At 40.3% G+C, this 72,089-nt stretch overlaps 2 protein-coding genes across 3 annotated transcripts; one reads left to right on the top strand and one right to left on the bottom strand.

Annotated features, from left to right (window-relative positions):
• Positions 1–19,154: 19,154 nt before the first annotated feature.
• On the bottom strand, positions 19,155–20,333 carry LOC126475525 (phosducin-like protein). The gene has a single exon (XM_050103458.1). The coding sequence runs from the start codon at positions 20,252–20,254 to the stop codon at positions 19,373–19,375; it is 882 nt and encodes a 293-aa protein (XP_049959415.1). The 5' UTR covers positions 20,255–20,333; the 3' UTR covers positions 19,155–19,372.
• A 212-nt stretch (positions 20,334–20,545) lies between these two features.
• On the top strand, positions 20,546–60,183 carry LOC126475524 (actin-related protein 2/3 complex subunit 1A-B). Of its 2 annotated transcripts, none has more exons than XM_050103455.1 (10): positions 20,546–20,701; positions 20,824–20,911; positions 30,304–30,455; positions 30,636–30,744; positions 34,889–35,061; positions 42,165–42,282; positions 42,394–42,572; positions 52,281–52,384; positions 58,694–58,874; positions 59,289–60,183. In XM_050103455.1, exons 2-10 carry the CDS (start codon positions 20,845–20,847, stop codon positions 59,325–59,327), a joined length of 1,122 nt encoding a protein of 373 aa, XP_049959412.1. In that variant the 5' UTR covers positions 20,546–20,701; positions 20,824–20,844; the 3' UTR covers positions 59,328–60,183. The 2 variants fall into 2 exon arrangements, with proteins under 2 accessions (XP_049959412.1, XP_049959414.1); XM_050103457.1 differs by lacking the exon at positions 20,546–20,701 and adding an exon at positions 20,723–20,744.
• The last annotated feature ends 11,906 nt before the right edge of the window (positions 60,184–72,089 follow it).

Here is a 72,089-nt window from a genome sequence, read left to right as displayed (position 1 = left end):
ATGTTCACAAATTGAGAAAGTCAATAACGTGTTGGTCCCCCTTCGGCCCTTATGGAAGCAATTACTCACAATGGCATTGATTGATAGAGTTCTTGGATGTTCAGCTGGTGTATTAGATTGTCAAAAATCCCAAGCTGGTTGGAGGGCCCTGACCGTAATGCTCCAAACGTTCTCAATTGCAGAGAGATCCAGCGACTTTGCTACCAAAGGTAGGGTTTAGCAAGCATGAAGACAAGCAGTAGGCACACTTGCTGTGTTTGGCTGTGCATTGTCTTTCTGGAGTGCAGGTATAGGATAACCTGCCATGAAGGACAATAAAACAGAGCATAGAATATCATCGAAATACCACTGTGCTGTAAGGGTGCTGCAGATGACAGCCAATGGGTCCTGCCATGAACAGAAAAGGCACCATAGACTATCACTCCTGGTTGTCAGGCTGTGTGATGGGCAACAGTTAAGTTGGTATCCATCACTGTCCACGTTGTCTCCACACATGTCTTCACTTTCCATCAAGTCAAATTCAAAGTGGGATATCTGGAGAAAAAAATATAAATGGTTTTATTATTTTTGATTTGTTGCCTATTTTTTCAATAGGTTCTCTTAATTAGTAGTCCAAATTTTGTCACTGAACACAATTCCACTCCAGTCATTGAGAGTCCAGGCCAAATGTGGCTGACACTATTGAAAATGGGCTGGTTGGTGTACGGAGGACAATGGCAGTCACTGCCAGGGGCGATGTGAGCTCAACCCCCTTTCTATGAGCCACCTATTAATGGTCCCTGTAGTCACTGAAACACCACTTGCGCGTTGGATCAATGAGGCTCTGACTGCCTCTCTGACCTCTCAGTCTTCACGTTCTGTCATCTCTCTAAGTTGACCATTTCCTTCTTCACACTCTCTGACCATGGTTCACCCATTCCTGTCAACATTGTCGAATAATGGCATTGCTCCTATTCAAATGTCAATCAATTTCCCCATTATTTCACCCACATTCTCTGAGCGCGACTACACATCCTCTCTCTAATACTGTCTGTACGGCATAGTTACTGTCCAAGTACACAGAACAAAATTTGCAAAGACTTTATGCTCTGGTACTGATATGTCCCCTGTTCACTAACCTGGCCAGCTGTGTGGTGAAATCGCTCTGCATCATCACACATTCATCCATCGGCTGCCAGACTTTGCAGTTGTGTGTTTTTCACTGATACCTGTATCAGTATCAATGTGTCACCCACTTGCATAACTCCTTCACAGTGCAACATTTTTTTTGTCTTAGAGTGTATTACTGCTACTGTTGCTGCTACGATTTCTTGTGCTGGTGGTTGTGGTTGTTCTCCAGGTGGTGGCTCCTGATGGTGGCTGCTATCTGCTCTACACCTGGAGCACAACAGTAGTTGATTTTTTCAGCCACAGCTAATAGTCCATCACTTCCAGCCATCCTTCATCCCAGCATTACATGACATGTGATCAACAGGAAGAGCAGAGCATGTAAGGGAGGAACACTGAGCCATAGGACTTTGATTATTGGTGCATACTTCCTTGGCTGCCACATCCGCTAATTCATTTACCAGAATTCTCATATAGTGATCTCCAGCACAGCACTACCTTCTTTTCCAGCCTTTGTCTATGGAGGAGTTATGGCTGTTCAGGTTTCACTTATGTGTTTGGTATAGGTGTTCCATGGGTTTAAGAGCACATTGGGAGTCAAAGCAGATAAGGAATTTCTCAGCATATGTCCCATCCGCTCCAGGGCAATCAAGATTGCGTCCAATACTACGTCAAATACAGTAAAGTTGTGATGTAAATGAATCCTGGAAACCACACAGTAGCCAAGATACTCATCCTACATAAACACACCTCTGTGTATTGCCATATAATTGTGGTGTCAATGTAAAATATCATTAATTATTGAGTTAAACATATACCCTGTCGTATTTAAATAACTTAAAATTACTCTGGGCCTCTTCGATAAATGGGGTGCCAATCTACTATAGCCCTGAGAATTGTCAAATGCCATTCCACTAGGCCATGCTTTGTATGACTCCCAAATGGCCTCATTGCTGGGAATGATTTGTGGAAGTTGCTTCCACAGCTTAGAGAGAAACAGTTTGATATACCAGCGATTCTGAAACAGTGGAGAACCTAGATGCCTCATGCACCACACTGTTCCCATAACAAAGCCTACTATGTAGTGTGAGCGTTCCCATAACAAAGCCTACTATGTAGTGTGAGCTAACATCCCAAAGATGTTCGGGCTCACAAGCAGTTCCCCTTCATCGAAATGTTTTGGCTCAAACTTGTCTAGGGGTTGCACCACATTTGCCGCATTACACGCCCTAAATTAGACACTGTGACCCTTTGGTTAAATTGTCTGGCTGATGGCAAGTTTTTGAAATACAAAGTTAACACAACATATAATAACAGTAATAATAATATTGGGAACTAAATTAATGACCCATAAATGATGTAGGCCACACAGTTGTGATTTGGTTAGAATAATGTTTATTCAGAAAGCAAACTAATAGCAAAAGTGGTCATATTTAGGGTTACTCTTACACTCGAGTGCACAACCATTTGACATACACTCCTGGAAATGGAAAAAAGAACACATTGACACCGGTGTGTCAGACCCACCATACTTGCTCCGGACACTGCGAGAGGGCTGTACAAGCAATGATCACACGCACGGCACAGCGGACACACCAGGAACCGCGGTGTTGGCCGTCGAATGGCGCTAGCTGCGCAGCATTTGTGCACCGCCGCCGTCAGTGTCAGCCAGTTTGCCGTGGCATACGGAGCTCCATCGCAGTCTTTAGCACTGGTAGCATGCCGCGACAGCGTGGACGTGAACCGTATGTGCAGTTGACGGACTTTGAGCGAGGGCGTATAGTGGGCATGCGGGAGGCCGGGTGGACGTACCGCCGAATTGCTCAACACGTGGGGCGTGAGGTCTCCACAGTACATCGATGTTGTCGCCAGTGGTCGGCGGAAGGTGTACGTGCCCGTCGACCTGGGACCGGACCGCAGCGACGCACGGATGCACGCCAAGACCGTAGGATCCTACGCAGTGCCATAGGGGACCGCACCGCCACTTCCCAGCAAATTAGGGACACTGTTGCTCCTGGGGTATCGGCGAGGACCATTCGCAATTGTCTCCATGAAGCTGGGCTACGGTCCCGCACACCGTTAGGCCGTCTTCCGCTCACGCCCCAACATCGTGCAGCCCGCCTCCAGTGGTGTCGCGACAGGCGTGAATGGAAGGACGAATGGAGACGTGTCGTCTTCAGCGATGAGAGTCGCTTCTGCCTTGGTGCCAATGATGGTCGTATGCGTGTTTGGCGCCGTGCAGGTGAGCGCCACAATCAGGACTGCATACGACCGAGGTACACAGGGCCAACACCCGGCATCATGGTGTGGGGAGCGATCTCCTACACTGGCCGTACACCACTGGTGATCGTCGAGGGGACACTGAATAGTGCACGGTACATCCAAACCGTCATCGAACCCATCGTTCTACCATTCCTAGACCGGCAAGGGAACTTGCTGTTCCAACAGGACAATGGACGTCCGCATGTATCCCGTGCCACCCAACGTGCTCTAGAAGGTGTAAGTCAACTACCCTGGCCAGCAAGATCTCCGGATCTGTCCCCCATTGAGCATGTTTGGGACTGGATGAAGCGTCGTCTCACGCGGTCTGCACGTCCAGCTCGAACGCTGGTCCAACTGAGGCGCCAGGTGGAAATGGCATGGCAAGCCGTTCCACAGGACTACATCCAGCATCTCTACGATTGTCTCCATGGGAGAATAGCAGCCTGCATTGCTGCGAAAGGTGGATATACACTGTAGTAGTGCCGACATTGTGCATGCTCTGTTGCCTGTGTTTATGTGCCTGTGGTTCTGTCAGTGTGATCATGTGATGTATCTGACCCCAGGAATGTGTCAATACAGTTTCCCCTTCCTGGGACAATGAATTCATGGTGTTCTTATTTCAATTTCCAGGAGTGTAGTTCGATCATTCACAATCTCATCGCAAAATACAAGTTACGCAAAAGTTAAGAGTTCATACCAGGCCTGCTCACCGCTCAGAGACTAAGCCCTGCGATACCACACAACGCGAAATTTTCTAAGTCATTTAACTTCCAAGCTGCCTAAAGACTGACTGTCCGCTTTCAGGTCTGCATCCGAACTGTCCGCTTTTGCGTCTGCCCCAGCACTGTCCCTCTGCCCGTCCCCAGCCACGTTTCCGGTGTGCCGAGCATCGTCGCTCAACTGACTAGCACAGTTCCCTTTCCTTAAGCTGTCCATCTGATTGGCTACAGCTTATTTTACATTATTTTACATTTTAACATATTTAAATAATCAAAGCTTGACCACTTTCATGTTCTAAATAAAGTAACAATAATATCCATTACATAATAAATGTTAAATTCTTTTACATAAACTCAATACAATTTCCTTCTTAGCTTTGAATGTCATGGCCAGTAGCCTTGCACCAATGTGTTTTCTGATAAATAAATAAGGTACAAAAGTAGTTATTATGCACTAAACTTTACAACAAATATTCTATTACCTAATGATTCAATAAGGTGTCATGCCATCGTCATTCAATGTGTTTTGTGAGGAGGAAATGATGATCTGATGCTTAACTAAAATACTGATAATTTAAATTTACTATATCTTTTAAACAAATAGAGTTACAGAGTTTATATTTACAGCATTTATCATTTTAATGATGCGCTTCTATTTGAAATGTTGATCACTAAGATCGACCAAAGTGTTCAGATTTTAGCATTCAGGTCTTTGTTACAAAACTTGTTAATTTCACTTTAACAGTAAATCCTAAACTATTAGGATATGATCAATATTCAAGTTTTATTGGGATCACCATGAAATTTTATGAAGGATGGTAGATTAAGGTTACTGTGGCTTCATTCCCTGCACTACTACAGAATTAAATAGGTTCCATAAATGTCTCCCTTTATGGCCAATCTTAGGTCCGCCATATTTAACACTGCTACACCTCCCTGGCCACAGACGCCTTCTGTTGGGTTTCCCTATGACATAGATTCTTGTCTGTCTCACTCAAACACTACAGCGCTTAGGCCTCAATAGACAACAGACACCCGTGAGTTTCCCCATCTCGTGGTGAATCTGCACCCTTTGTGACACACGGTCCTGGATGACGGAGTTCGTTTCACGATTACTTTAGGCTGATTCTTTCGGCCATATATTTAAATGATAGTGCAATGCTCGTTAACTAACAGTAGCCATCTCCAGCAGAGTCAGGTTGCCAATTATGAATCAATACCTACTGAATCCATGCTGTCAACAGCTAATGATTTCCCTGGTCTCTAGGTTTGAGACCAAGCACCAGCTAACTGTATGCTCCATGGACTTTCCATAAATAATTGAGGTAACACTTTGATAACTACTGGGGCATATTTGGTCCCTTTCTAGTTTGAGGAGGAGGATCAAAACTGTCTCCATTGGAAATTTGTTCTATTTTCATATTCTATTAAAAATTCCAAGAAGAATTTCGTTTTATTTCTCTCCAAGTTGCCACCGGTTGTTATTAATTTCATCATGAACATGTGCACTATCACTAGTCTCAGACAGTACTAAACATACCTCCCACATATAGAAGAGGCAGTTACTGCACTTGAAATTTAACCCATCCCTTTCCTTGATCCCGTAGGGTGACAGGATACCAGATTCAGCTTGGCAGTAGCAGCAGTCTAGGCAAACAGTGGTACCATTTTGCAGGTGATGTCTGTGGTGTAATTTGGAGAAACCCCTCCGTCATTACATCTGCCAGAGATGACCTACCATACTTTCTAAAAATCTGCATAATGGTTCACACAATGAAGACAATGTATTCTTGATATGATCTCTTTTAACTTTCCTTATAACACAGCATAATTTGATTGTTGCTACCTGAAAGACTATAAGGTTGTACATAGTAGATAAACAACTGCACAAAACGATTCACCTGATGCTGATTACTGATGGGTACTCCTCATTTCATCAAGGTACAAGCCACTTATTTAAATGGCTTGAAGACTTGCAATGAGTGCATTGACAGTTTCATACATCAGTATCCTAAACGGGTCCACCTGTTCCTGGATGGTCTCAATGTTGAAAAAGAGCCACCTGCCTCTAATGTGTCTTGTTAGCATTGCTGAGAATCCGCTTTGGTGTCTTACTTTCAGGAATTGCTTGGTCTGTCAGCTGTATCCAGTTGATGAAATGGTGTCTGAAGTGCAAATTATGCTAAGTAGTGTACGAGAGGACAGGAGAGTTATTGGTTTAGAATGATCCTGCACTGAAATACATGCTCTGCTCTGTGTTAAGAAGCATAATACTTCTGAGGGTTTGAGGCTCTCAATAACTCAGCTTCTCAGGACAGGTAATGGTGGTACCCTACAGCATATTACAAACATTAAAGATCCCACATAGGAGGAATGCACTGGAGAGCTGTGCAGTAAGGTCCCTGAGAGCCTGTCGAGTTAAATATTCATTAGAAGGCAGGTATAGGAAGCTGAATGGCCTGTCATGGCCAGTCTATGGAGGCCTGAATTGGAAACTGCTTTATTACAGGGGGCACAGTATCACATCATAAGTATGGCACATGAAGTGTTGCAGCAACTGCTTGCTGGTTGATGTTGTTGAGGAGAGGCTAGGAGTGGAATTTGTCACAGACCAATATGCCCATGCTATCTTTATTTCTCACAACAGTGAGGTTGTTACTTTTGAGGGGGCTGTATTCCTTAGCAAGAGGTATACCAGTAACTTTAAATGTATCTCTTAGAGACATAGGCATGAAAACATTCCCTGTACTAATAGTTTCTGTTCTTTTACCTCTGTCTTGCACCCATTCAGATTCCACTGAAGTGCAGAAGCTATTTTATCTGTAAGACTTCCTTATATCAGTCTTTTTTTTCTTGCTGCCAATATTACAGATATATGTAAATTGGGGCACTTGATAAAGAATTGGTTGGTTCTTTCCAGTATCCTTCATTTCATTTTCCGATACTTCTGTGAGTGGGTCCTCCACAGATTTCTATGTAAAACAACTATGTGATGGGGTGATAATTTTCAGCTTGCCCTCCACTGTTTTTGTTTATTCACATGTTGTTTACCTTTTGATTACTGTACTGCTCTGGATGAGTGTTTTGGGATGCTGCTTACTGTACTCCATGCCACAGTTTTACGTGGTCCACCTTGCTTTGAAGTGTTCTTGGTACTTTTCATGACTGACTTGATTGTTATTGGAGCAAAATTATTAGCTGCTCTGCAACTACACTTGAAGGGACATGTGTAATTGCAAAGCAATTACACTTGAAGGGACATGTGTCTGTGTCTGAGTAGACATATCAAGTTCTGCAATTGAAATCATAGCCACTGTGATGAAGGATCTCATAAATGGAGATGGCTGAATTGATTTTCTTAATGCATTCATTTCAGTGTAAGGCATCCATTTGGTGACTAATCTCGTGCGTCCTCTTTCCCTCTTTAATATTTTGAAATTTCATTTCCTTGTAATGTGCTCTTCCAAGCAACTGATGCACGATTCTAGAACTGAGCACATTACTTACACTTTCTGAGCTGCCTTGCCACATCTACAACACATTTATTTTACAGAAAGTCCTTCTGCCTTGTGCAATGCTTGCTGCTACATCTATTTTGCATCTTCCTTATTTAACTATTCTACTTCCCAGATAGCAAACTTCATTTGCCTCTTCCAGAATCTCTTATCCATGTTTCAGATTTTGCCATCCAACATGTGCACCCGCTGCATGCATCATTGCTTTATGTACGTGCATATATTTCTGTGGCCAGAGTTAACACAAAGATTCTGTGGCAGTAGACCTGTGTCACACTGTAAAATAACTGTCACTAGATGATGAAATGATACATAATCATAGTGAGAAACACAGCGCTCTAATGTTTAAAATCTGTAGAATTCACAACAGTCTTAGACTGCAATGTGTTTTATTTATTTTATGACCAGTTTTGATCTATGTGATCATCATCAGATATGTCTGTCTTTCCAAACTAGTAAATAAAACATAAAAATTGTACCCAAAGGAGGCACAATCAAAATATATAAAAACATAATAAAACCAAGATAAACACAAATTACCTACAGTGTACGGTCACCACCAGTAAGTTACTAGTTTAGAAAACATACATATCTCATGATGATCACACAAATCAAAACCGGTCATAAAACAAAGGAAAAATATTTTGGGGTCAAAGACTGTACTGAAGTCTACAAATTTTGTCACTTGATGGATGTTTATATTCATTGCATTTGCTTTCTTTTTGTTTATCTTCAATGAATGCTATCAATTTGGTTTTCTGTTCATACCATTTCTTACGCATTTCACACATTTCAATGTTGCAACTACACTCTAAAACAAAAAAATAAAAGACAATGCACTTAAAAGGAATTATCCGAATGGGACGAGAATCAGTATGTGATGTATGTGTACAGACACACAAATGATTACAATTTCAGAAAGAAATGGGATGGTTTATTCAAAAGAAAGAGGTTCAAAACTTAGCAAGTTATTAATGTGTTAGTCTCACTCAGGCCCTTATGGAAGCAGTTATTTGGCTTGACATTGATTGATAGAGTTATTCAATGTCATCCTGAGGGATATCATGTCAAATTCTGTCCAGATGGTGTGTTAGATCACCAAAATCACAAGACTGTTGGAAGGTTCTGAATTGGGGAGAGACCCAATGACCTTGCTGGCCAAGGTAAGGTTTGGCAAGCATGAAGACAAGCAGTAAGAACTCTCCCCCTGTGCGACTAGGCATTATGTTACTGAAAAGGATGCCTATGACGACTTGCTATCAAGGGCACAGAATATCACTGACGTACCACTGTGCTGTAGAGGGACTATGGATGATGTCCAAAGGAGTGCTGCTATAAAAGAAATGGCACTACAGACCATCACTCAGGGTTATCAGGCCATAGGTTGGGAAATTTGTTAACATCGAGTATAGATTTAAGTGTCAGGAAGTCGTTTCTGAAAGTATTTGTATGGAGTGTAGCCATGTATGGTAGTGAAACATGGACGATAACCAGTTTGGACAAGAAGAGAATAGAAGCTTTCGAAATGTGGTGCTACAGAAGAATGCTGAAGATCAGATGGGTAGCTCACATAACTAATGAGGAGGTGTTGAATAGGATTGGGGAGAAGAGAAGTTTGTGGCACAACTTGACTAGAAGAAGGGATCGGTTGGTAGGACATGTTTTGAGGCATCAAGGGATCACAAATTTAGCTTTGGAGGGCAGCGTGGAGGGTAAAAATCGTAGAGGGAGACCAAGAGATCAATACACTAAGCAGATTCAGAAGGATGTAGGTTGCAGTAGGTACTGGGAAATGAAGAAGCTTGCACAGGATAGAGTAGCATGGAGAGCTGCATCAAACCAGTCTCAGGACTGAAGACCACAACAACAACAACAGGTTGGGATACAGTCAGGCTGGTATCCCACCACTGACCAGCGCATCTCTAGACACATCTTCGCTGGTCATTAGGGCTCACTTGGATGCGGGACTCATAATTGAAGACAACTGTACTCCAGTCAGTGAGGTTCCAGGCTGAAGATGTGGTTTGTGTTGCCCTGGAGAGTAGTGGGACACCAACCTGATTGCCACCTGCCATATGGTCTACCAACCAATAGTGACGGTCTGGGATGCCATTTCTTCTCATAGCAGTCCCCCTTTGGTGGTAATCCATGGCACACATATAGCACAGTGGTACATCAATGATATTGTATGCCTCGTTCTGTGCCCTTCATGACAAGCCATTCTGGGCTTATATTTTGGTAAGATAGTGCCCACCTGCACATGGCAATAGTTTCTACTGCTTGTCTTCGTGCTTGCCAAACCCTACTTTGACAAACAAGGTCACCAGATCTATCTCCAATAGAATACATGTGCAACATTATGGGTAGGGCCCTCCAAATAACTCAGGTTTATTACCATCTAATGTGCCAATTGGGCAGAATTTGCCACGATACCCTTCAGGAGCACATCCAACAACTCAATCAACCCATGTCAAACCAAATAACTGCCAGCATATGAGCCACAGGTGGACCAATGCATTATTGACTTGCTCAATTTGTGAAGTCCTTTCTCTTGAATAAATCATTTAGTTTTTCTAAAATTGAAATCACTTCTTTGTCTGTACACATTAATCACATTTACCAGTTTCCATTTCCTTTGGATAATTCCTTCACAGTGCGTCATATTCGTTTTATTAAAGTGTACCTGTTCCAATGCTTTTCGAATATACAATAGACAGATAAATTCAAATATGCTTTCCACTCACTCTTTTTGTTGTAATAAACATGGGTTGTATTAAGGGACATATACTGAAAAACGGTTTTTAATTTTAAAAAAAGTCATGGTATCATAAGAGTTCTCAAATGGACTGGCTAGTGTACTCTGTAAATGTTTTGTAAAAAACCCAGGATATGGATGTTTAAGTGAAGATCTACATTCTCTGTTATACTCACAATGTTCCACCATTATTCCGAATTATGGTCACCATAGCAGGTGCACAATTAATGAGGACTGGTGATGCTGACCTGCCCCGAATTCAGAAAAACCCAGTTCACTAGACCTGAAGCGTGTGCCATAACGCATCTCTCAGGAGTCATGTGTAGCTTGCTCTGCTCTTCCTTCTAACCTTGATTCCATGGTCCTAATATCTTCATAGCACGAGTTATATTTTATATTGGTTGGTTGGTTGATTGATTTGGGGGAGGGGACCAAATGGCGAGGTCATCAGTCCCATCGCATTAGAGAAGGAAGTCAGCCATGCCCTTTCACAGGAACCATCCCAGCAATTGCCCGAAGCAATTAAAGTGATTTGTCTCCCATAAGTCCAACCCCTCATCCAAGTTGTGGGAGATGGGCAACGGCACAAAGTAGGGGACTGCCTATAGGGGCGATGTACAGCGGGGACTTCGTGTGCCCCAGGACCGCTACGGTAGCTGGGAAGGCCCTATGGGAACCCTGAAACGTGACGGCTAACGGGGCTCTGGTGAAGCTGCGATAGGCCTAGCAAAGCAGTAGTGGATAAATAAACTGCTTTTAAAAAGGGAACATGCCTCGGATCACTGCACGGATTTAAAGGAAAGTGACCAAGCAATGGAAAAGGATTACGAGATGGTTTACGACTGGGCACCTTAAACGTAAGGACTCTAACTGGGAAATTAGAGGAAATTGTAGAAATGATGGAAAGGAGGAAATTGGACATCTTGGGACTTGCTGAGACTAGGTGGAGAGGAGTTGGTGAAAAACCACTAAGTAAAGGATGTAAACTGTACTGGATAGGGAATGAGAGGGGAAGAAATGGAGTGGCAATAGGGGTCAGAGAGGGTCTGCAGGAGGAGGTGGAAGGTATCAATGATCGAATGATAAAAGCCAGAGTACGAGTGAAAGGAAAAAGCATTGAAATCATCCAAGCATATGCCCCACAGGTGGGGTGTACAAAAAAGGAGAAGGAGGAATTTGAAGATGACATGCAAAAGCAGCTAAATGGAGGTAATCAGATTATAATAGGGGACCTCAATGCACGTGTTGGCACAGACAGGAAAGGATTCGAGGAGATAATGGGACCAGAGGGCTGGGGGAACCGAAATAGAGAAGGAAAATTGTTGCTGGAATTCTGCAAGAGGAATGGGCTGGCGATCGCAAATTCCTGGTACAAGAAGAGAAGTAGCCACAAAATAACTTGGTACAGTGGAGACTGGTCCCAAACTTCAGTAGTAGACTATGTACTAGTGGATAGGCAGATGATGAGCAGCCTCACAGATGTTAAGGTCATTCCATCTGTGACCATCGCCTGTTGGTAGCCACCCTGAGAGAGAAAAAAGATAGGAGGGCAACAGATATACAGGAGAAAAGGTTGAAGACATGGATGCTGAAAGAGGATGAACGGAGGACCCAGTACCAGACACTGATCAGGAAGAAGCTGCCAAAGGAAGATCAGAGAACAGTGGAAGAAGAATGGGGAGATTTTAAGAGGGCTCTAGTTGAGGCAGCTGAGACTGTGTGCGGAAGAACTAGCACAAAGAGGAGAAGTAAGGAAACCCCATGGTGGAACAACATATGTAAAGAGGCAGTACTTCGAAAGAACACAGCCTTCAGAGAATGGTTCCAGACCCGAACAGAGGAAGCTAGGGTAAAATATAAGGAAAGCAAGAAAGCGGCACAGACCATAGTAAGGGCGGAGAAGAAGAAGTGGATGGAAAAATGGACAAGAATGTTAGAAGAGGGCAGTGAAGGGAACAAAAAAGTACTTTACACCATGGTAAGAAGTAAGAGGAACGACAGAAGCGAGTGCCTGAGGATCATGGATAATAATGGAAGAGTTGTGGAGGAAATGCATGAGCTCAAAAAGATTTGGAAGGAGTACTTTGAAGATCTGTTGAATGCCGCCAAGCGGGTAACTAACAGCGATGGAGAGCCTAAGGCAGCAGACGATTATAATAGTGGGGAAATTGATGATCTAACTTGGAATGAAAAGGAAGAAGCCATAAAGAGGATGAAAGGGGGCAAGGCACCAGGTTGGGACGAAGTAACAGTGGATATGATACGAGCAGCAGGAGAAGTAGGAACCCAGAGGCTATACAGAGTGCTGAGGGTGGTGTGGAAGGAGAACAGAATTCCTGAGGATTGGAAGAAAGGAATTATAGTCCCGATCTTCAAGAAAGGGGATAAAAGGAGATGTGAGAACTACAGATGAATCACCCTGCTATGTCACTGTGGAAAAATCTATGAAAAGATCCTGGAGAAGAGAATAAGAAGCAGTATTGAAAGTAGACTGCAAGAGGAGCAGTATGGTTTCAGACCTGGAAGATCAACAACGGACCTCATATTTGCGGTAAGGCAACTGCAGGAAAGGCACTATGAGTACGGGAAGGACTTAATCATGGCCTTTTTAGATATTGAGAAGGAGTATGACAGTATCTGTAGGGACAAGCTCTGGGATGTGCTGAACGCAAAAGGGATAGATGAAGAGATAACACGAAAAATCAGAAAAATGTATGAGGGAAGTGAGAGTTGTGTGAAAGTGGGGAGGGAACGTACTGCATGGTTCAAGCTGGAAAATGGGCTGCGACAGGGAAGTGCACTTTCACCTTTATTGTTTATTATTGTTATGGATGAAATCCTACAGCAAGTATCAGATGCAATTGGAGATCATAAAATGAAAGCAGTGCTTTTTGCCGATGACCTGATGTTATGGTGAAATTGCGAGAAGGAGATGCAAGAGCAGTTAGATGTATGGGAGGCAACGGCAGCACAATATGGAATGCATTTCTCTGCAAAGAAAAGTGAAATAATTGTCACAACAAGGAAAAAGAATAGGCCAAATGTGGATATAACTTGTGGAGGGGAAAAACTACAAGTGGTAGAGAACTTCAAGTACCTGGGAAGCATGATTGAAAGTAAGGGGGGAAACGCAATGGAAATAAATGAAAGGTGCAGAAAAGCAGGGCAGTTCTACAAATGCATTAGGGGGCTTATTTGGAGCGAGGAGGTGCCACAGAAATCCAAGGGAATTATATACCGAACCTACTTTGTCCCCATATTGGCATACGGAAGTGAGACATGGGTAATGCACAAAAGCGACAAAAGTAGAATACAGGCTAGTGAAATGAAGTTCCAGAGGAGCAGGTTGAGTGTAACAAGACGAGACAGATTGCGAAATGTGTATGTGAGGGAAAGACTAAAGGAGGAACCAGTACAGGACAGGATAGAAAAATCAAGACTGCAGTGGTATGGACACATGAAGAGAATGGATGAGGGAAGAATTCCAAAGAGGATGTTTGATCTGCAACTGGAGGGGAAGAGGCCCAGAGGAAGACCAAGAGATAGATGGGTGAAGGGAGTGAAGGAATGTGTGACGAGAAGAGGAGAGAACTGGACGAAGGTGGAAGAGGGGGAATGGTGGAAAGACAGAACACGATGGAGAGGCTTGTGTTCCAGACAGACCCAGCCAGTGGCTGGAAACTGTCCAAGATGAAGAAGAAGAATTTAAGTGATTTAGAGAAATCATGGAAAACCTAAATCAGGATGACTGGATACTGGTTTGAACCATTGTTCTCCCAAATGTGAGTCCAGTGCGCTAACCACTGCACCACCTTGCTCGGTGGGGTTTTCTGTGCTTGGTATATTAGAACCCACATTGTTTGTCACTCCATGGGGAAGTAACTCCATGCTATAATTTGATCATGTAATCTCTACTTTTCTTACCTCTTATAATACTATTAAATATATAACAACTTTGTATCTTATTGTGTTGTAAAAATAGTCTTACGTGCATCTTTAAATAGATACTGTGCACAAAACCACAGTTAATCTGCACTAAGCAATCATCAGGTAATGTTCATGAAGTGAATCTGCATCCTAAATTCATTCGATAAAGTTCCATGTCAGTCAGTCTAAGTGGCGCATTCACTGAGTTAGATTCAGTCAAGACAGTTTACATCCAGCTTTCATCATGTAAAATTTCATGTCAGTAGTATCTCTAGTGCGAAGTATAGGTTTCTTGTATTTATCATCACCTACCTAATTAATTTGTTGGATGATACTGATTGTATGTGAATGAAGTATTTATATTTATCCAGCACCTGTTGATCATCACGGAAAAGTTAGGAGGCAGTCAGGTATGGAGTACCATGATTTCAGGAGAGAGCTGGATCAGTCATGTTTTGGGCTAGTACCATGAATACATGTCAGACGTCTCTCATTGCTATTGTATTTTCAATGCTCTGCAGTATCTAGACGGATATATCTGGCCCCCACAGCTCGAATGTCAACTCTGTCCCAGTGCCAGTATATCAGAGCCCAGTTACAACAGTTGTACACCAGTTTGCCTGAGAAGAGGATACAGCGGCTTTATGGCACACTTCCAAACTGAGTCACTGCATGCATTCAGGCCAGATGGAGTGCCACATCAGTGAGCTCATACTGCCAAGCTCTCTATAAATTTGACTCAATTTTGTAATCACTGAAATAACATCAGTTACTCTCTCCACCTTTCCTCCTCCTCTCCTGGGTACTTTACTTTTTTTGTTTGGCAGAGTACACGTGATATTGCGGTGATGAGTGAAGGTGACAACTACTTTCTTAAAATGGACACACGACCACACAATCCAAGTAACAAAAATAACTATAACAAAAAATAAATGTAACAGGTAAAAACCAGTCTAAAAATAAACTAAAACAAATCTTTCACTTAATATGGGAATAAAATGAATTCTTCTTCTTTTATGCCTTATTCTCTGTCTCTCTTGGGGTCCATCCTCCTACCCTTGTTATTCCATCCTGGTCGTATTTGCAGTGTACAGTTACAATGTTTTCAGGTCGTTCTTTAGGTTCCTCATCCATGTACACGGTGGATGTCTGGGGACTCTTTCCAGTTATTTTACGCCAAGCACTGTTCTTGTTATATGGTTAGGTTCACAGCGCATGATGTGTCTGCACCAGCATAGGCAGTAACCTAGTTCCTGTATTCAAGCATTGGTCTCCCACCATGATTTTTAGCCACCACACTTCTTGATATTACCAATTTGGTGATTCCTTAATGCCTAAGGACGTGTCCTATCAATCCATCCCTTAGAATTTCCTGGCAGATTAAAACCATTTGGTGGACTGCAACTCACACATGGGATCTTTGCCTTTCATGAGCAAGTGTTTTATTTACTGAACTATCCCAGCTCAACTTGTGACCTGCCCTCACAGCTTTACTTCCACCGGTACCTCATTTCATATCTAAGTAATGTGTCTGCAATATCCTTTCCTCCAGGAGTTCCAGTCCTGTTAGGTATGCAGGAGAACTTCTGTGACAGTTTGGAAGGTAGCAGATGAAGTACTGGCCTCAGTAAAGCTGTGAGGGCAGGTTGTGAGTTGTCCTTGTATAGCTCAATCAATAGAGCACTTACCTGCAAAAATCAAAGGCCCCATATTTGTGTCCTGGCCAGTTTTAATCTTCTAGCAAGTTTCAAATCAGAGCACACTCCACTGCAAAGAAAAAATTCATCCTGGACACCTATCCCTTGTTTTAGTCAAGTTCTGACAAAATGTTTGATTCTTCCCAATTTGATTTAGTAATCTCCATTAAATATTACTGAATATAAAACTGTACACTATTTGAATGAATGATTTATTTCACTGCAACTATTTTTGCGTGTATGCCCTTTGTTAGATAGTAGTGCGGATTTCTTGGCTGAAGATGGCACTCAACCCAAAATCAATGATAGTGAAATACATTATTCATTCAAAAAATGGGGCTGATAGCAGCTTTTTCTTCAGTGGAGTTTATGAAAACAGCTGTGATATTCCCAAGCATCATGGACATTTTCATTAACTGATCTCCCCACATGGTTCTCAGCTTCTTCTATAAAATCTGACAGACAAATATAAACACAGTATAAGTGAGTATTTATAACATAACTACATTTTGAGAAGTCGAGTTCACGTAAAAAAATATGGACCACATTTATAAACTATTCTCTAGGCTTTTAGTTTGTGATCTTGTATTTTTATTCACTATAATTACACCTTGGTACAACATAAAATGCAGTCACAACATACGGGATAATATTTTCTGTTTATGAAATTGTACGCTCCCCTCAATACTTTCAACTGGCTACTGTTCGGTAGAGTTTACAGACAAATTTTATATAAACCAAGACAGTAAAATTACAGAAATGGTCCACAGTATTCTTCAGCAGTCACAAGGGTTACAGGCAATGGAACAATATCTTGCAGCACATACCCACCACCACATCATATTGTAACTTGCAGATGGTATGCAAATTGAATGACTGACTAATTTTGAAGGGTTCCTTAAAATGAGTGCATGGATATAAATTTTCACTAATTTGTAAAATACAGTTTCATATTTTAAAACAATTACTTCTTTTCTGTGGTGTGTATTTTCTCCTCCATATTTTTTCCATGAAACTAATGTTTCCTAATGTGGTATGCTATGTATTTGTCTAAATTGCTATCTGTAATTGCTTGTTTATCAGGTTCCAGCTCCCAGAGTTGGGTGGAGAGGGGACCAAGCAGGAGTAGAGGTAGGAAATGTGCAGCAGACTTTAAGCTTATGAACACCAAACCTAGGAACATCACTAATGTTAGAAAGGAGAAAGTACTGTAGTCAAAAGAGAGGGGTAGGGCTCCCCTTGCAGGAGAAGTTAAGGTGAGTATCAGCTCACCAGCTTTTTCAAGCTGGGTGCAGAGCTCAGTCAAGTGACAGAAGACTGACGGCCTCTGTGTGAAGATTTTACGACAAGTAATCATGTACTACTAGTGGGTGGGACAGGGAAAAGCTTGAAGAGGGACAGTGCTTACAAACAGGTGTTGATCTAAATAAGATAGCCTTGTTAATTGAAATCACAAATGTTTGGCTTGAGCTGTTACAGTGCCCTGATCATCATAGCAAATTTTCCGTATTTTTCAATGAATATTTCTCAGGTACTAAAAAGAAGCTGCAAAAAAAAATCCCTAAAACAACTGTATCACCAACAATGAATTACACAGCCAGCACAATGATGCACAATAATGCATCCCGTAACAAAACAAAGCATGAAGTCAAGAAGACAACACAGAAATTAGAAACATAAGAAGTTGGAGACCTAGATGAGGTGCTAATCAATAAACAAAACATGGACATTATTTTCAAACTGCACAAAAGGGTTTTGAGAATATTAGCTAAATGTAGCACTCATGTTTATTTTAAAGACATGTTTTAACAATGGGTATCCTTACTGTACCAAGTGAGCTCAGTTACCAATCTGTTACGCACATCAGGAAAAACAATTGCAGCACTGTCACAAATAGTTCAGTATGTGATTATGCAGCAAGAGCCCATTTGGACTTACATTTACCAAAGAAAGAACAACCAAAAAACTCAATACAGCAGTTTCTATCTGGGATTAACAGTGCACAATAATTTGCCCAAGATAATGACATAACTACAGAAAACCTGGAATAGAATAAAAACAAAGAAAGTGTTGAGTGCTAAACAAGCACATTACAAATATTCACATTACCAGTACCAGTGTCCGCCCCGGTAGCTGAGTGGTCAGCGTGACAGACTGTCAATCCTAAGGGCCCGGGTTCGATTCCCGGCTGGGTCGGAAATTTTCTCCGCTCAGGGACTGGGTGTTGTGTTGTCCTAATCATCATCATTTCATCCCCATCGACGCGCAGGTCGCCGAAGTGGCGTCAAATCGAAAGACCTGCACCAGGCGAACGGTCTACCCAACGGGAGGCCCTAGCCACACGACATTTCTTTATACCAGTACCAGTTTCAAAATAATATTGCAATCTGCAGATGTGATAATTAATCCACAAACACTTTCATCATGGTGACCAAATTCTAGTTGTGTGTATACTGAACATTATGAAAAGCTATAAAATATGCATCACAGTGTCATAACAAAAGTATCTCCTTTACCTTGTAACACTCGACTCCACATTTTGATTTTGTTGGCATACTTTTGTGTGTGTGTGTGAAATTCTATAGCTATCACTGTAAAATGATCTTTATACGTTATTTTAAGATACCACACTATATTCAGTGCTAATGATTCCTGCAGCAAGAAAAATTACTTAGTAAAGCTTCTTATTATTTAATATAGCTTCACTACTACTTAATATAGCTTAAGGTTTCCTTGATCTGCAGTCACAGAAGTTAACTTCAATAGAGAACATTGTTCTTTCCTCTTCAGTAACGTTTAAAATAATTTTTACTTTATTTTTCATTATTACAGACTGTGTAATAAACAATTTAGTATCCCTTACGTCACGGGTCAAAGCCGACGCATGAGATCGGACGTTTCTGTCGACCCAAAACTTGTTACTGTAGCTGCTAATCCGAATGTGTGTTCTTCTTAATTAAATGGATCTGTTTGTGTTAGCTAAATTTTGGTTGAGTCTCAACACACATGAAGTTGCATTTTAAATAAATATGATTTAAATGTTTTAATGTTATGTTATAAACTCACTCATTACGTTTTGTTTTCCTGCATAAACACAGGTACCTTGAAAAATAAATTTCTTCAAAACTTTAGGAGCTGAGAAGGTAATGTTGCGTTAAAAATTTTCAGTAAATAAATTTTATGGATCACAAATATATTTTTAACAGTAGCTTCTAAAGCACTACATTATATCTCATTTCTTTTATGATACACACATACACAGATAGACATATATATAATTTCACATTAAGAGCATCAACTATAACAATTTTTTAAATTGTGTTAACATAACATATAGTGACTTTAGAAATAGTTACAAACTGCACTCATAAAAGTTTCTTGGAATACTTGTTACTCTAAACTAAGGTCACTAGCATTACCATCGTCATCATCATCTTTCTGTTGCCTTATAATTGCAGGTACACATGATTTGTCAGGAAGCATGCCGTGCTGAAGAAGAAAACTCTCGACGTCTTCCATAAAAAAATCATCGCCTAACTCCTCACTGACACGCACAAAGTTTCCTACCAACTGGCCACCTTTATAAACCAACAATGCAGGCACTCCATTGATTTTGAAACGTTTGCTGACACCAGCAGCTGATCCAATAACTTTGCAAAATTTAACATTCGCATATTCCTGGCATAAATTCAAAAGACAGCCATTCATTGCTTCACATGCTGGTACGTGGTCTTCATATATATGGACGACGATAGTGACAGATTTATGTTCTTTATCTATTGCATCAAGGAATTCTTCTCCACTGGTCAAAGCTATAACTTTGCCAAATCTTGGAAGCGAACTTATCTGCTGCATCATTTCTTGCATCCTTTGTTTCTGATATTCAAGTAAAATGTTCTCGTCATTCAAAAGCTCTGCAAGTTCGGGATCTAGCTCCTCGTTTTTGTCTCTCTCTTCATCTAATGCTGATCTACACGTCAAGGAAAGTTTTTTTATCAGGTCCAACCGCTCCTTTTCTTGTTCGGCGCGCTTCTCAATCTCCAGTTGTTTATATCGCCGCCAATCCTGAACCACTCCTTTAGGGCCGGTGTTTGTGGAATATCCCTCCCATTTGTATGGGTCAGGCGTAGGTACATCCGATGACTTTCCTTCAGCGCCCGCTACGGCATTTGGTGTTTCACCCTCATCTTCTGATTTCTCTTCATCACTTTCACTACTGCTGCAGTAGCAGTGAACTTTCTCACCCAGAATTTTGTCTTCTAGCGTAGTCATGACCGCTTTCAGTAACCGCGAAAATGCTAATTGTTTACCTGTCAAAACGTTTGATACAACTCAAACAACATGGTGCAAAGATATGCAGTTGATTGCTTCTCGTGCAGTGTTGTTATTTGAGCCATGAGCTCCTTTATATATTTAAGGACACGATCTAAATACTGTAAATAGTTTGGACATGGCGAGGAAAAAGTAATAAAAAGAGCGACTTCATACACACAAGTTATTTTTAAGTCCTAATACAATTTCAGATTCCTGTAAACATGAATGTTATGATTACACGCACTGTGATGAAATCATCTTTGAGCGGTTGCGTTAAGTTGATGGTTATGGGCTAGCGTGAAGAGATGGGTGTGTGAAACTTACAGGAAAAAGAAATTTCGGGAGAAGGTATTCGTGTAGACGGACCAGAGTCCGCGAATTCCTTATTTTCGGCGACCGGGACAAGTATGTCCTTAATTCAACATATATTACATTCATAGTGGTCCTGGTGCTTATCGCTTCATCTGGGCGTTTACCTGCAGATATGTTGAAAAGCTGAAAGGAAAAATAAATGCATCTGTTTTCAGGTGAAGACCGAGCCAAACGAAATGGTGGAAAGACACAGCTTTGGAGTAAATCCCATAACGTGTCATGCTTGGAACAGAGACAGAACTCGTGAGTATAGCTTGATAGATAGATAGATACACACGTCTTTAGACTATATGTCTTCTTGGTTTTTACTTGTGGGCAACAAACATTAGAAGTTTAAGTCCGTCAGGTGCTACAACGGTAAGTACTGGTCTTGAGGATGCGTGCCTTAAATGAAAGACGTGTTTTCCTTCTCGCAATCACTTAACCACCGTCATTCACACACTACCGTGTGCTGACCGACCAGTAATCGGTTCTTAACTGACTGGGTACTCCTACTGTTTGTTCCTAGTGTTTATTCTTAGAACTGATACGTGATCTTTGACACATCCGATCGAAATAGTTGTAATACTATTTTTACTATAATAGTATTTTCTAACCATATTACCCTTCAGAAAAGTATCCTTTGATACACATACACCAACATATTGAACTGCAAAAAATCTTGTAAAAAAAAGAAAAAACTTTTTTCTGATAATTATTCCCTGAAACAGCCCTCTATTGTATCTGAACCTGCCATAAAGCCCACTCTTCCCATTAAATTATTTACGATGTGAACATTATTTAGAAACCCATCACACCTTTGTGATTACTGCAGTTTCAACAAAACATGAAAGATGAACACTTACTATTAATCAGTCATCTCAACAAAATAATAATCATGTTCAAGTCAGGTTTAACTTGAAAATGGAGGCGAAATAACCATTTGACCACACACTTTCTTTCTGTTATGAATATTTGTTAACTGTGCATTGTGATGTATACATTCTGTAAAGCCCATCTGCCTTTCTAAAACATATTAGGCCCTACGTAAGGAAAACACATTAATGGAGGTGAAGGAGTTTGAGTGGATTCATTTGGAGGAGCTCAAAATCTTAACACCTAGGTTAGGTATCGCAATTGTTATTAGGACACCCCTATTTAAACAGTCTGACCCTTCTGTGCATATCAGCAGAAATTACATGACTGCTGGGGAAAGGGCTTTTTGTAACTATTCTAGGACAGCTGCCACAATTCTCTCATCACCCTTCACACCAACTTATGAGTAGTGTTGCAATTCACTTTTATTTGGCACAGAATGAGCATATGCATTGGTCAGCTCTTACTGAGTTAATACAGCTACTTTCCCATCAAATTCCCCTAAGAGATTTTAATACACATGGGATGATGGAATTTGTTCTTTGCACAACCTCTGCACTAGGGATATAATTCTTGATAATTCATTTTCACTCAGAATATCTACCACTCAGTAAGTACTTTAGCGACATTTGAATGTGAAAATCACCTCAAAGGGATGACTCCACCGTTTTATTACTGTTGTACACAAAGTTTTGTATGCAGTCACAGCTGTTATGTATAACAGTAATGTGCCCAGCCCAAAATTTGCTGGACACCCAATGATACAACTTGTGTCCTGTTTGAGTGACACATGTATTGCTCTGCCATTGGGAATGTGTAAGTGGCACTGCAGTGGTACAGACAGAATCTATTGACACAGGACAAATTAACATTCTGTATTACAGGCACAAAGACGTTACAGATAATTGAGTAAAGCCAGAAACTGTTCATGTTCCTTAATTCCATTAACTGTTCATCGCCACATTGTCATTTGATACAGAGTTACAGTAGATAACCACCTGTCACAGCTGCACTGAACAATCTAGAACTGTTAATCACTCCAAGGAATTAAGGCCAGATCTCAGAGAACATCAAAGAAACTATATTTCTAATGCAGGAGGAGGCTATAAATTGGGGTTGTCTTCAGCTCAAACATGGAAGCATATATCATTCTGCTCTGTGTGAGAAATTCAATTCAGTTTATCTGTGGCTAAAGGTATACACTGCTAGTATCCAGTAACATTCAGTACTGCATGCTGATCCATCTCAGTTGTGCATCTGTTGACATCATCTTCAGCTTTATCAACCAGATTGACCAGTAGGTACTACATTCCAACTCATGAAATGAGGCTACGCTGATTCCCCTTCTAAAACTACACAAACCTAGCACATCACAAAAGTCTATCACAGTGTTGCCTCAGCAGCTGCCTAGGAATGACTCCTGAAGGAACTGCACACTAGTTCCTCACTTCGATTCCTGAATCATGCAAACTTGGCCTTTGTTTCTAGTGTTAATTCATGAGATATCACTCAAACGTTGATAGTCTGACCCTACTGGAACTGACCGCATAAATATCATTGGGTTGTGTTTCAACTTTATGAAAAGTCTGACATAACATCGTGGTACCCTTTACTGCAGACAAATTTTGTAGTAGAAATCACTGCCATATTTAAAGTCCCTTGTTGAACTGTCTCAAATGAAATGTAGTGTGTTAGTTTCTCAGGTTAAATAGGTGGATACAACAAAGAAGAAATATTATGCAAAATTGTCCAGTCTGTATTTCAGGCATATACCAAGAGACACAAAGCTTTCAACAAACAGAATACTGTCATTATGGAAAGATATTTTGCATAGCAATAATCAAGAAAATGTTAACTGGTATGTTACGTTGCTAACTTGTCCTCGTGTATGACAACATAGAATTAACGTCCCGCATTGGCTCTAAATCGAAGAACATTACTTCTGGTGATGGGTACTATGAAGTTGACAGAAATTTAGAAAGTAATTAGCAGAAATTTCTACTGTTAGCCCAAACCATATGCCTGAAAGAATTTGTGGTGATAGTATACTAGGCTAATAATTCATTATTAGCAGAAGGTGGTTGATAATCAACAGCTGGTACTACTACCAGATGGGGACAGTAGGCATGCAGAGGTTTTCCTATGATTTAATTACTGAATGAAATTCTAGTCATTTACAGCTTCAGTGAAGAACATGAAAGCATTCATCTTAAGTTGGGACATTTCAGTATTACTGATATGAGTAAGGTGGGTTGGTTCTTCTGTTGTAGGCCTACTTATTTTATTGGTACTTGACTGGTTTCTGGCTTTTAGGCCATTTTCAAGTTATTTTTTGCAGTAGAAAAATTTGTTATGTGCATTAAAATGGAAGCGTCTTTAAATTTATATGTTCCTTTCATTTCATTCACACATGTTAAACAAGACATAATGGCCTCAAAGGCAGAAACTAGTAACATAACAATAAATAAATAAAAATACATACAGAAGTGGAAAAATACCACGTTCATTTAATAAATTTCTTGCAGTGGTACCTACATAGAAGAAAATATATTGGCAATGTTGACTGGAATACATTCTTTGAAATTCTGAAGATAATAGAGAGAAAATAACAGGAGTGAAATGTTACCTTCAACTTGTACAGAAACCAAACTGCAGTTATCAGTCAGACATGACGGTGAAAAAGTGCTTGAGAAGAGAGGGAAACAGGGTTGTTGCTTATTCATGACTTTATTCAATCTGAGCATTGAGCAAGAAGTAGAGTGGAAATTTCCAAAATATGATTAAGTCTAGGGAAAATAAATAAAAACTGAGGTTTGCCAGAGACAGCACAGCGTAAGACATGGAATGGGTAGAACTGGGAGTCAAACCCAGAATCTTTGCCATTTGCAGTCGGATGCTGTACTGATTGAGCTATCTATGCATGACTCGTGTTCCTCTCACAGCTTTACCTCCACCAGTTCATCCAAACTTAACATAAGTTCTGCACATTTTGTGGGATATTACTGGAAGAAAGTAGTGAAAGTTACACTTTTTAGAGTATATACATTTTTTAGAAAAGGTTGCAAGTTGATCTGTTTCTGGAAACTTGTTCTTCTTACAGTTAGTGCTATGCAAGTTAGTTGGCAGAAATATGGTGCATTCTGCCCAGAGAAAGATAAAGCTAATATTTTGCAGTTTAGAAGCATGCTGGTTTGTATCCATCACATGTTGTAACTGTTGTCTCCACTAGTAACTTCGTCAATGAACAGAACGAAGAGCATACTGGCAGTTGCAGAATATTTTCCACCTCACCCAGTGCAGACCAGATCATGCACTTGTCTTTGAACATTCACAGCACTCCAACAGCAGGAAGAATGTCTCCATAACTCATCTGTTTCTTAAGTGAATCCAAACCTCTTGCACTGCTAAGTACAGCCCTTAGTGTCTTGCCTTCAGAGATGAAGTACAGTTGCATGTTAAGTTGTAGGAGTGCCAATAAACCAAAAGAATGGCCCATGATATTTTATTCTCAATTCTGTGATTAACATAAGGGACCAAAGGGTGGTGATGAATAATGTTCAGATATGGTGGTGGCTACCTACACTATACACAGGGTGGTTGGAAACTCCTGTTACAAACTTCTAAGACATATAGAGGGTAGTGAGTACATAACATTTTGAATAGGAACCCATGTCTGGAAACGTATCATTTCCTTTCTACGACAGTTTCAGTGCAGATGATTATCTCATCCACACCCACATGAGGAATGTACTTAGGCGTGACCCAGTACAGTTGTTGCAATCCATTTGAAAAGAATACTGACTCGTTCCGTTATTACTCACGCATTTGCATTACAACTTACACCTTATGGTTTACATTAGTCGACAACAACAACAACCCAGCATCTACGGCGCCAGCCACAACTTACCGATGCATTACAACAGTGGCTCGATGTGGCGGCCACCAACATTGTTACACACATTGTACCTCCGAAGCATGTTCTGGTACACTCTCTCCATCCCACCTGGTGTCTCTTCAGTGTCTTGTGCAGTGGCCAGAACTCGTGCCTGCAGATCTTCCTCTGTCTCTACAGGTGTCTCATAAATTAGGCTTTTCATATGACCCCACAAGTAGTCCATAGGGGTTAAATTCAACGATCGTGGTGGCCAAGCAGTTCGACCACCACGGCGTATCCATCTTTCGCCATACTGTCTGTTGAGATGTGTCTGGGCAGCCAGTGAAAAGTGACGTGGTGCTCCATTATGCTGAAACCACATTTCCTGATGGACATTCAATGGCACAGCTTCCAAGGACGGGTCCATTACGTGTCATAGGAAGACTAAGTATGCAGGACCTGTGAGCTTGGATGGAAGGAGGTATGGTCCAATCACATGACCATCCAGAATACCTGCCCATATGTTAATTCCAAATCTGCCTTGAAATCCCTGAACATGTGCGGCATGAGGGTTTTCGTTCACACAGACATGGCTATTTTGAGCATTCAGAACACAATCCCTTGTGAACCTACATTCATCTGTGAAGAGAACTCGACATGGAAACAGGCGCGTCGATGCAATGGTGCAGGAAGCATGTGCAGAAGACGACACATTGTGGAAAGTCTGCTGGACCCGTAGGGTGTACCCTTTGTAAGTGGTACGGATGTAATTGTTGCTCATGCAGGATGTCTAAGACAGTACTGTGACTAACAGCCATTGCACACACAATTGTTCACGAACTTGTTGACGGGCTATCTTCAATGTGATGCAGTACACCTTCAAATTCGGGAGTGCGGTGTCGCCGTGGAACATCACAGTCCTGCCTCCTCATGGTGAAGGTACCTGTTTCTCGTAGCCGTTGTGTAACTTGGGCGAACAGTTTGTGTGATAGAGTGTGACTGTGTGGAAAACGTTTGTGATGCAGCTGACTAGCAGCTCTTCCGTTAGCTCCAGCTTCACCATACACAAGGAGCATGTCTGTGTATTCCCCAAACATGTACTGCACCATGTTTCCTCTACGGTGATGCACAGGTATTGACTTGGTCTCACAGGAAAGTGGACAATAAGTGACATCTGGGGATCGTTTAAAGTAGTACACGTCATCGTGTCTACCCTGTTGCATACCAGGACAGGGAACTCTGAGACATTTCTCTTGTCCTAAGCAGACGTTGACGAGGTACACATCTGAATTGAAACTGATGTAGAACAGAAACGATACAATTCCAGACAGGGGTTCCTATGCAAAATGTTCTGTACTCACTACCTCTACATGTCCTAGAAATTTGTAACGGGAATTTCTGACCATCCTGCTGAGCTAAGCACATGGTTTCTGCTGAGCACCCAGCAGCTGCCACATTAATTTCTAGTTTAGTTCCCGATATCTTACCACTGACTACGTAAAGTTACGAAGTTGTAATTTCTTAGAACTGACCTTAAGTAGTGCTCTGTTTGCAGCTGAATATGACTCTGTGAGTAATGTTTATATTAATTTTAGTCCATTCTCTGACAGTATACAGAATACATTCCGAGCCACTCGGAATGTTGATTGCTCCATGAATTTACAAACTGTGTGTCAGGTGAATGTTGCAGCTGAATTTAGACAGACAAAGCTGTTAATTATAGCTACAGTATCAACCTGTTTAGCTGTGTATTAGTTGGCATAGCAATTGGTAAAGCAGCTTAAGACTGTTGAGGTATCTACTGTTGTGATATTCAGTTTTCTGTATGATTCACAAGTGTCTGCTTTGCAAACACCGTATGTCTGTGAAAAGAGTAGAAGGTGCAATCAACTTTTCACTCTAAGGATTTTCCAAAAATGTTCAAATGTGTGTGAAATCTTATGGTGCTTAACTGCTAACGTCATCAGTCCCTAAGCTTACACACTACTTAACCTAAATTATCCTAAGGACAAACACACGCACCCGTGCCCAAGGGAGGACTCGAACCTCCACCGGGACCAGCCGCACAGAAGGATTTTCCAAGATAAGCTGTTGAATAAAATTTAGTTTAATACGTACATGTTATAGCTGTGAGACTGCTTAATTTCTTTCCAAATCCATTCAACCATCTCATAAGAGAACATGGTTTCTCTTTTACTATTTAATATGCTCTGGAAGATATTTTATCAATCTGTTGTAGAATTACTTGTACAAGAATGCCAGGAGACTAAATTATAACTGTTTTGATTTCGCACACACAAACAAACTTAAGAATAGAATTGAGAAAAATATTAATGTGAATGCTCCTGAACACTGGACTTGAGACTATAAGTGAGAGACATTTACCACTAGACCATTGGCCCATACAGCAACATGTGAATCAAATGCTAGAGAATGGCTTGTGTAGGCGTAAATGACTCGGTGTTGGAAGCTTGTGTAATGTATTGGGCTTCATAGTTGAACTGCTTATCGTAGAGATAGTGATTCATTCTGGTTAGTCACAGTTGTGAGGAGGTGACTGCCCAATTTCTTGTCAGAAACTGAGGTTAGATTCAACTGTCTGTTGCATAAAAATTAGAGAATAAATTGTGAGTGGCCAGTATGATAATACCAATATCAACTTCGGAACTCCTGTATTTCGGTAGTTTCTGCTATAAAAAACCAAATGGAGTGCTGCAAACTTTTGAGACATTGATGTGTGCATCAATAAAATAGCAAAAGGGATCCTTAAAGGCCCCCAATTTGGCAACATCCTCAGTGCCGCCCACGTACGTTTGTTGAGCGCCTTTAAAATGTACTTGTCAGGTACTACTGCACCCATTCAGCTGAGTGGTGCCTTGCTGCTGTAGCACTTGAGGGGAGGAAATCCCCCCCCCCCCCAAAGTAGGGGTTTTGAAGTCTCTTAGAGGCACACTGCACTGCAAACTGTCGTTTCCAACTGCGAAAATTGTAGGGATCAAAGCCTCAGGAAAGGAGTGGTTTCATTGACTTCTTCGGCCATCCGTAAGAAAAGAGCTTAATTTCAGTGCTGGGTGTCGGGGTTATGACCTCTACTGGAGATGCGTCAAAAGAAGGGGTGAAATGTGGGTAAGAGGTGGTGTGACAACCTTCCCATCATGCGGAAGGATTGTGGTGAAATTTCGTGATAATGTGGCATTAAACCACCCTACACCTCATACAGACTTCTGAATTATGACCTTTTTTTGCACATGTTCACACGTTGCTGTTTGAAGTGTTGCTGAGCCTGAGGGTGACGCTGCAGGACACACTGCTTTTGCATTTGCATCATTATGAATGAAGATTGTAGGCACCCTTGAGCCAAATTTCATACTAATGTGATACAGTGGGAGACAATTGAAGGGCTTTGAAAATGTGAATATCTCTCTTCAGCCAAACCCTTCTTCAGCAAAGGTAACACAAGTACATTCACACAAGTAACCACACATAATGCACACATTACTTCCAACCGGTCAGAGTTCCCAGTGGCAGTGGTCATGTGCACATGAAGTGTGCTTGCTCGTGTGAATGTGTGTGTTTCCTTTGCTAAAGAAGGCTTTGGCTGAAATCTATAATATATAACAGGCATGTAGTTGTGCCTGTCTGCAACAGTGGGTCGTCTTTTACGGTGAGTATCAATCTATCCTTTTCCTAGTATTGTGGATATTTCAACCTAGAGTTTACATCGCTTTATAATAGTCTTGCATTTTTAAATTAAGAGGCGTGTTTTTAAAATAAGTACCGTTTTGAAATTTAAAAAAAGACGTGCTAAGATATCTCAATAATTTTATTTTCGCATGAAAGCCTGTACCTTAATCTACTTTTCTACATAATTTCCGTCAATATTGAGGCACTTGTCATAACATTGTACCAGTTTTTGAATACCCTCCTCATAGAAGTCTGCCGCCTGACTTGTTAACCACTGCATCACCACTGTTTTGACTACGTCATGAAGATGCTGACCGCCCAGGTGTTTCTTCAAGCGCAGGAACAGATGGTAGTCACTGGGCGCAAGATCAGGGCTGTACGGAGGATGATATAGAGTTTCCCACCGAAAAGATGTGATGAGATCTTTGGTCTGATTCGCCACATGTGGACGGGCATTGTCTTGCAGCAAAATTATGCCCTTGCTCAACTTGCCACGTCTTTTCTTCTGAATTGAACAGCACAGATTGTGCAATGTCATACAGTAAGCTGCTGCATTGATTGTCTCATTATGAGACAGAAATTCCACAAGCAATACTCTTTTTCTGTCCCAAAAAACTGTGCACATGATTTTCCGGGCAGAAATTGTTTGCTTAAACTCCACTTTTCTGGGTGGATCTGAAAGCCACCATTCCATGGACTGTTGCTTTGTTTCTGGTGTGACATAGGCCACCCATGTTTCATCTTGAAGAAACACATCGGTGGTCAACGTCTTCAAGACGCTGACGAAGTCAAAACAGTGGTGATGCAGTGGTTAACAAGTCAGGCGGCAGACTTCTATGAGGAGGGTATTCAAAAACTGGTACAACATTATGACAAGTGCCTCAATATTGGCGGAAATTATGTAGAAAAGTAGATTAAGGTACAGGCTTTCATGTAAAAATAAAATTATTGAGATATCATAGCATGTCTCTTTCTAATTTCAAAACAGTACTTACTTAAAAAACACGTCTCGTACCTTTACTGCAGCTGTTACTTTCATGTTACAATATACCGTCTAATTCTTTATTTTTTTGTGCCTCTGATGCGTTTCTTCCATGTTGTGATGATTTTTGACATCAAAGTTCATTACAGAGGGGTGAGCACACAATTGATGTTAGAGTATCATTGAAGCATATGGTAGTTCCACTCCAGACTGTATAATTTGTTATGATATTTTTTGCAGAAGTGGCTTTGTCTCCTAACAACCATGAGGTTCACATTTATAAACGTCTAGATAATGACTGGAAGTTACTGGATGTGTTGAACCAGCATGATTTACGTGTGACTGGTATTGATTGGGCTCCTAAAACAAATAGGATTGTGACCTGTGCTGTGGTATGTTTAATGTACTATTTAATCTTGTAATATTTTTATTTTGCTCTTTATATCTTCAGAGATCACAGAATTTCTGGATATTGACAGTTGTTTTATTTCATTACAATATTAACCATATATATATTTTTTTTATTTGTATATCTATTAAGTACATTTTGAGAAAAATTTCTTTATTTTTAGGATCGAAATGCGTATGTGTGGACTCAGGGTGAAGATGGAAAGTGGAAACCAACACTTGTCTTGCTGCGCATCAATAGAGCAGCCACATGTGTGAAGTGGTCACCACTTGGTATGCTTAGAATCATACTTTTTGATGTTGTTTTAGTAGTTAATACTAGGAATATGTAATGGAGTGCTAAAATTTCATGGCTGTAAATTTAATGATTGTACATAACAACTCCACATTGTGCTTTGAAAAATACTATAATGCATTGGCCCATAACGTATTTGTTGTTTCCGCTCTTTCGATGTGGTCACTCCAGCCCAGTACAATTGACTGTGTAAGAGTGGAAGAAGGAAGTTTCTTACATTATGTAACAAAAGCTTTCTGAAAAAGTGTGTGTGTGTGTGTGTGTGTGTGTGTGTGTGTGTGTGTGTGTGTGTGTTGGATCTGTATAGCTCATACATAGTACAGGGGTGTTTTTTAAGTAAGTATCATTTTGAAATTAAAAAAAGACATACTAAGATATCTCAATATTTTTATTTTTACATGAAAGCCTGTACCTTGATCTACTTTTCTACATAATTTCCGTCAATATTGAGGCACTTGTCATAACGTTGTACCAGTTTTTGAATACCGTCCTCATAGAAGTCCGCCGCCTGACTTGTTAACCACTGCATCACCACTGTTTTGATTTCGTCATGAAGACGCTGACTGCCCAGGTGTTTCTTCAAGTGCTGGAACAGATGGTAGTCACTGGATGCAAGATTGGGGCTGCACGGAGGATGATCTAGAGTTTTCCATCAAAAAGATGTGATGAGGTCTTTGGTCTGATTCACGACATGCGGACAGGTATTGTCTTGCAGCAAAATAATGCCCTTGCTCAACTTCCATGGACTGTTGCTTTGATTCTGGTGTGACGTAGACGATGCATGTTTCATCGCCCATAACAATTTGGCTTAAGAAATCATCACCGTCATTGTGGTATCACTCAAGGAAAGTCAATGCACTGTCTAAACGTTTGGTTTTGTGCACATCCGTCAACATTTTCGGTTTCCAACTTGCGCACAATTTTCGGTAATTCGAGTGCTCGGTCACAATGCCACACAAAGCACTACGAGGAACTTTAGGAAAGTCATCCTGCAAGGAGGAAATTGTAAAGCATCTGTTTTCTCTCACCTTATTGTCCACTTCCTGCACAAAACTTTCATTAACGACCAAAGGACGCCCACTCCTTTGTTCATCATGCACATTTGTGCAGCCATCTTTAAATGCTCTCACCCACTTTCTTACCATTCCATCACTCATAATGTTTTCTCCGTAAACTACACAGATCTCACGATGAATATCAATTGCTTTTAGGCCTTTAGCACTAAGAAATCTTATAACAGCCCGTACTTCGCAGTCGGCGGACTCACGATTATCGGAGGCATCTTAAACACTCAGTACACAACGTAAACAAGGAAGAATCGGACTGTAATGGCATCAGTGCATAGATTAAGGTACAGGCTTTCATGTAAAAATAAAATTATTGAGATATCTTAACATGTCTTTTTTTAACTTCAAAACGATACTTACTTAAAAAAACACACCTCGTAGTATTTTATGACAATTTCATACAGATTCTGTTCAATGCAATAACTCTTGCTCAGTTAGTGTGATTTATGATGTGCAGTCTCCTCATGATCCTTGATCAGTCATCTCAGTTATTTACCAAAATCATCAGTCAGTAATTAACTTTTCATACATTTTTTTTGAGTTCCTATGTTTCTGTTGAAATTGCAGCACTGTAATTACACATTTGTGGCATAAACCACATTGCTATGAAATATTCAAATATGTTTTGGTTTAAAAAACAAGCATTAACAATGACACATTATTTTAAATGTGTAAAGGGAAACAGTTTCTAATCTAAAAGAATGTTGTTGTGAAATGGCAAAAGATACGTTTCATTATAGCTTGCCTGCTGATTGTTCTTATTAGTTAGAAGGATAAAATATGTATGATTAAGCACACTGTCTGATCACACTTCTCTGGACACCTATTAGGGGAAATTCATGTGGGTTGTATCCATCCTTTTTCATGGACTCTGCTGGGGTCACTCTCAGTATTTTGTGTGTGTGTGTGTGGGGGGGGGGGGGGGGGATGGTAGCCCATTCTTCCTCAAGACCCAAAACCAGGGAAGGTGGCGATGTTGGACACAGGGGTCTTGGGTCTTGAGCCAAGTCAGTGTTTTAACTTGTCCCAAAGGTGTTCCATTGGGCTCAGGTCGAGACTGGTGCGGCAGGCCACTCCATTTCAGGAATTTATTGTCCACCAAATATGGCTTTAATGCTTAGCATTGCCATGCTGAAACAAATAATTATCTCAAGAATGTTCCTCTACTGTACACAGGTCACAGTGCTGTAAATAATGTGTTCATAAGCTTTCACATTTAGTATTTCCTTAAGCTCAATAAGACGACTACACCCCAACCAGGGAAAACACCCCATTGCCATATCACCATATCTTTGGTACTTCACTGTTGGCACTACACATGATGGTACATAATGTTCTTCAGGCAATCACCAAGCCTAAACTCTTCCATCGGATTGCCACAGGTTATAGCTTGATTCATCACTCGTTTCTAGTCATTCACTGTCCAATGACATCTTTACACCACCTCAAGTCTCGCATAGCGTTGACTGCAGAAATGTGTGTTCAACCTTTGTATCCCATTCATTTTTAACTTCCTATGCACAGACATTGTGCTAGCTGAACTGCTGATAGCACTTACGAGTGATACCTTGCACTAATTTCGTGCAGTATTTTACATCCCCCCTCCACAATGCTGGTTCCTGTCTGTCAGTATATGAGGTCTGCCTGAACTTGGTTGGCTATGCTTCCTTCCTTGATGTTTCCAGTTAACATGGGCAGCATTATAAGGGTTGAAATATCTTTGATGAGTTTGTTACTCACGTGACATCCAATGTTCCAAATCAGTGAGATCACCTGGCTGACTCATTTTGCTGTCACTACTTCTCTACTGACAACACAATATTCCCTACCCTGTTTGATACAGGCAATCTGCCTCTCGTGAAATCTAGTGGTCAGTTGCGAATTATATTGGATTTTTAATCAGTTAGTGTATTTCATTGCAAGTTTGTATACAACAGATATTTTAAACAAAATTTACATATAATTTGAAGAAAAAGTGAATAAACAAATATGAAACCTAAAATGTCATTTAAAAATATGTGACTTACCTCCAGACACTGAGATTAGCACCCGGCTCAAGATTAGTTATTTTGAGTTCTCATCCTGGAGAACTCTCTTCATTACAAGTATTGACCAAGAGGATGAAAGATGAACATTCTGGTTACTGAATTATTGTTTGGTTTCAGGTTCAATTCAGGGGTTCAGAGTTGTACACTATTGGGTATTGTTAGAATACATTTCATCTGTTAGCCATATATTACAGTACACTGTATATAAGTTCTTCCGTGATAAGATGAGATTGCATGAAATCCAGCACACGCAGAGGTATTTAGATAGTCATTCTTCCCTCACAATCCATATGCAGATCAAACAGGAGGAAAGCCTGATACGTGGTGCAGTGGAAAGTACTTTGTCACGCTTTTTACAGTTGTTTGCAGAGTATGAGTATAAGTATTATTATTTAATTTACTGCCACAATGAGAAATTGTCAAGTATGGATCCTCCTTGAGCTTGGATATTTGTGAAAGTGTTTTTTCATAAAAGCCTTCATTTGCCAAAAGGGCTTTAGAATGTAAATGTTTAGTATCACATGAAATAGTGACTGCCTATACACTTGCTATTGGTATTACATCATCCTTGGTGAGAAGTCACGTAATGACCTTAATTAAATCCTGTAGTATTCCTTATTATATCTTTGTTTGCTAGTAATTTGGACAAGTATCATAATTTCTGCATTATGTACACTGATGAATTCAAGTAGGGCCCACATCTTGTTTGTTCAAGAACCATCCTCAGGATTTTTATTACTAATACTTTTGTTGTTTTGTATTCCAAGTTATATATGAGCTTCTGAAAAAAAGAGAAAGAAGCTAGAGCTATTTGTACGCAAGCAACAGCCAGAAAATTTAGTAATAATAGCAATAATAATACAACAAATAAAAATTTCATGTACTTGCACAGCTTTTACTTGCACTTCTCTCTACACAAATGAAAGCCATTTTTTCAGAGCTTCAGTTAATAAATGTTACCCTATTGACTGTTTTTGAATCAAATGCTTTTGTCATTTGTGCTGCAGAAAACAAGTTTGCTGTTGGTTCCGGAGCACGACTGATTTCTGTGTGCTACTTTGAAAGTGAAAATGATTGGTGGGTTTCAAAACATATAAAGAAGCCCATCCGCTCCACTATCACAGCAATTGATTGGCATCCAAACAATGTGTTGCTCGTTGCCGGATCAACAGATTTTAAGGTGAGTATTTGTATGTGAATGTAATAAAGAAGAAACTTGTTTTCTGTGTTTGTAGGTAAATCATTATTTTCAAAGTAGCTGCAAGTTTTAATAATGTTTACAACTTTAAATGTCAGTCATGTGCATTTCCCAAATTGCTTAAAAACAAATGCAACGTAGCTTTGAAGAGGATGAGGCTTACCAGTTTTGTACTTACTTGTGGAAAGGTAATGTGTTCACTCTCCATTCTTCCTTATTTTTTCTAAGATAGAAAGCATTCCAAACCTTTATAACGGTTCTTCTAATAGCATTGATCTGGTATATCATTTTAGCTTCAGTAAGCGTGTGCAGATGCAGTTATCTGCTCTGCTGTGATGTCGTACAATTTTGAAGTACCGTACAATTTTGAAGTACCGTACAGTTTTGAAGTACCGTACAGTTTTGAAGTACCGTACAGTTTTGAAGTACCGTACAGTTTTGAAGTACCGTACAATTTTGAAGTACCGTACAATTTTGAAGTCATGTATATCACATGGTTTTGAAGTCGTGTGATGAAATTATTTACCTCTCGGAAAAAGTAAACGTCACATGGTTAACAGAGAAGTACATTTTGGTTGTTCATCACACCCATCTCGTTCACATTGCATGTTGGTTGAGCATCCTCATATATGAAAGTCCTCTCATGGCGTGTGATGTTGTTTCAGCCACCATATTAATCGAATATCAGGAAGATTGTATTTTGCTGCGCATAAGGTTTCACATTGCGAACCAGATAAGATTCATGCAGTTGGGAGGTAATTTTGCCATTTTAAGCGTGTGGCAAAAAACGTTTCCAGATTGGCTGTGCAGAGCTTCAACTTCCTGAGAGACTGGTGGACTGAATTTTCTAGTGTACTCTTGCTAACACAAGAACACTGTCCGCATCAGTTTTTCAGATGCAGCAATGGAATATTGCATGATGTAAGAGAGTTCTCAGTACCAATTGAAACAAATGTTTTTTATTGCTTCAGCGTATCAGCATATGTTTTATACTAACTGTACAAGAGGGTACGAAAAAAAGGAATTATTTTTTAAAAGCTATATATTTTCAAGTTGTTTACAAAACAAACTTATCTTCTTTGAAATACTCTCCATTACAACTAATATATTTGTCCCACCAGTGCTCCGCTGCGTGAAAATTTTTTTTGAAGTCATCTTTAGAAATGGCTGACAGCTCCTCCCTTGTTTTTCTCTTGACGTCTCAAATTTTGTCAAATTGGTGTCCTTTCATGCCCCTTTTCATCTGTGGAAATAAGAAAAAGTAACACAGAGCCAGGTTGTGGGAGTAACATGTATCGGGCAGCAGAACCATGCCATTTGTAGCCAAAAACTAACAGAGATGGCTGTGTGTGCAGGTGCATTGTTGTGGTAGAAGAATCAGTCTCCTGTCTGCTACAAATTAGGTCTTTTTTGAAGAACACTGTTGCACAATCCTCTGAAAACTTCCAAATAAAAGGTTTGACTGACTGTCTTACATGGGGGAACAGACTCTGAATGAACTATGCTCTTGGCATTGTTTTGATGTTTGATTTGACTCAACATTTTTCTGGCAGGGTGGCGATGACATCTTCCATTGGTTTGCGGGTCGTAACCATAGCACCATTACTCAGCACCCATAATGACCTTTGACACAGAATCTTGATCAGTTTCAAGCTGTTGCTTCAAAGCACGCAACTTGATGTTGCTTTGGATTATCAGTCAGAACCCGAGGAACAAACTTAGCAGCAACCCTTTTCATTCCCAGATCTTCTGTTAAATTCCGCTGAACTGAGCTCCAAGATAATCCACTAATTCCTGACAGTTGATCAGTTGTCTTTCAATGGTCTGTGAGCAACAAGCTCTCAAATTTTTTCAATACTTTTGTCGATTTGGGCAGTTGATGTACGTCCTGAACCAGGTTTGTCATCAATGGGCATATCGCCATTTTTAAATCGAGAAAACCACTCATACACTTGAGATTTTTCCATAGCATCATCTTGGTAAGCTGTTTCCAACATTAAAATAGTTTCAACAGAATTTTTACTGAGTAGAAAACAAGAATGAAGCAGCACTAGCAGAAACAATCACTACAGATGAACAGAACAAGCCAGGTCAACAATGCAGGCAGCACTGAACTGGCAATGAGTTATGCTATAAATGCCTAGCAACAGAAATGCATACTGTGCAAGCTCCGCCCACTTCAGTGTTATTCCAATATCTATCTCTCTCTCTCTCTCTCTCTCTCTCTCTCTCTCTCTCTCTCTTTCTCGTAAATAGGCTTTGGCCTGTCGCTGAAAGAGCTTGATAGGATGACGATGACGACGACGACGACGACTCTGTGAACTGAACATCACTTGCCTGTGATTTAAACTGCATACTTGCTGCTATCGCCGCCTGCTGAAGAGAAGCTGCTATGTGCTCTGCACCTTCTCTGGCTTCAGTGAATCTCTTGAATGCCCATTTATTGACAGCATTTAATTTACCAACTCAGTATACTCCGTTTTTGATGTCTGCTGCTTCCCATCTCTTCACTAAGTCCTTTCTTATTAACCTTGAACTTACTTCCTTGGTCTGCAATGATTTCAGACTCCAATCAGGATGCTGTTTCGCCAATACAACTGCAGTTATTTTGACACTCAATGTTACTTACCCCCAGGTCTTCTCTCTTTGATTTGGTTCATACACTGAATCTTCATATTTTCATCCTGATTTTACAGGTGATGTGGTTGATGCACTTGAGTCATCGGTGATATTAATACTGTCAACAAAATCTGGAAGAGCTTCAGTTTTATTTTCATAGACAACCTCTTCAACTTTTACAAAAGTCACTTCCTGGTGCATACCATATAATCCAAAACTGTGGATAAAACAAGATCTTTCAGAAATTGATGTGCTCGCAGCTGGCAGTGCAAAGCTCTTTTCTCAAAATAAATTTGAGAACTTTTATCACGTCAGTGAGTGCTTGTTTGCTTTTTTCACTCTTGTTTTCAACAATACATGCAACATCTTCAACATTTTGAGCTTCACATTCTGCCAGCAAACTTGTCAAAGGTTGTTGATTCTCTGAATTCGTGAACAACACTGACAGTTTAATGTGAACGCAGACCACCAACCTCACTCTGCTATATGCAGAGAATCACGGGTAAACAAGCTACAGCATGAAAACACAAAAAACATTAATAACTTGAACATAATTAACTAAGCATCTCATATTATATTAATAATGGATGTTTGTTTTTAGATGCTCTTTCTATGTATAGTATTGAATGTTCAATTTTTCATCATCGACTTTGACCTCATTTTTTCAAAAACTAACACTGTATTCATCTTTTTGATGTTATCACGTACTTTGCCTCCTCAGTTATGTAGGTAAACCTCCACACATGCCAGCTATCACTTACATTGATTGTTTGTATAACATCACAAAACATACATACGTAAATACTGTACCTGACAATGAGAATAAATTCTCGAAACACATTTCATCCAGCATTAAAAAAATCATAATTATATGGCACTGTGTTTAAACCAACACGCAAGCAACACAAAGTGACTGAAGGTTTCAACTAGTGCTGCAGGCGGTCAATCGGTGAAACGCGCTAAATATGATTTGACAAAGATGTAGCCTCGATCACAACAATTACGACATTGTGCAAGACTGTAGAAGCAGTTTGGAACTGGTCGTGATTCGTCATTATATCTTTATTCAAACTAACGTTGATGACCCAGAAGCGGTATTTGGTCATCAGTTTACGAAATCCATTTTGGGAGCACCATATAAATGGGGTGCAATTACTCCCATCAGCCACCACACCGAGTAGAACTTCGCAGCAGCAGGAGATACGGCACAAATTGTTCCAACTTTTACATGTTTCCCGCTCCAAATCCACTGAGCAGAGCGCCTAGGTGTCAAGAAACTTAACCACGTAATGTTTGTAAATACTACTTGATGGCCAACATCATTCCAGCGTCATTTTATGTAATTTTTTTTCTTCGCAAACTTATTTTATAAAGTTTAAGTCACGGGAAAATTATAAATATGCTGATGTAAACTTGGGTGCAAATTAATATTGTGGACATAGGATATTTCATGGGAGCGATAAAAAAGTGTTGTAAATGGCAGGAAAACATTAATTCCAAGAGTATAAAAGTGGGGTTATACTGTAGAATGTCCTTGCTAAACCTGATAAATATTGGTGACCCACATGTAAGTCCCTCACCTTGTTAGTCCCTAGAACAGATTCCCTGCTGACAACCTAGCTTATACATTGGACTGGACTACAGCTTTTCCTTCATTCTTTCATTATTTTACACTACCTATTTGTTGACTTACATTTGCTCCTCACTTCTAGGTTTGAACTACACCCTTTCAGAATTTTTTCCTGAAATGCAGGGAAGGTCACTCAGTCCATGTGGAGATTTATCAGGTACTTGTACAGTGGTAAAACCTGAATGCACAGGGAATGCCCTGTCAATACTAAAGGTGTTACCTCCCTGTTCATGTCGAGGAGTAGGTGCCTGTCCGTTTGGGTGCACCATGACTATGGGCAATGGCCATTGAGCCAGACGGTTATTGCTCTGGCTGGGTGGCTCCCATGGGAAGAGCCTTTGTGGCTCTGGCAATCTTTCCACAGCAGATATCAGGCACCATGAAAAGAAATAAGCTTTCAGCTTGTTGCTGTGAAGCTGCAGCTGTGTTAAGACATATGAGAATACTTCTGTGCAGATTTTTACAAACATGTGACCTTTTTCTCCTTGGAAAAGTCTTAGGAGGCAAGCAAAACAAAGTGACTTACTCCTCTCTGTTCCTGGATTGCATCCAGACAGATGGAGAAGGTCAAAATCACGGTTTACTGCTGTGATGTGAAGCTGCGTTTCCCTCACTCAATACCTCCTCTCTGTTACGTAGGACATATTGGCCTTATCAGCTGACTGAGGAACTGGAGGCGTGCCCTGTCGCCCACTCTGACTATGGGAGCACATAACTGATGATGTTCGTTGGTCGGACCTGGCTCCTGTCCTCCCAACCTTTTCCATTTTCCTTATTCTTTTACGTTGTTGTTGATTTACTGTCTCATCATTGTTGTTGCATTTCCTGTGATTCGATAAATTTGTCCACATTGCTAGTTTTCTTGTGGTAGTGAAGGGTGAGAGAATGAGTCAGATGCAGCAAGTGCATCTCCCATTGCATATGTCGTGGGGTTCTCCAGCTGCTTTCTGAGCTGAGCATTTTGCTCACCTACACCCTCTTAGCCCACTCTCACTTCTATATGCGTCTGTCTCTTAATTTTATCGGTTCTTAGTTACAATCATATTGATCAGTATTTGTCTTCTGTATACATCCTCTCAGAAGACTCTTCCCGGCTTGATGCATATAGAGCGGAGCCAGTGATGATCATACCTAATGCAATGTCAGTGTGTCAGGCACATATTTACCCACGGTACTTACGACCTGATTTGTGGAGACTGCAGTTGACTACTGCATGAAAATGCACCATGTGAGCTGCCCCTTGACTGTGGCAGTTGCATAAACAGCCAGCCTCACCAGCCCCCATAGTGTGCTACATTATTTAAGAAATGCAAAATCCAAGCATTGAAGATAGCCAATCGCCTCTCAAATTTTTAAGAGTGGAAAAAATACTATTTGTTTATATTCTGTCTACATGATATCGACTTTTGCCACCACTTTAACCAGGTCGTCGGCAATACTTTGTATATTTACTCCCACATTGTTGACTTCTTGTGGTTCCTGCAGCACCATGTTCAGGGACCTAAACTCCCTGTACTCAGCCAGAGAAGGAGCATCCTCCTCTGGTGTCTATTAGTGACAGGAACCCCTTTTGGAAACCCTGTTGCCAGAAGTCTGCAGACCAGTGACCCAACACCAGCCAGTTGCTGAGGAAGCCAAGACTATGGATCCCAGGATTGGCCTCTCCTCTTCCATTCCCATGCACATTCAACTCGGTTCTTCAGAGAACCCGTCAACCTCTTTATATGACACAGTTCTAACACCTAAGTGTTTGGCCTACCGTGCAACTACCATGATGTTGTGGTTTTCTCTTTTGATTATCTTGGGGATTTGTGATTTAGATTCTCCTTCTTGGCCTTTGCTGTTGGCTGTGGTTCTGGTAGCATGACTGTAGTCAGCCAGGATGATCAGTCCTGCAGCTCGCACCCGTGAGCACGCGGAGTAGCAAGTTAAGCTGCTAGATGTTGAGCAGCTGGCAACTTGGCTGTACCCACAGCAGTGTCACAGACATTTAGAGCAGCAGGTTGTTTGACTATGTTCATCGTACGATCAAAGAGTATCAGGAGCAATGTGACAAAGCTGTCGATGTCTCCACTTCTAGCAGCGTCAGTATAGTTGGTACTGAGTGCCATGTTGTTGCAGTTGGTAGCTCCGTCATGGTCATGGCTGCTGCCACCTTCCTAGAAGCTGACATCTAACCTAGTCTTCTGGCTTGTGGGACAGAGATTTGTAGTCTCATGTTCTGTCTCCACTGCTGCTTGTGGGCCGCACCGCATCTCCAGGACATGTGGGATGTCAATCTGCACCTGCAGTGTGCAGTTTATGGAGCAACATGCCTCCTACTGGGAGTTGGTGTGGGCACAACTGTTGCCTCGGTTCAGCAGTAGCGGTTGTTCCACATTGTTGAAGCCTCCGATGAGGCTCACATTCAGTGGTGCTTTTGCACAAGGACCTCAACCAGAGTGCTGCTTCGCATTGCTGACATAACATGACGGTGTGCAGACAGAGTGAGTTGTCTACTGGATGGTTGGTGTCTTGTAGGTTGTTCCACATTGGCAACCTAAGGCAGCTTTGAATTTCTCACAACTAGAATAACATGCTGAGTGTTTTCTACCACAGTTTGTTCACTTAAGTGCCTCTTCATGTGGAAGTGAGCAGACATAGACATTAGGCATAAAGCATTGGCGTACCCTGTGCCCGATGCACTGGCATCTGAAACATTGATGTTGTTGTTGCCTTGCCTTCAAGTTCTGCACTGTGACTGGCATATTTGCCATTTTATTATAAACTTTCTTGGTGCACTGAATGTATGTAAATAATTGCAACAGTATATTATCTAAGGTGCTTGTATTTCCAGGTGAGAATCTTTTCTGCCTTTATCAAAGACATAGAGGAAATGCCACAACCTTCTCCATGGGGGATGAAGATGACCTTGGGACAGTTACTTGCAGAGTTTCCAAATTCATCAGGAGGAGGTATGTCCATAAATATTCTGTATTTAGGTGAAACAGTTTCTCTGTAATCTGCGAAAATTTTGCAAACCTTTTCCACTTTTTCTCACGTGAGATTTCCTATTTTATTTGCAGGAGGATGGGTGCGAGCTGTTGCCTTCTCAGGCGATGGGAACAGAGTTTGTTGGGTGGGGCATGACTCTTCCATATCTGTAGCTGATGCAAACAAACAAATGACAGTTAGCAAATTACGTACTGAGTTCCTGCCATTTCTGAGCTGTGCATGGGTTGGTCGAAACTCGGTAGTTGCAGCTGTAAGTAATTTTATGAAGTGTCTCAGAATATTTTGAAACTTACCAGTTGTCATTCAGTCAGTCATCTTTTGGATATATTCAGTAGTTGATTGGAGAACAAATGTTGGTGCGCTTATATGACCACGTTGGTTACCCACTTTTTGCAGGTGCGCAGACAAAAGAAGTCATGTGCTCACTACTCTTACCTCTTGTATTTGCCAATGAGATCAGTATGTTACATACAAGAAATTGATAAATGTGGCTGATATGATTAGTCCCATGAAGTTCGAAGTGAACAGTCTAACTGATTGAAACTTACCAAGATAGTAATTAAAACTGTGTGCTGAACTGAGTCCCAAACCTTGACCCTTGCCTTTTGTGGAATGCTGTTTCTAGGAGAACTATTGAGACAGGCCAGATCATCCACCTTGCAGCTTCAACTTAGCAGTACCTCACTCCCACTTCATGAATTACACAGAGGGTCTAATATATACATCTTGCTGAACTAGCACCATTGGAAAAAGAATTGGAGAATTGCTTAGCTACAGTCTGTGTGTTGTTCCGAGAGTGAATGGCACAGTCTGAGAGAATACTTTGACCATACATACATGCAGTTACTCTGTTAGGATGGCATTTTTTCTTTTGTGGTTGTTATTATCTTATGAATAATGAGCATTGAAGAATGTTGTTCTAAGCTTCTTTGTTCCAAAAGGGGAAGCACACTTGTATGGTGAAGGTACAAACCAAGTATTTGAGTAACTGCAAGGGCAGAATATCCTTTGTAGCTCATTTCACAGAAAGATCATTGTTGAATGATTCAAATGATACTGCAATAATTATTTATGTTGACAGCATTTACATAGACATTACTGGGAAGTTTAGAAAACAAAAAGTGTGCACACTTTATTTGCTGATGCAAGTAAAGCTCCACCACCGCCGCCGCCGCCACCAACCCTACTTCCGATGGGAAAAAAAATTGTAATGGCTTAATAAATTAGTAAATGTTGACTAAAGGTCCATTGTTCTAGATTCCAATCCCCAGTTAGTCCTAGTAGAATTTTTTGTCATCCTTATTGTTTCTTCTGTTTGAATATGATGCTGGCAACAATCAGAGCAAAATGTTTCAGACCTTTGGAGGTGACGGAGTTCCACCTCTAATTGACAAACCAGGGACTCCTCAGATACGACTCGGCAAACGAATGGTAATGAGATGGGGAGCTATTAATATCAATGGGGGCTACTCTGGGAAGAAGGTAGAGCTGGCAGAGGCTGCAAGTAAGATGGGGTTGGATGTTTTACCTGTTAGTGACATTCAGGTAAGGGGTGAGAAAGAAGAGGGAGTGGGAGAATACAAGGTCTACCTGTCAGGAGTCAAAGCAGGAATAGCACAATGGGGTGTGGGGCTTTACATCAGGAAAGAAATGGAACCCAGCGTATTTGCAATAAGGTATGTAAATGAACGACTGATGTGGATAGATTTGAAAGTGTCTAGCAAGAAAATTAGGATTGTGTCAGTATATTCACATTGTGAAGGGACAGATCAAGATAAAATGGATAGTTTTTATGACGCACTCAGTGATGTGGTTGTTAGAGTAAAGGACAAGGATGGTGTTCTGCTCATGGGTGATTTTAATGCCAGGATTGGAAATCGAACAGAAGGGTATGAAAAGGCTATGGGTAAATTTGGAGAGGATATGGAGGCCAACAGGAATGGGAAACAACTCTTGGATTTCTGTGCCAGTGTGGGCTTAGTAATCACCAACTCCTTTTTTAAACATAAGAACATTCACCGGTATACCTGGGAAGGCAGGGGAACTAGATCTGTCATTGACTATATAATAACAGATCAGGAATTTAGGAAGGCTGTGAGGGGGACACGTGTATTCAGGGGATTCTTTGATAACACTGATCATTATTTAATCTGCAGTGAAATTGGGATTGTGAGGCCGAAAGTGCAGGAGGTCAGGTCCATATGTAGGAGGATAGGAGTGGAGAAACTTCAGGATAAGGAAATCGGGCACAAATACGTAACAGTGATCTCAGAAAGGTACCAGTTAGTTGAATGTAGTCAGTTACAGTCATTGGAAAAGAAATGGACAAGGTACAGGGACACAGTACTAGAAGTGGCTAAAGAATGTCTTGGAACAATAGTGCGTAAAGGTAGGATGAAGCAAACAGCTTGGTAGAATGACATAGTCAAGGCAGCCTGTAAAAGGAAGAAGAAGGCATATCAAAAATGGCTACATACTAGAACTCAGGTAGACAGAGAAAGTTATGTTGAAGAAAGAAACAAAGCCAAACAGATAATTGCAGCATCCAAGAAGAAATCTTGGAAAGACTTTGGAAACAGGTTGGAGACTTTGGGTCAAGCTGCTGGAAAACCATTCTGGAGCGCAATTAGCAGTCTTCGAAAGGGAGGTAAGAAGGAAATGACAAGTATTTTGGACAGGTCAGAAAAACTGCTGGTGAATCCTGTTGATGCCTTGGGCAGATGGAGGGAATATTTTGAAGAGTTGCTCAATGTAGGTGAAAATACAATCAGTAATGTTTCAGATTTTGATGTACAATGGGATAGGCATGATGTTGGAAATAGGATCACATTTGAGGAAGTGGAGAAAATGGTCAATAGATTGAAATGCAATAAAGTGGCTGGGGTGGATGAAATTAAGTCAGAACTCATCAAATACAGTGGAATGTCAGGTCTTAAATGGCTACACAGGATAATTGAAATGGCGCGGGAGTCGGGACAGGTTCCATCAGACTGGACGAAAGCAGTAGTCACACCAATCTTTAAACGTGGAAACAGAAAAGATTGTAACAACTACAGAGGCATCTCTTTAATCAGCGTTGTGGGTAAAATCTTCTCAGGTACTATTGAAAGGAAAGTGCGAGTATTGGATGAAAATCAGTGTGGGTTTAGGCCTCTTAGAGATTGTCAGCACCAGTTCTTTAGCTTACGACAAATAATGAAGTGTTATGAGTGGAACAGGGAGTTGTATCTATGCTTTATAGATCTAGAAAAGTCATATGACCAGGTTCCTAGGAGGAAGATATTGTCTGTTCTACGAAATTATGGAATAGGAGGCAAACTTTTGCAAGCAATTAAAGGTCTTTACGTAAATAGTCAGGCAGCAGTTAGAGTTGACGGTAAATTGAGTTCATGGTTCGGAGTAGTTTCAGAGGTAAGATAAGATTGCAACCTGTCTCCACTGTTGTTCATATTATTTATGGATCATATGTTGGAAACAATAGACTGGCTGGGTGAGATTAAGATATGTGAACACAAAATAAACAGTCTTGCATATGCGAATGACAGTTGTGATGGCAGATTCGATTGAAAGTTTACAAAGTAATATTTCAGAGCTAGATCAGAGATGTAAGGCATGTGGTATGAAGATTAGCATCTCCAAAATGAAAGTAATGTCAGTGGGAAAGAGATATAAACGGATTGAGTGCGAAATAGGAGTAACAAATTTAGAACAGGTGGACGGTTTCAAGTACTTAGGATGCATATTCTCACAGGATGGCAACATAGTCAAAGAACTGGAAGTGAGGTGTAGCAAAGCTGACGCAGTGAGCACTCAGCTACGATCTACTCTGTTTTGCAGGAAAGAAGTCAGTACCAAGACTAAGTTATCTGTGCACCGTTCAATCTTTTGACCATCTTTGTTGTATGGGAGCGAAAGCTGGGTGGATGCAGGTTACCTTATCAATAAGGTTGAGGTTGCGGATATGAAGGTAGCTAGGATGATTGGGAACAATGGCAGGAGGGTGTCCACACAATGAGGAAATCAAAGAAAAACTGGGAATGAACTCTATAGATGTAGCAGTCAGGGCGAACAGGCTTAGATGGTGGGGTCATGTTACATGCATGGGAGAAGCAAGGTTACCCAAGAGACTCATGGGTTCAGCAGTAGAGGGTAGGAGGAGTCGGGGTAGACCAAGGAGAAGGTACCTGGATTCGGTTAAGAATGATTTTGAAGTAATAGGCTTAACATCAGAAGAGGCACCAATGTTAGCACTGAATAGGGGATCATGGAAGAATTTTATAAGGGGGGCTATGCTCCAGACTGAACGCTGAAAGGCGTAATCAGTCTGAAATGATGATGATGATGATGATGATGATGATGATATTGTTTCTTTCATCTGTGGCAACAAATTGTATAAGTGAAAAATGTCATGTTGTCCAATTGTCAAGAGTCCACATTAAAATAGTTTCCCCTATAACTGATGTTGTCACAAGGTAAAGGTTACTCATAGACAGTTAATAATAGTAATGGATCATTCTATAAGTTACATTTGGCATTGTAACTGTGAGAGTGCATGACAGAGTTCCATTCTGAGTCCTGAAGATGGCGTGATGTTGGTCTTAAGTTGATTGTGTTCAGTAGAAATAGTAGTGCAGCTATGTATTATTTTACAAAGCAGTTTTTAACCTTCCTAAAAATGTTCATCACCTACAATAAAAACAGCGAATGTGTGCTTACAATTTTATTTTTATTATTAACGCCACCATGCTGTATAGGCTGTACAATAATTTTGTGTTGCCTGGTGATCAGTTCAGTTGCAACAGTAACACACAAAAGTTTATATACTAAAATGTAGACTTTCATGGCCGGGAATGTCCTGTTCATTATAATTATCCGTGCTGTTTTGCTGTGGTCAACCGACCACGGCATAACAACCCGGATAATTATAATGGACATGACATAAAGGTTTGTTTCATGAGCAGTTTTAGAAAAATGACATTCTGTAAATAAATCGATCTCAGCTGTATTATCCTTATACTGTACAACATATTTCATGCATCACACCCTTTTCAAGCATATTGCCGGTATATAAGAGTAAGTTTAATGCAATGATGAGTTATGGTTCTGATTTTCTCAACAAAGTAACATTATATGCCTACCTGTTCTGGCAATTGCGTGAAAATTGGTGTGGCGTCCTAAACCTGTGTGCATAGCCAAACAATAAAGAGAGTTGTATAGCTTAGGTTGAATTATGTTCTTGTTTCACATGTCATTCACATATTTGTGGCACCACTTTGTTCACCCAGTAACATGTTAATAGTACTGTACAAAAAAGTGGACACTTATCCAGCTGACTATTTGCTTTGCCTTATGAGGTTTGGCATTATCAGATAGAATTCTCTCACTTGTTTTAAACTATAACTGCACATATTTCCACAAGCTACCATCTGGTGCCTTATGCCTTACATGGTCATTACTCATTTCATTGAAAGCAGGGAAAGAATGTGCTTTTTGCATGTGTCTGTACATGCTAAAATCCTTTTAGTGTGTCTAAAGTACAGAGTCTTCATTTATTTTTCTGGGTTACAAACCATAGTAGCCAGTTACTAAACATAGTAGCCTTTTTTTAAATTTGAAGTTACATGCATCATGCATCAACTGTTGTCAGGATTAGCATCTATTTTTTCACAGATTTAACAACACCAGTTGTCTATTGGTGCATTGTTAGTGGTTTCAAATTGATGGAAAACAGAAAAACAATAAGTAAAAATTATTGGTGATCAGGGAAAATTATAATGAGTGGGAATAAATTGTTTTTATTCTTTGTAATAAGAGGTTTGTGACTGGAATGTTTACTTCTGCAAAACCTTGAACAGTTTCTTTCCCAAAATGGTCCGTGCTTGTTTTCTTCTTTTGGCTCTGTGTAAGCTTTCAACAAATGATTGTTTCAGTTGAGAAGCAGCAGCATTTTCCCACTGGTGAGTAGTGTATTTTCCTAAGTTAGTGTTTTCAACATTATCTTTCTTTTCCATCCAGTTCAATAATTAACAAAAAAATACAGAACACTGATTTCAAATTTATAGTGTATGAGCCCTGATTAGCATATTGCACAGCCCTTCTATGGGCATGTACAGCCTTGAGGTCCATAACTGATAGTGTTACAGGCAGAACTGACCTGACAAGGTACTTAGACTACAGGTAGAACCAAAAATAGTTACTTGTGCTTTACAGGTAAACTGTGTGTGGTCAAAATATGTTGACCGATGTTTTCTGGTTGCTGTAGTGTGGTCGTGTGGTCACTCGTGGCAGTCTGCTACAAGCAAGAACTTAGACCCCTTCTATTCCATAGATGAATATCTTAACAGAGACTGTTAAGCCAGCTTAAGTAAATGTATCTTTTAGATTTCAATTTTGACAACACTTGGTCACAACAGTCAAGATTAGGTATTTTGTGTATGATAAATTTATTAATAGTGCATAACAGTGTTTCATTCTGACAGTGTGTTAATTCTGTAAATATTAGCTGTTCCAGTTTACTGCATTGTATTAACCTATTTTGACTATCTGCTGACAAAAGGTCAGGGTAGTAAGTATTATATTCAAATGATTTATGTTTTATGTTATACTTTCCGACATGTTCCTCACTCACGAGGATCATCTCATTTTTTGGGTCTGCAGAACGAAAACTGAATCTAATCTAATCATGTGATGATAGTATCACCAATCCCTTCTGATGTTGGAGCCTTACCCCTACCCCGTGATGGACCAGTGTTGGTCTCATCACTCATTTTAAAGTAAGGAAAGAACTAGCAAAGTGTCGTGAGCACTGAACTTGATGTGGTTGGTATCATCATAAACGAGATAGTTTAGGTTGCACCCCCATCCCATCTAAAACTTCCGTATTTAAAGTTTCAACATACTAGCAACTTCAACTAGCAGAAAAATGTACTTGTTTCTTTGTTCTAAAATGCTAGGTCCCACATCTGAGTCCAGTGCTGCCATTCTTATGGAGACCATTCAGCTGCCCACAGTTGACCAGGCACTAGAGCATAGCTTGAGAGTGCACTGATACAGTGTTGCATTTGTGCACAGTTGCATTGTTTATGTTTCAGGCATGTTCTTATGCACTTCTTTTTTTTAAACTGGGCATTGCCAGATAATGTGCAATACAAGAAACTGAAAGTGGTTTAATTTCTTTTGATATTTATATGCAGAAAATAAAGGTATTTCAAACTGTCCCTGATCAAATAGTTCATTTGGATAAAGTTTGCTGTGAAATGGCATTTATTAGTTAATTTCCTATTTTGGCCTCAAAATGGGAAACTACCTGATAAATTCCATTTACCATAAAAGTGAATTTTTTAAGTCCCTAGATATTAAATTTAATAGTGAGAAATTTTCCCCCATATCTCTGTTTGAAGATTTATATAAAATATTTGAAGCGGCCTGGAATGCCAAGGCCTTCAGTTTTAATGTTACAGTAAAAATATGATATTTCATGGTTCTGCAGTGGATTATCCAGAAGTAGTGACCATCAGGCACTGCGCTATTCTGCCAGTAGCTCCAACATTACATATATATTTTATTTTTTTAAATATAGAGTGATGACAGCTGGCATCTGTGTGTCGGAAATCATTGTATTAGCGATGAATGACTTGCCTTTTCAGAATTTTCCTCAGCCAAATTATATATTCTTACAAGCGAACCTGCCCATCGCACCCCCCTCAGATTTACTTATAAGTTGGCACAGTGGATAGGCCTTGAAAAACTGAACACAGATCAATCGAGTAAACAGGAAGAAGTTGTGTGAAACTATGAAAAAAAATAAGAAAATGTACAAATTGAGTAGTCCATGCGCAAGATAAGCAACATCAAGGAGATAGTCAGCTCAGGAGCCCCCTGGTCCCGTGGTTAGCATGAGCAGCTGTGGAACGAGGGGTCCTTGGTTCAAGTCTTCCCTCGAGTGAAAAGTATATTTTATTTATTTTCGCAAAGTTATGATCTGTCCGTTCGTTCATTGACGTCCCTGTTCACTGTAATAAGTTAAGTGTCTGTGTTTTGCGGCCGCACCGCAAAACCATGCGATTAGTAGACGAAAGGACGTGCCTCTCCAATGGGAACCGAAAACATTTGATCGCAAGGTCATAGGTCAACCGATTCCTCCACAGGAAAACACGTTTGATATATTCTATATGACACTGGTGAAGGCATGTGCGTCACATGACAGGAATATGTTGTCGACCCACCTAACTTGTACACTTGGCGAATGGGTAAAAAGATTCTTCTACCTTGCCCGATTTAGGTTTTCTTGTGGATGTGATAATCACTCCCAAAAAAGTGATGAAAACATAAGAGTTTGTCACATAAACTGCAACAAATGACTGCAACAGTTTCACAGTCGCACAGTTTTCCCTGTGCTCTGTCAAAACATATGGTTTTAACGTTTGCAAATTTTTCCATGCGTAGACCGTCAAATCCTGCATATGTCCAAGCAAATCTGAACATGTCCTGGAATTTTGGAGACCGAGGTTGATTATATAAAAAATTAACTTCTCACTTGAGTGAAGATTTGAACCAAGGACCTCCAGTTCCGCAGCTGCTCACGCTAACAACGGGACCACGGCACTCCTAAGCCCAAATTACCGTCCATGTTGCTTATATTGCGCATGGACTACTCAGTTTGTATATTTTGCTTTTTTTTTTTTTTCATAGTTCCGCACAAATTCTTCTTGTATTCTCGATTGATCTGTGTTCAGTTTTTCAAGGCCTATCCACTGTGCCAACTTTTAACTAGATCTGAAGGGGGTGCGATGGGGAGGTTCCGTTGTTAGTTATAGTTACTACAATATAATACATTCCAATAATGTAATATCACTTGAATGAAAACTGCAACAGACTTTTTTACTAAACAGATATTTTCCCAGTCTTTTTGAGAGTGTGTTTAGCTCTGGTCATAGCAATTGGATGATAGCAGTTTGTTGTATTTTTGGTAACTGTCAAGAAGTTTGTCTCACTTTACTGCCAGGAGAACTCTCAGTGATGTAACATTTAGGTGTATGGTGACTTCTCAAAGCAATCTATATTATTTACCCCAAACTGTTTTTCTTTACTGATGTCAATGAAAACATGGCATCTTCCTATGTAATGGTTCACACAGATTGAAATTTTGTAATATGTGCCACTATTATTGGTTGATTTTTGTGCAAATTGATGTACTACTACCTATAGTGCCAAAATTATTTTCAGGCCCCTAGTGGACAGGTATGTGCTACGTGAATGTTTGAATACTGCAGATTGTCACTTCTTGGCTGATACTGTTTAATAAGGCTCTAACTAAACAAAAAGTCACACTCGTGTCTGAAATGGAAGAGTGAGTAGCAGTCTTCATTGCTGCTGACATTTTACTGTTATGACACATCCTTATAATCTTACTTTTGAAATGTGACACTTGGCACTCTGTTTTCATTAGCTCAGTTCGTTGCATTTTTCATCAAAGGAGATGGTGCACTAGTAAGGAAGTGGAATCGCCTTAGAGATAATGGTGACTCAAATCTCCATATGGCTTCAATCTTTAAGTTCGTTTCAGTAAATCACCCAAGGCAAATTCTAGAATGATTTCCTTAAAAAGGACACAACCGATTTCCTTCCACATTTGATCTTGTGCTCCTTCTGTAATGACTTTGTTATTGACAGGCCGTAATACTCTACTCTTACTATTTGTTGTTTTTTTCTTCTTACATATTTTAATTTATTTTTAATGTTTACGAAGATATCTCTCATATTCATAAACTTAAAGTTTCTGGTGTGTATTTACCATAGTTACTCTTCGCTGCTTCTGGATCCTGTAACAGTTATTTATTTAATTTGATCTTTTTATGGAAGCTCTGTTTGCTGATATAATTTGAATTAACCTTAAAGTGGTTGAGGTACCTGATAATATTGTAAATACAGAACTATCCAGTGATTCTTATGCTTTCAGGGTCACAGTTGTTGCCCAATGTTGTACACAGTAAATGATGCTGGGCAGATATATTTAAATTGTAAACTTGATCAGTCACAGAAGAAAGAAGCAGGGGGCTTAAGGTAAGTGTAGATGATAAACTAGTTTACACAAGATAGATGCAGATAGGAGCCAAAAGCTTGTATGAGGACACTCTAGAGCTAAATAAATTTCCAAGACTATCTTTTCCAAATATCCTGTGTTGGCATGGTCTGTAATACACACAGGAGATCTGATGGAGCTCCATGCAGGCAAACAAGGTTTTAGCAAATGTCAGCCCACGTTTGCTATGATAGAAAGCAAAATAATAACTGATATTGGGAATATTGAAAGAATGCTTTCTGTGAGGATGGCCTCTTGGCAGTTTGAGTTGTTGGAATTTTGTTAACAGCCCAAGAAATATAGTTCCTTATTTTTCACAATCATTTTCAAATTTCAATTTGTTATTAGCTATCTCTACCTCTCTGCTCAATGTCACTCCTCTGTCCAATCCGCTCCCCTGCACTTTGTATTTATCCCAGTACCTTCTATATAAGGTAACACAAATTTAATAAATGCAGTTTAACGAGTGGCACCACATGAATGAAGTTAGGTTTTCATAGTTGAAGCTTGTACTCATTTCTGCTACAGTAGCTCCACTCATATTGTGAATTGTTAGAACTGAAAAAAGAATATGAATGCATATCTACAAGAATTAGAAATTTTGCTGGTACTAATTCTAGTACAGTAATTGACAAGTTTCTTATTAATAGTTATTAACATTAATGAAATTCCTCAGCATCTTAGATTGTATTCATTGAAAGTTGGATGACACCGACTAATTCACATGTTGCCTGGAAACTGGAAAAAAAATGTTCTGTGCGTCAACACAGAGTATCTTCAGTGAAGCAGCAAAAATAGCACACACACAATTTTCAGCAATTCTGTTGGAATTATGCTGGTAATAAGAGAGCATCTGAATGGGTCAGTATATTGGTTCATATATATGTTGTCAAGTGAGTGGATTCCCTCCATAACACACTGAAAGGAACAGCAGGGTGAGTTTTAACAACTCCAACAGTTGCCATTTGTAATATTTGTTTAAACCAGTCCGTGCAACTGCGTACTTTCAAATGGCCACCCTAATCCAAAAACACCCTCATCCCCTTCCTGCTGCCTATGGATTTCAATGCACACCATCCCCTTAGAAGTAGTGCCACATAGTCTTGTAGGGGCCTGTGCCACTCATGGCATCTTTTCAGCTATTGGCCTTGCAGTGTCTTCTGTCAAACTCATAACTTCACTGCAGTGGTCACTATACAATGATCCATATGACACTGACCACTTTCCGGTGATTATGTCTCTTCTTTCTCACCATGTGACTGACCTGTTATGATGTTGGACTCTTTGAAGAGCCATTTGTTAGTTGTATACCTCTTCTGTTCTCATCCCAGATTGCATCAGTAAGGTCGTTGGAAACATCTCCAAAACAGTCACCTGTGCCACGGGAATTGTTATCCCATTTTCTAAGGGCACCCTCTGCCCCTGTCCAATGCCATAGTGGACCAGAGTTGTTGCAACAGCTATCCAGGATCACCAAAGGGCTCTGCAATGACTCAAGTGGCCTCCTTTGCAGACCACCCTCATCACTTTTAAGTTACTCCATGCAAAGGCTCACCATCTAATTAAATCTGTGAGAAGAAATGCTGGAAGCACTACATCTCATCCTCAGAAGTGTATGCCACTTCATCCCCAGTCTGCTGGGCAACCAGAGATCAGCAACTGTTCCAGATCTCTTCTTTCATAGTGGTATTTCTACCGATGCTTCTGTTCTTGCTAAACACCTCGTGACCAGTTTGTGACTGTGTTGGAGTTCTCTTCTTACCTGGCTATGTTTTGAATGCATGAAAGACAAGTTGGAAACATCTCCTTATCCTTTACCTCCTGTCGTGCTAAATTGTATAATGAATCTTTCACTGACTGACCGGAAACTCCTTCGCCCCCATGCCCCAGGCCTTGATTAGATTCAGAATCAGATGGTTCAACATCTGGATGTTACAGCCTATTAGCCTCACCAGTGTGCTCTGCAAAGATGGTAGCCCAATAATTATGCACCCACAATCGACCATCTGGTTAGGTTGGAAGCAACAATCCAACAATCTTTTTCTGAATGCCAACATCTCATTGCAGTTTTTTTTACCTTCATAAGACATACAACACCTCTTGGCACAATTACATTTTATTTACTGTTTGTGACTAGGGCTCCCTACAGATTTTTATTTATCAGTTTATATTCCACCGGTTGTTTCGGGTTAGAGTTGATACTTACCCAGCCATCTCCACAGGTCCAGTAGAACTGTGTTCCACAGGCCTCTGTGTTGAGTTTCTCTCTCTTCCTCATGGCCATCAGTGGGCTAGTTACCTCTGTTGGACCGGTGGACACCCTCACACAGTATCTCAGCGATGTTTGCATTTGATCTAATTCCCATTTTGTAGGTCTGCCTTCTTGCCAGTTCCAGGGTGCCATCAAAACCATGTCCATTTGGACCTTTTTCTGATGGCTGATAATGGATGCTGTTCCCAATCATTAACATTTGGACTAAGAGTGGGGGTGGGACAGCTGTGGGAGGGCAGCCATTGTTGCATGCAGGCCCTTGGAGCCCCTCTCCTGGCCCTATCCACCTAGTAACGTGGTTATTTCTGTCAGCTTATCTTACTACTGTCGATCCAAGTGATGTTAGTTATGTATTTTGTGTTCCCGCCCTTACTATTACAAATCTTCTGGCTAAAAGGTGTTCATTCCTACGGAAGTGAGTTAGCTCTTAATCAGGTTGGTGGGGGAGGGCGACGGTTGCAGATGCGGGTGAGGTGTCTCTCACCAGAGATGAGTCCTAGAGGAGTTCTTGTTTGCTCTCAGACCTGTGTAAGGGCCCAGCCTATTTACTTTTTTGTATCTTTAAATTATTTCTCAGCTCTACCATCAATATCTTTTTCAATACCTCAATTTTACTAATCCTAGACAATTTCATAATTTGATCAACTTTCTGGCTGATGTCACAAATTCCAGATGACCTACCTCTTAACTGAGAGACTGGTGACCTTATCTTTTTGTCCCTCAACCCACCAATCAACCAGAAACATAACACTGTGTGATGCCAGTTCAGAAAGCAAACTATTACTTTTTATCACAGGAACTAAAGTGGAAGGAAAGCTAGAAACACATGTCCAAAATAAACACCATAAAGTGTAAGTTTTAAGGAAATTAGTGTGCCAAAAGAAGACATGACTAACAGAAATTTTTGTTTCTAAATATTTAAACTGTTAGGCAAAGTTAAGATATAATGCGTCTTGACGCATGGTAACGTGTAATCAGATAATGAACGGTAGAACACATTAGTCGCTGCATTTCCTCACAGTCATAATGTGTTTCACACATTTTGCAAGCAGTTGTTCAGTTGCAGAGCTATATTATTCATATAAAATTGGAAAGTTGTCTGTCTAGGATAATTCATCAAGTATGCAAATTTCTTCAGATGGAATTGAGGGGAGGTTTACTATCTTTGGCCCGAAAAAAGCATGTTCTTTGAGAATTTTTTTCTCGGGGTGTGTTCTAGACATCATTGTCAAATTTGGTCAAAATATTTATTGATATTTCCTCTACAAACTGGAATTTTTTCGACCGGAAATGTCGAAGAGCAAAGGCAGAAGTGCTGTCGGGACAAAACAAAATTTTGATGTAGACCTCCATGCGTGGTATGTCACAGGTCAGCTGGCTCGTCTGGAATCATAATTGAGTTGACGTTAGCTAAGTATATAAGATTCTTTAGCAGTTTTACCTCACTTAAGTTATTTGGACCATAGGAAACAAAATGGCGGCCTATTTAAAAAAACTACGATTTTTTTCATCGATTTTTCAACTTTGTTGGCCAAATAAAAATGTTTATATTTGATGGAACGGAATAAAAGTGATGCAACTCTTAGACAATTTAGTTAGCTTCGTCGGAAACAAAGAATCATGCCAATCGCTTCAGTAGATTTGAAATTACCATAACGCGCGATAAAAAAAAAAGTCATTTCGAGAAAATTGCATTTGAAATTTTGACTACATATAAATGCAATATTATGCAACTTACATTCAATCTGCTATTCTGGGTCCATAAACTAGTCCTTCCTCTTCCTCATAGAGGGCGTTCTGGTCCATCCTGCGCTGCTCCAGAGCTGCTCATATGGCTGGTGACAGCGGTTTTCGGCCACTTGAATCCAGTGCTCATCCGAATGCTTGGTGAACTGCGTCGAATAGAGTCCCAGGGTGACGTCCATCGTTGTCATGGTCTTCAGAATTGCTGAATACCCTTCGTTGAAGCTGCTCACTGCCATGCTAGTCACAATCTCCACAGTCTTTGCACCAGAATGCAAATGCTTGGGGGCTAACATCCGAACACATGCGTTCAAACTTTCATTTGAATTTTGTGTGTTTCCTCTCAAGCACCGGTACAATAACTCATCCTCCGAAAGAAAAAAAGTGTAAAAGGCCGATTTCAGGCAGGTGTATTTTTTTGTTCAACCACGAATAACAAACATTTCTGTTCCGTATTCGGAAAAACCGTTTCAGGGGTGGATTCTAAACACTTTTATGGATCCAAAAATGCAATTTTTAAAAAATCTGTTGTTTGAACCAAAATATAGTAAACCTGCCCTTAAGTTAAGAGGTCATTTGCCTGTATTATTATTTATCTCAACATATTGTGAGTGACTTCTTGACTTACAAACTTCATAACACTTTCAGCTTGTCAGACAGGTGTGTGTATCTCACTATAAACATATTTCTTGGTAAGTCATTTTATATTCACTCAGCCCACATAATATATCTTCTATGTGTATGCTATTTAATTTTTTCACTGTATTTTGTGGTCTATTGACTGCACAGTCATGTGGGCATCTGAGGATGGAGTTATATTACTCTGAGAGCGATAGCAGATTGTTCGTATGTGCGCACCGGTGGTAGCAATTTATATTACCCCTACAGTTTTCTTAGTAAGTAATCTTTTGATGAGGCCCTATCTTCCGTGCTAATCTTGATCTGCTATCCACTTTATCTTTGTGTTTGTCTGCTGTAAGGCATATTGTTAACTTGAGTGTATTTTGCTCTGATTAACATGTTGTTGTTGTGGTCTTCAGTCCTGAGACTGGTTTGATGCAGATCTCCATGCTACTCTATCCTGTGCAAGCTTCTTCATCTCCCAGTACCTACTGCAACCTACATCCTTCTGAATCTGCTTAGTGTATTGATCTCTTGGTCTCCCCCTACGATTTTTACCCTCCACGCTGCCCTCCAATGCTAAATTTGTGATCCCTTGATGCCTCAAAACATGTCCTACCAACCGATCCCTTCTTCTAGTCAAGTTGTGCCACAAACTTCTCTTCTCCCCAATCCTATTCAATACCTCCTCATTAGTTATGTGATCTACCCACCTTATCTTCAGCATTCTTCTGTAGCACCACATTTTGAAAGCTTCTATTCTCTTCTTGTCCAAACTGGTTATCGTCCATACATGGCTACACTCCATACAAATATTTCAGAAACGACTTCCTGACACTTAAATCTATACTCGATGTTAACAAATTTCTCTTCTTCAGAAACGATTTCCTTGCCATTGCCAGTCTACATTTTATATCCTCTCTACTTCGACCATCATCAGTTATTTTGCTCCCCAAATAGCAAAACTCCTTTACTACTTTAAGTGTCTCATTTCCTAATCTAATCCCCTCAGCATCACCCGATTTAATTTGACTACATTCCATTATCCTCGTTTTGCTTTTGTTGATGTTCATCTTATATCCTCCTTTCAAGACACTGTCCATTCCGTTCAACTGCTCTTCCAAGTCCTTTGCTGTCTCTGACAGAATTACAATGTCATGGGCGAACCTCAAAGTTTTTACTTCTTCTCCATGAGTTTTAATACCTACTCCGAATTTTTCTTTTGTTTCCTTTACTGCTTGCTCAATGTACAGATTGAATAACATCGGGGAGAGGCTACAACCCTGTCTCACACCTTTCCCAACCACTGCTTCCCTTTCATGCCCCTCGACTCTTATAACTGCCATCTGGTTTCTGTACAAATTGTAAATAGCCTTTCGCTCCCTGTATTTTACCCCTGCCACCTTCAGAATTTGAAAGAGAGTATTCCAGTTAACGTTGTCAAAAGCTTTCTCTAAGTCTACAAATGCTAGAATTTTGAAAATTTTGAATCATATTGAGAGCTTCAGTTAAGACGTCAGTTGTACATAATGTATTGAGTTTCACTATGAGCACTGTTTCTGTAAAATATTTCCTTGTCACTTGTTTGATTATGATTATACATAATCAAGCACCATAATACTTAGTTACTAAATTAACACTTTCACTTTTGCAGTGCAATGAAGAAATTTCAGTCTCTAGATCGGCAGGCCCGAGTAGAGGCAAATGATACTACTCTTGAAACGGTTCATCAGAATGCAATAACATGTTTGTGCCTTTACACTGGAGAGAAGGGTGCTGCCACAAAAGTCAGCACAAGTGGACTAGATGGTCAGCTTGTTATCTGGGATTTACAGGTATTTAAACCCATGCAAGTTTTTGCCAAATGGGAGCTTTAGCTTGTTCTGTACCATAGTAAGTTCTGTGACACAAAAGTAATTTTATGTGATGTGTCTTGTTGTCTTCGTGAAGCATGCATGTTTTGTCTTCTTCACATTAAATTATTGTACTATGTGAATTCATGTACTTTCTTTTCTTACTCATTGTGGTACTGGTTCATTGCTGTGTTCATTCCCTTCACACACATCCCTGATGCTTCACCTTCCCCCACCCCGCTTTGCTGCCCCCATAATCTGCGGGAACTGATGCATTTGGTGTGTGCATGTGAAGAAATTATGATACTATATAAAATATGTTCAGCATGTCTTCCTTAATACAGTTCTTCAGTTATATGCTGAGGGGAAATGTCAACTGATTATTACTTTTTTCAGTCGCTGGAGAATGCCATCCAAGGAATGAAGATAGTTTAACTGGTAAAAACATTTGCAGATATTGAATTAGGATACAATTATTCTTATGTAATATGCCAACAGAGTCGTCATGGCTGCAATAGTGCAGATAAAAGTACTACTGCTGTTTTAGTAATGTAAAAGTAATATGATTTTTTAGCTGTTAATGACATAGCACAAACATTTTTCTTTTTGTTTTGTACTATGAAACATGCTTTATGATTGTACACTGCCATTTCTTTAAATATTAAAAAGAAAATGATTCTTTTAAGTTGCATTTTATTACTTTTAATTGCTATTCATACACAATTCGAACTCATTACAAACTACATTAAATATTTATTTCTAAGATTGTATCCAGCTCACTTTTCTGCCTGTCAATCTTAACAGCTACATTATCAGAGTAGTAGTAATTTCCAGCTGGGTTTTAAAGTTCATAGAAAAGGTGAATCAATTGACTACTCTAACCATTCCATGCAAATTTGTTATGTGAAACTAAAATTCTTGTAGAATAAAACATAAAAGACAGGAGGAGGGATACTGACTGTTCTGAGAGTGATTTCAGTAAAATTATTTGTTTATCATTTCACAAGAATATCAAAACCAGAAGATAAACTGAAGTGTCTAGTAATAGCATTTCTCCATTACGTCTGGGCAGTGACCTGGTGTCCACTATTACCATGGTGTGCTGTAGTCCCAAAATAGAACACAAAGATCCTGTGAGCCGTAATGTGTTGATAAATCTATCATGATGTATAAAAAAGAATACTGACAGATGCCTGATGTAAATAACATACATTTGTCCAATATATCTGTATATCTCATTTGTTGTGATGAATGAATGAAGCTTCATTTTTAAATAAAAAATTAAAATTAATATTTTGGATTAATTATTTGCCTACTTCATGTATTACTGTATAGAAAAAATGTTTCTTCCAGCTGGCAGCTAATATCAGATAACATAAATAGTGGAGACAAGAAGTTCCTTTGTCTAGAAAAGTGAAAGTCCAACGGCATCAGAAATTTAACACAAAAGTAGCCTGCCCCCCCCCCCCTCTCTCTCTCTCTCTCTCTCTCTCTCTCTCTCTCTCTCTCTCTCTCTGGAGTTACATACCTGTTGCACTTGGCCAGTCAATATAAGGATGGTTAATGCTGGTTGTGGATGACACTGGAGTTGTCATTCAATGACCTCCCATATGTGCTCAATTGGAGACAGAGCTGGTGATCAAACAGGCCACGGCAACATGTTGACACTACATAGCACATGTGGGGTTATAACAGTGGTATGTGGGCAAGCATTATCCTGTTGGAAAACACCCCATGGAGTACTGTTCAAATCAGCAGGCTGATGTACAAATTTGCAGACTGGATGCATGGGATAACCCTGAGAGAGCTGCTGCTGTCGCAGAAAATTGCATCCCATATCATAACTCCAGATCTGACTAACACAGACAGATTATTGCAAGCCCTCAACTGGCCTTCTCCAAATCAACACGTGACCATCTCAGTAGTGCTACGTGGTCGTCCAGAGCCTGCCTTCTTGCAGCCGTACATTCTCATGGTCACCACTGTCACCTCTAATGTATAGTGGCTACACTCCTGCAAAGTTTTTCTGCATTATTGCAGAAGAAATATCCAGCTTCTCGTAGCCTTACTACATGACCTTGTTCGAAGTCAGTAAGGTGTTGATAATGGATTCTTAGTTGCCTTAAAGGCATTCTTGACTAACATCAACTCACCATGTCCAATCTCAAAGGTAACTAACAATCACGACCTTCACAGCTTGTAATTACAGTAAACTTAATATGCATTTTCATAGTGTCAGTACTAGCGCTATTCTTACGTGACTGACGTGAAATTTGAATAAATGTCATCTTTCATATGTAGAAACATGGCTACCAACTTTCGTTTAGGCTGCATAACTCCTACTTGGTGTTGCAACACCATCTATTAATGTTCAGAAAGTAGATGTACTAGATTTTATATTTTTTTTAGACAAGATGTATTCGAAAAAAAAAAAAACACAGGATACTGTTGATATACTTGTTGAAAACTTTTTCCACATAATTGTCTTCTCATTCAATGCATGTGGTGAACTGTGGCACCCTCCTGAAAGAACTTTCCCTTCAGATGCCCCCCCCCCCCTCCACCACTTCAGAACCTCTCTGCATCTGCTTCTTGGTTGAAAATTTAATTCCATTCATGCATGCCTTCAGGGAAGTGAAAATATGATAGTCTGAAGGCATCAAGTCCAGGAAATATGGGGGTTCAAAACATCCCAACCAAATGAGTTCAAGAGCACATTGGTGGCTAAGGTTGTGTGAGGACCCCCATTGTCACACACCAAGCACACGTCTCTTGTCACCATTCCCGTCCCTTTGTTTTGAATGCAGCATTGCTGGCATCCCCCTGAGGTAGAAATTCAATCAAGATGATGCCTTTTCAGTCCCAAAACACTAAGACTAAGATTTTTTTCACCTGAAATTGTAGTGTTTTTTCATATAAGAAATCAGTGTGATGCTACTGACGACTCTCTTTTTGTCTCAGGCGTGTAACGAGCTGCCCCCGTTTCATCTCCAGTCACAGTAGAGCTCAGAAAATCATTGCCTTCCAATTCAAGTTGCTAAAGAATCTTGCAAGTGCTATTGAGCTTATTTTTCTTGTGCTGCTCTGTCAGCTGTTTTGGTACTCATCTTGTGCACAGTTTCTGGTATCGCATTTCTGTGAGTGTCTTGTTTAACAGATTTCTAGAAAGTCATGGAAAATCATAGAAATTTCATCCACTGTCAATTGGCAGTCTTCGTGAAGAGTTTCCTCCCCCCCTCCCCGCACACCAACTTGTCAGTCAAAATAGGTCTTCCACTCCTCAGTTCATGAACATTTGTTCTGCTTCCAGGAAACTCCGTACACAACTTAAACACACTCATTGTTTGTACCACCTTTGTTGTAAATTATTTTGATTAGTGAAAAAATTTCAGTAGGTTTTACTCCTTCCACAAGAAGGAAGCAGGTCACAGCACATTTCTCACACTTGGAGGGATTTCTTACCAACATCTTTTACACAACTGGACATTACAATGTGAGTTTACATACTACAGTGTTCCTGCGATGCTCACTCTGATCAGGAGATCCCCTTAGCCCATTATGGTCATAGGACACTTACTTTCTGAACATGCCTTGTAAACACCTATACTTACAAATGGCCAATTTACAACTTACACACAGCATACACCAACAAAAGGTTGGACCATACACCTGATGCAAAATGCATACAATAAAAAATGTTATGTATACAACACCAAAAAAGTGTTTTCTTTTTATTATTATTAAAAAAACACAGCATACCAGATAGACAAATTGCCCTGTGATAACGAACCAGTATGTGATTTGCAGTGCAGTGTCTTTGGCGATAATACTCAGTAAATGTCAGAAGGTGGCCCCTGCACAGGGGGAGGGGTTTATTAGTTATTGGGAGCTCCAATGTTAGGCGGGTGATGGAGCCCCTTAGGGAAGTAGCGGAAAGGTCGGGAAAGAAGGCCAGTGTTCACTCTGTCTGCTTGCCGGGGCGGTCTCACCCGAGATGTGGAGGAGGCCCTGCTGGCGGCGATAGAGAGCACTGGGTGCACCCGACTGCAAATTGTTGCTCATGTCGGCACCAGTTACTGCTGCCGTCTGGGTTCAGAGGTCATCCTCAGTTCGTACAGGTGGTTGGCGGAATTGGTGAAGGCGGAAAGCCTCGCTCGCGGTGTGGAATCTGAGCTAACTATTTGTAGTATCGTTCCCAGAACCGATCGCGGTCCTCTGGTATGGTGCTGAGTAGAAGGCTTAAACCAGAGGCTCAGACGATTCTGCGGAGATCTGGGGTGCAAATTTCTCAACCTCCGCTATCGGGTGGAGAAATGTAGGGTCCCCCTGAATAGGTCAGGCATGCACTAAATGCCGGAAGCGGCTACAAGGGTAGGGGAGTACATGTGGGTTTTTTAGGTTAGAGAATTCCCTCCCTAGGCCCGACAAGACGCCTCCTGAGATGCGGCAATGTAGGAGTAGGCAAAATGCAACAGGGAATAACAATATTAATGTGCTAATAGTAAACTGCAGGAGCATCTATAGAAAGGTCCCAGAACTGCTCTCATTAATAAACGGTCACAATGCCCATATAGTACTAGGGACAGAAAGTTGGCTGAAACCAGACGTAAACAGTAATGAAATCCTAAACTCAGATTGGAATGTATACTGCAGAGACAGGCTGGACAGTGAAGGGGGAGGCGTGTTTATAGCGATAAGAAGTGCAATAGTATTGAAGGAAATTGACAGAGATCCAAAATGTGAAATAATTTGGGTGAAGGTCACGGTTAAAGCAGGCTCATACATGGTAATTGGATGTCTTTATAGGCCCCCTGGCTCAGCAGCTGCTGTGGCTGAGCACCTGAAGGATAATTTGGAAAATATTTAGAGTAGATTTCACCACCATGTTATAGTTCTGGGTGGAGATTTTAATTTGCCGGATGTAGACTGGGTGGCAGGGACAAAGAATCCAGTGAAATTTTAATAAGTGCTTTATCTGAAAACTACCTTGAGCAGTTAAACAGAGAACCGACTCGTGGCGATAACATATTAGACCTTCTGGTGACAAACAGACCCGAACTATTTGAAGCAGTTAACGCAGAACAGGGAATCAGCGATCATAAAGCGATTACTGCATCGATGATTTCAGCCGTAAATAGAAATATTAAAAAAGGTAGGAAGCTGTTTCTGTTTAGCAAAAGTGACAAAAAGCAGATTACAGAGTACCTGACGGCTCAACACAAAAGTTGTCTCTCAAGTACAGATAGTGTTGGGGATCAGTGGACAAAGTTCAAAACCATCGTACAATATGTGTTAGATGAGTATGTGCCAAGCAAGATAATAAGAGATGGAAAAGAGCCACCGTGGTACAACAACCGAGTTAGAAAACTGCTGCGGAAGCAAAGGGAACTTCACAGCAAACATAAACATAGCCAAAGCCTTGCAGACAAACAAAAATTACGCGAAGCGAAATGTAGTGTGATGAGGGCTATGCGAGAGGCGTTCAATGAATTCGAAAGTAAAGTTCTATGTACTGACTTGGCAGAAAATCCTAAGAAATTTTGGTCGTATGTCAAAGCAGTAGGTGGATCAAAACAAAATGTCCAGACACTCTGTGACCAAAAAGGGTACTGAAACAGAGGATGACAGACTAAAGGCCGAAATACTAAATGTCTTTTTCCAAAGATGTTTCACAGAGGAAGAATGCACTGTAGTTCCTTCTCTAGATTGTCGTACAGATTACAAAATGGTAGATATCGAAATAGACGACAGAGGGATAGAGAAACAATTAAAATCGCTCAAAAGAGGAAAGGCCGCTGGACCTGATGGGATACCAGTTCGATTTTTCACAGAGTACGCGAAGGAACTTGCCCCCTTCTTGCAGCGGTGTACCGTAGGTCTCTAGAAGAGTGTAGCGTTCCAAAGGATTGGAAAAGGGCACAGGTCATAACCGTTTTCAAGAAGGGACGTCGAACAGATGTGCAAAACTGTAGACCTATATCTCTAACGTCGATCAGTTGTAGAATTTTGGAACACGTATTATGTTCGAGTATAATGACTTTTCTGGAGACTAGAAATCTACTCTGTAGGAATCAGCATGGGTTTCGAAAAAGATGGTCCTGTGAAACCCAGCTCGCGCTATTCATCCATGAGACTCAGAGGGCCATAGACACAGGTTCACAGGTAGATGCCATGTTTCTTGACTTCTGCAAGGTGTTCGATACAGTTCCCCACAGTTGTTTAATGAACAAAGTAAGAGCATATGGACTATCAGACCAATTGTGTGATTGGATTGAAGAGTTCCTAGATAACAGGACACAGCATGTCATTCTCAATGGAGAGAAGTCTTCCGAAGTGAGAGTGATTTCAGGTGTGCTACAGGGGAGTGTCATAGGACCGTTGCTATTCACAATATACATAAATGACCTTGTGGATGACATCGGAAGTTCACTGAGGCTTTTTGCAGATGATGCTGTGGTGTATCGAGAGTTTGTAACAATGGAAAATTGTACTGAAATGCAAGAGGATCTGCAGCGAATTGACACGTGGTGCAGGGAATGGCAATTGAATCTCAATGTAGACAAGTGTTATGTGCTGCGAATACACAGAAAGATAGATCCCTTATCATTTAGCTACAGAATAGCAGGTCAGCAACTGGAAGCAGTTAATTCCATAAACTATCTGGGAGTACGCATTAGGAGTGATTTAAAATGGAATGATCATATAAAATTAATCGTCGGTAAAGCAGATGCCAGACTGAGATTCATTGGAAGAATCCTAACGAAAACAAAGGAAGTAGGTTACAGTACACTTGTTCGCCCACTGCTTTAATACTGCTCAGCAGTGTGGGATCCGTACCAGATAGGGTTGATAGAAGAGATAGAGAAGATCCAACGGAGAGCAGCACGCTTCGTTACAGGATCATTTAGTAATCGCGAAAGCGTTACGAAGCTGATAGATAAACTCCAGTGGAAGACTCTGCAGGAGAGACGCTCAGTAGCTCGGTACGGGCTTTTGTTAAAGTTTCGAGAACATACCTTCACCGAAGAGTCCAGCAGTATATTGCTCCCTCCTACGTATATCTCGTGAAGAGGCCATGAGGATAAAATCAGAGAGATTAGAGCCCACACAGAAACATACCAACAATCCTTCTTTCCACGAACAATACGAGACTGGAATAGAAGGGAGAGCCGATATAGGTACTCAAGGTACCCTCCGCCACACACCGTCAGGTGGCTTGCGGAGTATGGATGTGGATGTAGATGTAAGCCAAAAACCAGTTCACAATTTAAGTAATATTGTAGAACAAAAGCAAACTGGTCCGTTTCATTTATTATAATGTTGTTCTACCAAGAACCGACAGAAGATTCTGTTAACGTGTTAAAAGTTCTCATGAACACCACCAAGGTGACAGATCGTTAATGAAGTTGGCGGCTCAGTTACAACCTATAATGAGAGACATTAAATGCTTCAGTAACTAATACTTAAGCTAGAGAAGAAAATAATGCAAAAGATCATATGTTCCAGCAGTACTTTATCAGTTAAAGTTAGTGTTAGTTAATTAAAAAGAACAGAAGGGAGTGTGGACAGGGTCTCTTACTGTACTATATAGTTACAGTTCTACAGAAACATTTCGTCCACTTTCTGTTTAACATCTTTGCAGTTATTGAATTTAGAGAGGCACCTTCAACAGCTCCGTCCTTACTCTCTAGGTGTTCCCAACTAAGCTTGAGGGAAGAAAGTTTAAAAGGGAGTGGAATCTGTGATGTTAATGATGGGTTTGGGGGATATACCCCATGCTTTTTATGTGAAGTTACTCATAATTATCAAACACTATAAGATAGTGAAATGAAATAATGAATGAAAGCTGTGGACATTTAGAAACATACTCCCAGAAGAATTTGGTTTTATAGGGGAAGTTTTTCAAGACGCTGGTGTTATGCTGCCTCTGTGCAATGGTTGCAAATGACAGTTGTCTTTGCCCAAAAATCAACACTCGTGTTATTGTAGGCACAAATGTTATGAGTTGGGATAAATTCTTGGAGAAGACTGTGAGTGTGCCAATCAGCTGTTCTCTACAACCTTCCTTAGCAGAGTAGACATCCAGCTGTGTGGTCCATACTATGTTCCACCCAATCTGGTTAACTTCTGCCTTCTTAAAAGGATATACTTAGCATATTCTGCTCCATCCTTCTGCCCCCACTCCCTTCCATAGCAAGGAACATTCTGATCAGCGGCTTTTCACACTGCTCATTTCATTTAATATATTAATCCCTTGTGTGGTTCACACCCTGATAAAAATTTAAAATTTGACTGCTTTATTAAAATAACATTATAATCTTTTCTAGTTATAATTACCAGCAGTGCAAAGGTTAAATACAATAAAGACAGGTTTGCAGTTTAAAATTTGCTCCCGAGTGATCTCAGGATTATTCTCTAAAATACAGTATTATGTTCAGTGACTTCTTATTAAACAGTTTTGTCGGTTTTCCTTTCTTGAAAAGCATCCACTACATGCTGTGTAGACCTTTCCCTGTGTTCTGTTTCAGAGGATCATCTATTTTGAAATCTGTCTTTTCCATACTCACAACAGTAAATCTTTTGGAAGCTTTAGCATCTACCTGTTGTCATTGTTCTGGTACAAAATTTTCTCACAGTAGCAGGTTACTGGACCATTAGGATAAAGCGTGGAGCAATTGAGAAGAGATGAAGAATTTCACATTTTGCATAACCACATTTACTGAAAACTTAAATAAAATTTAACATGACCATTATCCAAGAGCATGAAATTCAATTCGACATGGACTTGCCGCCCAGTGTAAGGAAGAATGAACTTAAATAAATGACCAGTGTTCCAATGACAACAGTGATTATTAAGAAACATCAATCCTGCAGTTATTGAAATAAGTTGACAACTAACATTGAGTTAAAAAAACATTAGTCTCTAATTATTCAACAACTCAATACGTAACATCCCATTAGAGCAGACCTTTCAGTTATTCAAACAGGTTTGCCAGCAACACTTCAGAAAACAATTATGCTTTTAGTTATTTAAAACAGGCTGGCATGTAACACTTAATTAAAAACAGCCAAAATACCCTGCAACTGTTCCAGCTACACTTAGTTGAGAACAGCTTTGTTTCAGTTCTTTAAATTAGACTGGCAAGTAACACTTAATTCAAACTTTTCAAAAAATACATCCTTTAGTTATTCCTATAGGTTTGCCAGCACCAACCTGAGGAAAATGTATACTTTAGTTATTTAATATAGGCTGGCAAGTACCACCTCACTGGTAAAGGTTATCTTCAAAAACTAGCGAATATTCAGAGTACAATTATGATCAATAAGGAAGAACTTAATCATATAGCTGCCTGGGATATATAGGAATGTTCCATACTTTTTGTCAATTTTGAACAGTGACATAGGAAACATGACAAACATTGTAAACAGTATAGCGACTATAAAATGGTGTTACTGGCGATTTTTTGAAATGGACTAAGCTACAGATCAGTCTGTCACCAGAACCAGGTTTTTTAGTATCACATTCATTAGATTTGCTAACTCATACCAAACTGTTACCTTCCAACCTAACATGTATCACAGGCAAAGGGAGAGGCAGACGATAGGGGATGAAGTTGCTTGTTGACTTGAGGTAATCATAAAAAAAAGCTGTCTTACCAACACTTCCAACTAACGTGAGTAAAATACTACTCTAAGGGATACAATGCACTTAGGGTCAGAGACATGGCAGATTTAACAGCCAAGAGGGAGGCAAAGGGGGTGGCAGCATATATACACACAAATTTGTTCCCAAAAGTCAAGCTTCTGTCTAAAAATGCAGACGAAGAGGCCAAATACATCTTCATGGAAGTGAAACCTCTCAACAGTAAGTGTCTCATTGTGTAATATACAACCCATTTAAAGGTAGACAGCTCTTTAGCTTTGAATCTGCATTCTCCAATCTTGAATCTTTCTATGAACACATAATTGTAGCCAGAGACAAGAACATAAATTTTCTAAACAATAGTCCTTCCATAGCAAAATTATGCATGAACTTGACTGCTCAAACCTTACATTGATTCCACTATGGCCCAGTTACCATACAGCTGACTCTCATACGTTTATCAATATTTTCGCAAGCAAATCTCCAAATAGAGTAATTCACACAGATCACATCTCCACACCTGGTCTGTCGGCTCATGATGTAATATTCATGACATACTCATTGCAATGCCCAAAGAAAAAACTGCAAGTGATGACTTTAAGAGATTTTAAGTGGATGAATATGTCTTGATGCTTACAGTATTTCATGGTGGACAACAGCAGAAAATAACTTCGATGTAAATAATGAAGTATCTAATTTCACCGAGAGCTTTAACAATTTTGTTTGATAAACAAATTCCTCTAAAAAGAGTAAGGAGAAACCTGAACTATGGCTTACAGACCACCTTAAACAGGACATTCACAGACCTTCCATCTCTCGAAAAATCTACAAGTTCTAGGAATAGGTGAACTTAAATCTGCAGCTAAACCCCTAATTCCTGTTGAGGATTTAAAAGAATTGCTTTGCCACGCTGAATTTTTTTTTTATGAAGCATAAGGGCACAAACCATAGACTCCATTGAAGTATCAATGGTTGGCACCCTTGAAAAAATTTTTCTGGAGCTGGTAAGCCCCAACATTGTCAGAGTCTATTGTGTGTATTCATTTGGCAGCCACAGAACATGATAATATAAAAGTGCAAATGATCAATTTCTCATTGATCCTCAACTACCTAAAATAATTTAACATTTTCAATTCTCTGGCCTCCAGCATCTTCCCAACATCCTGAAAGCAGGAACTCATAAAACCATTACCCAAGAAGGAATCTGACAAACAACGTTCTGATACAGGTCCATCTGCAGTCTGTCAGCATTGTCGAGGATGCCATAATTTGTTTAACATCAAATAACCTTTGAGATGAATAATGGTCAGGTTTCCACCAAAATTGCAGCACAATGACCACTCTTATAAAAGTGACTAACAAGCTATGGACAAACAACAGGTGATATTATGTACTTTTTGGATTTCAGCAAAGCTTTCGACACTGTTGACTTTGACATTCTACTTGCTAAAATCAGAAGTCAAAATCTTTCTTCAAGTGTTTTACAATGGATCCACCATATCTTACATCCCACCAACAGGGTATGATAATTGGAAATAAAAGACTGTAGTGGGTCACTGGCCACAGAGGTCAGTATAGGGCCCACTACTTTTCTCGTTACATGTTGGTGATGTGTCAACTATTGTCATCATCATCATCATCATCTCAGCCTTTTCCTACGTCATGTGGGGTCAGCACTGCTTTGCTGGATCCTTCTCTTCCATAAGTGACTATCCAGTGCTTCTTCTCTGAGCCATCCTTTCTCCCATAGGTCCCCTGCTACCTTGTCTTTCCATGTCAGTTTTGGTCTTCTACTTCTCCTTGATCCTTCAGTTTCTAGGTCTTCAACTCTTCTCCCCATGTAGTACTCCCCTCTTCTCTGCACATGTCCATACCATCTTAGCCTACTTTCTTGGATCTTCTTTCCTATGGGCCCCACTTTCACTGTTCCCCTGATGTACTCATTCCTTAGTCTGTCCTTTCATGTCACCCCACTCATCCACCTTAACATTCTCATTTTTGCCACTTCCATCTTTTTGTCTTGGGCTTTTGTAATTGACCAACTCTGTAATATACAGCATCTCAGGCCTCACTACAGACTTGTAAAGCTTTCCTCTCATTCTGCAGCTAACCTTCTTATCACACAGTACTCCACTCAGTTTCCTCTAGTTCATACATCCACTATTTATCCTGTGCTGTATTTCGGCCTCCAGTCCTCCATCACTTTGCATGTAAGAGCTTAGGTATTTAAATTTCTTCACCAGCGTCAGCTGTTCTCCTTGCAGGTTAATATCAATGTGTCAACTATTGTCTCCCACTGCAAATATGTTTTTAAATATTATTTATTGTGCAGAAGTAGTACAAAGCTGTACCACTTTTCAACATAATCTCCCCCACACTCAATGCAAGTCCTCCAGCGCTTACAAAGTGCATAAATTCCTTTAGAAAAAAATTCTTTTGGTAGTCCGCACAACCACTCATGCACTGCGTGGTGTACCTCTTCATCAGAACGAAACTTCTTTCCTCCCATTGCGTCTTTGAGTGGTCCAAACATATAGAAATCACTTGGGGCAAGGTCTGGTGAGTATGGTGGATGAGGAAGCGGTTGGTGGAAGTGAACCCAGGTTTTGTCCCCAGTAACGATTCTTGCAAGGAAGCCATCACCTTCTCAATCAAAGTGCCGAAGAAGCTCTTCACAAGCATCAACACGTCGTTCTCTCATTTCAGGAAGCAGCTGCCATGGCACCCATCTTACAGACACTTTGTGAAACTAGAGCACATCATGCACAATGTGGTGTGCCGACCCACCCATGACTAATCTGTAAACATGCTGCAATGTTATTCAGTGTCACTTGGCGGTTTACCTCAACTATGCCTTCAACTGCTGCAATGTTCTGTGGAGTCACAGCTCGTTGTGCCTGACCTGGAGAAGGAGCATCTTCCACTGAAGTCACACCATTTGCAAACTTCCTACTCCATTCGTAGACTTTCTGCTGTGACAAACAATCATCACCATACTGAACCTTCATTCGTCGATGACTTTCAATAGGTTTCACACCTTCACTATGCAAAAACCGAATAACAGAATGCTGTTCTTCCCTGGTGTCAGTCGTAAGTGGGGTGGCCATCTTTATATTGATACTGTGATGGTATGTGTGCATCTGCACTATACTGCCACCTACAGGCCATTCTGCACGCTGTTTGTAGTGCGCTTACCAACTTACAAGATAACGACGTGAAATTTCGATTTGTTATTACAAATTTAAGGTTTTCATTTGACTCACCCTTGTATCATCTTATACATTGACTACCTGCAGTTATATCTAAGTGCAAGTCCAACAAACATGTGTACAATCGTCCAACATGTAAATGCTGATTTACTTGCTTTATCTGAGTGGATGTAGAGCATAAGTTTGAAGCTTAACTCATCTAAAATGCAAGCAACCTTAGTCACTCACAAAAGACTTATTACCTCATAGTTCAGAGAATCTCTTTCACCCTTAATATCCTAAACAGCACAGAAATCTTTTCCTCATCTGCAAAGAACATGGGGTTGATCCTGGACCATCACTTAT

This window comes from Schistocerca serialis, chromosome 4 (assembly GCF_023864345.2).
Source record: "Schistocerca serialis cubense isolate TAMUIC-IGC-003099 chromosome 4, iqSchSeri2.2, whole genome shotgun sequence".
In the NCBI taxonomy this organism is placed as follows: Eukaryota; Metazoa; Arthropoda; class Insecta; order Orthoptera; family Acrididae; genus Schistocerca; species Schistocerca serialis.
This window is presented reverse-complemented; position numbering and strand designations above follow the sequence as displayed.

Excerpts from the sequence above, each read along its gene's own strand:
- LOC126475524 (XM_050103455.1), top strand. The coding sequence starts at position 20,845 with ATGGTGGAAAGACACAGCTTTGGAGTAAATCCCATAACGTGTCATGCT. Across the intron at positions 30,745-34,888 it reads TGTGAAGTGGTCACCACTTG|AAAACAAGTTTGCTGTTGGT; the intron begins GTATGCTTAGAA and ends TTTGTGCTGCAG. Across the intron at positions 35,062-42,164 it reads CCGGATCAACAGATTTTAAG|GTGAGAATCTTTTCTGCCTT; the intron begins GTGAGTATTTGT and ends TTGTATTTCCAG.
- LOC126475525 (XM_050103458.1), bottom strand. The coding sequence starts at position 20,254 with ATGACTACGCTAGAAGACAAAATTCTGGGTGAGAAAGTTCACTGCTAC.